The sequence below is a fragment of the Loxodonta africana genome, chromosome 7, assembly GCF_030014295.1.
Source record: "Loxodonta africana isolate mLoxAfr1 chromosome 7, mLoxAfr1.hap2, whole genome shotgun sequence".
NCBI lineage: Eukaryota > Metazoa > Chordata > Mammalia > Proboscidea > Elephantidae > Loxodonta > Loxodonta africana.
Window position 1 is genome coordinate 19,817,451 of NC_087348.1, and position 72,089 is coordinate 19,889,539.

The 72,089-nt window shown below is 40.7% G+C and overlaps 1 protein-coding gene across 1 annotated transcript; it reads right to left on the bottom strand.

Annotated features, from left to right (window-relative positions):
- Positions 1-4,873: 4,873 nt before the first annotated feature.
- Positions 4,874-48,736, bottom strand: LOC100671514 (fatty acid desaturase 2-like protein FADS2B). The gene is made up of 12 exons (XM_003421365.3): positions 47,727-48,736; positions 28,507-28,617; positions 25,072-25,269; positions 23,209-23,310; positions 17,760-17,885; positions 16,696-16,756; positions 13,963-14,039; positions 13,670-13,767; positions 11,872-11,968; positions 9,880-9,959; positions 8,079-8,204; positions 4,874-5,959 (listed from the first exon to the last, which is right to left on the bottom strand). The coding sequence occupies exons 1-12, from the start codon at positions 48,114-48,116 to the stop codon at positions 5,908-5,910; spliced, it is 1,518 nt and encodes a 505-aa protein (XP_003421413.2). The 5' UTR covers positions 48,117-48,736; the 3' UTR covers positions 4,874-5,907.
- Positions 48,737-72,089: the final 23,353 nt, after the last annotated feature.

Below are 72,089 nucleotides of genomic sequence, written 5' to 3' on the forward strand. Positions count from 1 at the left end.
ACTCTACTCCACCACTTTCCTAGCTTTGGCATCAGATGAGTTGCTGGACCACCTTAAGACTCAGTTTTTCCATCTCTAAGATGAGGTTAATTACAGCACCTCCCCATGAGGCTGTTGTGGGGATTAAATGGGATGAAGGCCACAAAATAGCATAGTATATATTGCTTGGTCCAAAACTAAAACCAAATCCGTTGGCATTGAATGGGTTCTGACTTGTAGCGACTCTATAGGACAGAGTAGAACTGCCCCATAATGTTTTCAAGGCTGTAATCTTTACAGAAGCAGACTGCCACATCTTTTCTCCCGAGGAGTGGGTGATGGGTTCAGACCTCTGACTTTAGGATTAGCAGCCAAGCACGTAACCATTTTTACCCCAGTACTCCTCATTGCTTGGTAGATGTTCATAAATAATTGGTAATACCTTTTAAAAATCTATAGTTAGACCATAGACATATCCAAACTCCCTGAGGGTCTGAATTGCTGGACTGAGGGCTGTGGGGACCATGGTCTTGGGGAACTTCTAGCTCAATTGGCATAACATAGTTTATAAAGAAAATGTTCAAATTCTACTTTGGTGAGTAGCATCTGGGGTCTTAAAAGCCTGTGAGCTGCCATCTAGGATACTTCTATGGTCTCACCCCTTTGGGAGCAAGAAAGAATGAAGAAAACTAAAGATACAAGGGAAAGATTAGTTCAAACAACTAATGGACCCCATCTACTATGGCCTCCACAAGACCGAGTCCAGTACAACCAGATGGTGCCCAGCTATCACCACTGACTGCTCTGACAGGGATCACAGTACAGCATCCTGGACAGAGCTGGAGAAAAATGTAGAACAAAATTCTAACTCAAAAAAAAAAAAAGATCAGACTTGCTGACAGAGACTGGAGAAACCCTGAGAGTATGACCCCTGGACACCCTTTCAGCTCAGTAGTGAATTTACTCCTGAGGTTCACTCTTCAGCCAAAGATTGGACAGGGCCTAAAACAAAATGAGGCTAAAGAGGCACACCAGCTCAGGTGCAAGGACTAGAAGGTGGGAGGAAACAGGAAAGCTGGTAATAGGGAACCCAAGGTTGAGAAGGGAGAGTGTTGACATGTTTTGGGGTTGTTAACCAATGTCATAAATCAATATGTATACTGTTTAATGAGAAACTAGTTTGTTCTGTAAACCTTCACCTACAGTACAAAAATAAAATAAAAACCTAGAGTTAGAATGCAGTTACTTCCCATATATTCGATGCATTTGTCTTTCTATCTAATTAGATATTACACCATATTTTTGTAGTCAGAAAAATCTTGCGATAAGAAGACTTTAAATGGTTTGCTAGCTATGGAGTATAAACTTAAGCTGCAGTAGTGAAAAATAAGGATCAGGAGAAACTTCCTTGTGAGTTGTTAAATGTAAGGGTGGATTTCCACGGGAGAGACCAAGGAGGCTCTTTAGTTGTTGCTATTAAATGCCGTTGAGTCAGCCCCCAACTCATGGTGATGCTGTGTGTTACAGAGTAGAACCACTCCACAGGGTTTTCTTAGCTGTAATCTTTACGGAAGCAGATCACCAGGCCTTACTTCCACCGCACTGCTGGGTGAGTTTGAACCATGAATCTTTGGGTTAGCAGCTGATGGCAAACCATTGTGCAACCTGGGCTTCTTCTTTAGTTGCAGCCCTTAGAATTAGCATAAGTTTCTTTCTTTTCTTTCTCTCCTTTCCTCTTCTGTCTTCTCCTTCCCTCCTCCCTTTACCCTCTCTTTCTTTCTTTTCCCTCTTTCCTCCTCCCTTCCTCCCGACTATTCATCATGTAATAATCTTTATTGAGTGTTTCTAACATATCAGGTATTGTCTTAGTCATCTAGTGCTGCTATAACAGAAATACCACAAGTGGATGGCTTTAACAGAAGTTTATTTTCTCAGTAAAGTAAGGCTAAAAGTCAAAATCCAGGGAGTAGGCTCCAGGGGAAGGCTTTCTCTCTCTGTTGGCCTTCTCATCAATTTTTCCCCAGACTAGGAGCTTTTCTGCACAGGGACCCCAGGTCCAAAGACACACTCTACTCCCAGCACAGCTTTCTTGGTGGTATGAGGTCCCCTTGTCTCTCTGCTGGTTTCTTTCTTTTATGTATCAAGCGATTGCCTCTACACACAATCCAGTCTTGTAGGTTGAGTCTTGCCTCACTAACACAACTGCCGCCCCTCCTCCCTCATTAACATCCTAGAGGCAGGATTTACAACATATAGGAAAATCACACAGTACCGGGAATCATGGCCCAGTCTAGTTGATACACACAGTTTTGGGGGGACATGATTCAACCCATGACAAGTATGTTACCTTATTATCAGGTATAGTTATTGCAGGCTAGAGAGAAGACAAACAATAGATTAAGAAATCACACAAACGAATGCAAAATTGTACTCGTAATTATACTCGGGGGGTGGTTTTGACTCAGTCTGGGGAGCCAGGTGAAGCTTCCTTGGGGACCTGATACTGGTGCTGAGATAGGAGGTGAGTGACAGCTAAAAGGTGAGAAGGAGCCGGGGCAGGGAGGGTGACAGAGTTGTTTAGACACTGGGATCAGGAGCAGAGACCCTGTGGCAGAAGGGAGTGTGGTGACTTGAAAGAAGTCAGGGAAGCTGAAGCTGAGGGAGCAGAGGCAGGGGTGGTACATGGGGAGCAGGGGTGCTACATGGGGTGCAGGCATGTTACAGGAAGGAGCAGGGGTGGTATGGGGGAGCAGGGGTGGCACAGGGGAGCAGGGGTGGTAAGGGGAGGAGGGGTGGTACAGGCGACAAGGGGTGTGTTACAGTTGGGAGCAGGGTGGTGGGGGGGAGCAGGGGTGGAATGGGGGAGGAGGGTGGTACAGGGAGAGCAGGGTTGGTACCTGGAGGAGCAGAGGTGATACAGGGGAAAAGGGGTGGTAGAAGGGAGTAGGGGTGGTACAAAGGGGAGCAGGGGTGCTACAGAGGGGAGCAGGAGTGGTACAGGGGAACAGGGCACAGGAAAGGGACAGTCAGGCAAAGCCTGTCAGCATGTTAGAATTTGGTCTTTATTCCAAGAGCCATGGGGGGCTGCTGAAGATTTGGTGTAGGGCTGTAATATAGCTTTCAGGAGTCATTTAGTTTAAAAATACTGGAGCTGGGCTCGTCCTCCTTCTCCTACTAGCTGCAATGGAGTGGATTCTCACTCATAATGACCCTTGTGCTTCAGAGCAGCACTGAGCTCCACAGGGTTTTCAATGGCTAATTTTTCAGAAGTAGATTGCTAGGCCTTTTTCCTGAGGGATATCTAGATGAACTCAAACTGCCAACCTTCTGGTTAGCAGCTGAAGGCTTAATAGTTCGCTCTACCCAGGGACATCATAGAGCAGAGCCCTGTAGCATGAACGGCAAAAATGAAATGACCTGCAGGATAGATCGTCTACATTTTAACAAGGCGCTCGCAGTCTGGGGAGTTGTGAAAAGCAGTTCAGTTGTACAAGGGAGGCCTCGGTTCCCCTCCTCTGGGAAATCTACTGAACAAGCATTATAAACACCCAGCCTCGTGCCTCACCAAGTACAAATACTCATCACCACAGAGTGAGAAAGAAAAATCAGATGAAACAGTGAATTCAGGAAAATGATGGTTTATTGAACAGCAACCCATGAAGCCATCCACCACTGAATGTTTGCTGATGGAATAAACTTTAGTTCTTACGTAGAACTCTATGAACTGATTTTGCAGGTTTCCCCATGTGAGTTGCCTAAATTTTCCATATTTGTTCAAAGTTGCCCAGTAACCAGCTACATGTGGGGAGCTACAAAGTAGCCTAGCTTCAATGCTGAGGTAGGACTGCCTTTGAGGTAGTAAGCTTGTCCAGGGAGAGTCCTGGTTGTTTTTCTAGTGACCAGAACAATAAATCGTACTCGAGTATCTCTTTGGGTCTAAAGTCTGGAAGTTGGATCAGATGAGTCACAGAGAACCAACCCTTGTACCCCACTCCCACTCACAACCCCCATTTTACGTGAGAGAAACCATCTACAGATTCACCAGCTTTTGTCACATCCATGGGCTTTTGCCACATCCATCCAGTGATCATACAAACCATCATCAAGTCAACAGAACTTCCATTGTTTTAATCTCCGCCCAATGCTTCCCTATTTGATATTATTACCATTTCAATGCCCCTTCCTCCCAGGCAATCAATTCTTGTTTACTTAGCTTTGATATGACTAGTTCCTCAGGAAGGAGCCCTGGTGGTACAGTGGTTAAGTGCTTGGCTGCCAACTGAAAGGTCAGTGGTTTGATCCCACTAGCTGCTCCATGGGAGAAGGATGTGACTGTCTGCTTCTGTAAAGATTTATAGCCTTGGAAATCTTATGCGGGCAGTTCTACTATGTCCTATTGGGTCGCTATGAGTCAGAATTCACAGCAGTGGGTTTTGTCTGGGTTTGATTTAGTTCCCCAGAAGTGTGAGTGATTCCATATAGTATCTTTCACAGGGGATTTCATTAACACACAAACAAACAAACGTGCCTTTTGGAGATTTTGGAATTAAAGAATTAACCGGGATAAATCAACAGTGGTGAATTGCTTGAGGCTAGGGGTTGGGGCATGTTTCGTTGTGTTTTTACTCACTGCAGCTACGGCCAGCTTTGACTGTGTCTTCTATGAATAGCTGAGAAAGGGCACACATACTGGAGATAAGCGTGGCACTTAGTATATCCACTAGTCCTTCTAGCATTGGCATTGGGGAAAATACTCCCTCATCCTGCTTGTTATTGCTGTTGAGTTGGACCCAGCTCACGGAGACCCCATGCGCAACGGAATAAAACGATGTCTTGTCCTGCACCATCCCCGTAACCAGTGGCTGATCAGACGATGTGATCCATAGGGTTTTCATTGGCTGATGTTTGGAAGTAGATCACTAGGCCTTTCTTTCTAGATTGTTCTAGTCTTGAAGCTCCACTGAAACCTGTTCAGCATCATAGCAACATGCAAGCCTCCACCAACAGATGGGTAGTGGCTATACGTGAGGAACCTGGGATTCCTGCATGAAAGGGGAGAATTCTCCCACTTGTCCCTCTCATCTCTCATCTTAAGATATGTTTAATCTAGTGCCAAGCTAGAATAATGCCTCGACAGAGCTTGGGACATTATAGAAAACAGAACCCTTTCTTTCATCAGGTCACCCAATGAGGTATGGTAGTTCTACTCGGATGGGTAGGAAGCGAACAACAAAATCTTATACTCAGAACAGTCTATTTCTTAGTGGAACACAGGACATCCTTTATATGTAAACCTTAACCTGCTTGATCAATTGCTATTGAGACTGAATGTAGGAAGTTCCTTTAAGAGATTTATAGAAATCGTAATTTCTCCTCTTGGAAAAAAAAATATATACACACACTAATCAGACATATGCAGGTATAATAACAAAAATGTGAATGTATATTGAGATATTTAAAGAGATTTTAATGTTCATTTTTATAGAGAAAAATTGTGTTTTTAAAAAGAAATTAGCAAAAATTTGTATTTCTACAGCTGCTTCTTATATACCATGATTGTCTTCTAAGAGTGATTGCACCGTTTCCTAAAGTACCCCGTCAGGTGTCTCTCCTTTGGTCCGCTTCTTCCTATTTCCTTTTAATCAGTACAATTAGGTTTCTTTGTAGGATTAAGTCAAGATCATATTGAAAAAACAAAATCTCTCACCCCCGCTTTCCCTTTGCTACTTTGATCAAAGTCATTTTGTGTTTCCTCTGCTTCTTCTTTACAAAGAAGACCTGCAAGGAAGGAGTTATCATGTCTCCTGGATTTCATGCTCCTAGTCCACTCACATGTGTCAATGCAAGGGCGGCAAGCAGGGAAGAGCTCTTGCACATTCACCAACACCCCTTTTAGATGCAATCCTATGCCAAGGCTGACGTTCTGCATCATGTCTCGTAGTAGACCTTCGCCCAGAGAGCTCCGGATTTCTTCAGGGTCCTGTGGGAGCAGTAAACAGAATCATCAGGATGTGAGGCTGATGTAAAAGTAGCTTCTTCATGAGACCTTTGTTCCTCTACTTGGTTCAGGGCAATGTTGTCATTTTCAGTTACATTTGATAGATGTCTTTCTCTGTCTCTTAGTGGAGAGAGTCAAATACACTCAACTGTTTTTAGTAGATGAGTTTACCTTTTCCTTATGTAGGAGATTGTGTTTTCTTTTCATTTTATCCTTTCCTGTCCTCCATCCAAACCATCACTTTAGTCTTTACTATTAAACAAACTTCTTTGAGTCTATAAAGTAATGCATGTACCTGTATATCGACCCATCCTATAGCCACCTACCCATCCTATTTTATAATATGAAAGATATTTTTCTAGGCTCTGGCGATATAACAACGAACAGGACAGACTTGAGCCCGGTCCACATGGAGTTCTTGGTCTAGCTGGAGAGACACATATTAAATAATTTATTACCCAACATATTTTTTTATTTAAGCATTATTGTGATAAAGGTCATGAATGAAGAGAACCAGGAGCATGTAACAGATTTCATTTTGGGTGTCAGGGAAGACTGACATGAGGGAAAGTCATTTGAGACGAGCCTTGAAGAGTGAACAGGAATTGACAAGGTGATGTGGGGGGAGATGGCAATTTGGAAGAACATTTCAAGCAAAAGACGGCAAGGGGCAGGGAGTTTTATAGCAACTGAAGGAAGGCCAGATGTCTGGAGGGCAGAGAGGGAGGAGGGAAGAGATGGTGAGTCTGAAGCTGGGGCACTGGAGGGATCAAATCAGATCAGGCCTGGCCTTGTTGGCTTCATTCAAGATTCTGTACCCCCTGCCCCCAAGCTTAAAAGCAAGAGAAAACATTGAACCCAGGCCTGCACCCCCCAAAAAATAAAACAAACACAAAAAAATGCAAAGCCATTGAGTCAGCTCTGACTCATGAAGACCCCATGAGTTACAGAGTAGAACTGCTTCATAGGGTTTTCTTGACTGTAATCTTTCTCTCATTCATCTGTTTGATAGACATTTATTGAGTGCCAACCAGGTGCAAGATGCCCTACTTGTTTTTGTTGTTGTTGCTGTTGAGTTGATTCTAATTCATGGCGACCTCATGTGTACAGCGTAGAAATGTGTTCCATAGGGTTTTCAGAGTTATGACCTCTTGGCAGCAGATCGCTAGGGCTGTCTTTTGAGGCACCTCTGGGTGCATTCAAACCACCAACCTAGTGTTCAAGCACTTAAGCTTTTGTGCTACTCAGGGATTCCTTTAGTTGTAATGTTTATGAAAGCAGATCACCAGGCCCTTCTTCCTTGGCACCACTGGGTGAGTTTGAACTGCTAACTTTTAGGTCCATAGATAAGCACAAACCATTTGTGCCACCCAGGGACCTTTGAACCCAGGCCACTGACTGTTAATTTGACCAACATGACTTTCTTTAGGAAATTGGATATGAATGCCTTAAGAACGAGCATGGATTTCAGTTCCTGCGGCCCCCACCGTTCTTGGTCAGTCATTCCAGTTAAATTGATACATTTATGTCCCATCATACCCTATAGCATTTAAGTTTGCAGCCCTGGGCCAGATGATATGAGACTTCCTCCCACCATTTAAGTTCTAAAGCCTGTATAAAGTGTGGTCAGGGACTCAATGACAGATACTACACAACCCTGGTTGCAAGCAGCTTACAATTTAGCAGGGCAATAAGGTATTTTCAGTAAGAAGTATCTACCAGGTGGTAGATAAACAGTCAATATTATTATCATGGGAACCCTGCTGGTGTAGTGGTTAAGTGCTACGGCTGCTAACCAAGAGGTCGGCAGTTCAAATCCGCCAGGTGCTCCTTGGAAACTCTATGGGGTAGTTCTACTCTGTCCTGTAGGGTCGCTATGAGTCAGAACCGACTTGAAGGCACTGGGTTTGGTTTGGTTTTTGGTTTATTGTTATCATCGTTGTTGATACTGTTCCCCATTGAGTCTTCTGTCCGTGCTGGGTATACAGGTGCCTGCCTCTTAAATGGTCACTGGGTGAATAATTAAAAAACTAATGAATAGTCTGGGGACCATCACTGAAGGGAAATGAGAGCTGTGAGCTGAGAGAGAATATGTTATTACCTGACGATATCTCCAAATGCCTGCAGTAAAGGCTTTTTCACATACTGCAATCCATGCTTGGCACAGAGTGACCTCACCAGTGGCGCCACCTTGTGATAATTATGGCGTGGCATTGTGGGAAACAGACTAGGGAAACAGATATGAGGAGATATAAAACTTTGACCAAAAGATAAATGCAAAAGAGTTTTCTTTCCTTTAATACCAAATAAAATTATATTGATAATGCAGACCCAACTGTGACTTTGCACAATGCCTCTTTTCTGGGAAGTTCAAAAACTCTTGCCAAAATACTCTTATCACCTAACACCTCTGTGAATCATGTGGGTGGCAAGTGTGTGGGAAGTGCTAAGAGAATAAATATTAGCTGCATTAAATATGTTTATTTTTGGCTAGGTCAAATAAAGATATTGCCTACCATTTTGAGTTACCTAGAAGAACAGGAGATACCCCTCTCTCTCTCCATTCGACTCCTACCCCGTGAATAGATGAGTATCCAATAAGTTCTAGTCATTATATATTATATATGGGAACAAGTCCCAAGAATAAGGAATAAGAAGTAAGGAGATGTGGGCTCTTATTCAAGGTTTTCTGCTTATCAGTTAGGTGACCTCCTTGGGTTAACTTCCTCTTTGGTAATCCTTTCTTGTTTTGCTGAGGTTTTTAAGGACAATTTGAAAGAGAGGATGAGAAAACCCCATGAATAATTATAAGATCTCTTTCTTTCTCTGAATACAAGCACTTCCTGACTTATGATGTATTCGAGTTACAATGAACAGCCTTTATGACCACTTTTTAAAATTTTTTATGCATCTTATCATTAGTAATATGTGCTACATACAATGTTGCTCTTATAATTTTCCGATGTTGTCATTCTCAGGTGTTCACTAGCAGATGTTCAATATTATGATTTACTTTTCAAAACACTGCCAAGTAGCAGGCTATGAAAACTTAAATAACAAATAAAGAGGTATTCAACTTATGTCAGAACCGACTTATGGTGGAGTTGCCAGAACTGAACCCCTTTGTAATTCGGGGACTACCTGTATTCCAGAAATGGCTTAGGCAAAGAAAATCCAGAAAGGTTCTCCCTGGAATATTCTGGACAGATTGACTTTCAAAGTATTATCATTTTCTCCTTCTTTAGCACACTTCTACCTAACTAACTCATTGGTAAAGTACTTCCAGATACCATTTTGAAATGGCAGCTGAGACTGGATTTTCTTGTTGATTATTTTGTAACCTTGGTTCTGAAGAGAGAGATATTTAAATTAAATTGTAATTAAATAATTAAGTTTCCACACAACTGGTTATCTTAGTCGTATGATTTTTCCTGGATTATGCCAACAAACCGAATGCAAAGGAAACAATCACCAATTTCTAAGCTTATAGGAATCTTACAGCTGAGTCACTGGTACTTTTCCACAATTCCACTCCATTTACTCATCATAGTCATACCTCCTTCCTTTCTTTCTTCCTTCCCTTACCACTGAACCTTATAGAAAGATGGTTGTTGTTATGTGTCATCAAGTTGGTTGCAATTCATAGTGAACCTATAGGACAGGGTAGAACTGCCCCCTAGAATTTCCAAGGAGCGGTTGGTGGATTTGAACTGCAGACCTTTTGGTTAGCAGCTGAGCTCTTAACCACTATGCCATCAGGACTCCAGAAGGGGGGTAGCCTTTGGAGAATCCTGTTGTTCCCTCTCAGATTCTGAGCCTACGGTTTTGCTCTGGCCTTTATGGGGAGCTGTTATAAGTGACTGTCCTTGCCTCATATCATAGACTATTTCTATTTCACTCACTGGTGCTCGATTTGGAAGTTCAGGTGTCCAGTGAACCAGTCATTGAAAAAAGACTGTTCAACATTACAGGTGGTCAAGACCTACAAAGAAAAATTCGTACATCAGATACAAATGAGCCCAAGTGTCTGGCAAAGAAATTATTTTTTTATTTAGTCATTCGACAAATGCTTATTGAGTCCTATTTTGTATAAGACACTATGAAATATATAAAAGATACACAGTCCTAGGTCTCAGAGGAGCTTACAATTTAAAAGGTCAGTAAGACATTTTACTAAGATGTCTATACAAAGCAATAGATATGAAAACGTATGTAGAGTGTGAAAGGACTAAGTCATTATTAACCCTTAGATATGGAGGACTAAGGTGCTATAAGTGAGGACTGCGTGTTTGGTGAGTGTAAATGGGATCATAGTGGTTAGAATACCATCCTCATAGAGCGGACTTCTAAATGAGGAGGAAGGCATTCAAGGATCTAAGAAAGGGCTCTGTGGGTAGAAGTGTATTTTAATGTAAGTGATTTCTTTTGTAATCTTACGTATTACATTTTATGAATTAAAAAATTTATCCTAAGAAGGAGTTCATGTAGGCTTCTTCAGATTGCCAAGGGGGTTCATCACACAAAAAAGATTAAAAATTGTCACTGATGTAATTGTATTGAATTCCTTCCAAGGCTTAATTCTAGCGTGAAATCTGAAGTTGTTGCCATTTTGAATGCTATTTTTCTGGTTGCTCTGTGCAATGTTTCTCAAAGTGTGGTTCATAGGATATTGGGGTTCCCCAGTGCACTTTCAGGGAGTCTGCAAAGTCAAAGCTATTTTCATAATATTTTAAGATATTATTTGCCCTTTTCATTCTCATTCTCTTATGCTTTTACAGTGGAGTTTTCCAGAGGCTATTAAGCATGTGATGATGTCATCACTCTGGTGTTAATATGTATTGGTTTTATTTGTATTATTTTAAAGTGAATTAATAAATATTTTTAAATCGATCAGTTTTAATTTCAAGTAAATATTCATGCCTATAGCCATTATGACTCGGAATTGACTCGATGGCACTAGGTTTGGTTTTTTTTTTTTTTTTTTATAGCCAACAGAAACGAAAAGTCTGAGATTCTCAATAAATTTTAAGAGTGTCAAGTGATCCCCTGACCAAACGGTTTGGGAACTGCTACTCTGTGCCCTCTAGAAGGTCCCCTGAGTTTGAGTATGAGCTTCGAGAAGGATGCAGAGTGATGACTGAGTCCCCTGTTAATCATACATAGCCAGTGGGGCGGGGGGGGGGGGGCGGGGGTGGCATTAGCTTAGTTGGTGGGGGCGTTCTGTGAAGATCGCAATTCTGTTAAGCATTAACAGCATATTTGGAGTGCATGCCATGTCCCCTCTTTGGGCCTCTTTCTATTATACGATGAAATGAATGATCTCCAGCGTCCTTCCAGCTGTAAAATTCATTCTGTAATTCTAGGAGCCTCAGATTCACTTCAAAGGTTGTGTCACATGGGGGTTTAGAACAGGAGTCAGCAAATGTTTTCTTTAAAAAGTGTCAGATAAATATTTTAGGTCACTGTTGCAGCTACTCAAATCTGCCCTTGTAGCATAGAAGCAACAATAGATAACACATAAATAAACAAGCATGGCTGTGTTCCAATAAAACTTTATTTACAAAAACAGGCAACGGGCTGGATTTGGCCTTGGGCTGTAGTTTGCCGACCCCTGGTTTAGAGCAAAGGCTCTGGTATCAAACTATCTAGATTTAAAGGTTGCCTGCCTCTACTACTTACTAGCTGTGTGACTTTGTGTTGGTTACTCAGCCTCATCATGCCTCAATTTTATCATCCTAAAGTGGGCATATCTTAGCGCCTAGCTCATGTAGTTACATGCAAAGCACTTGGCAGTGCTGGACCCTGGCAAGAATTCAGTGAGTTGAGTTATTATTGTTTGAAGTAACCAGACTCAGCATGGTTTGAAGAATCACCCCCAGGAACTCCGTCATTACCTGAGTGCTGAACCAGTCCCAGTTCTCTTCTAGGCTCATTTTCATTGGTATGTGGCTCATCTGGGTAACATATGCAATCCAGGGACTTTCAAGCAACCTTTCAGAGAATAAAAGTAGGAAGTGATGTCTCTTTGCAGTGTTTCAGGTCTATTACTGGGCTTGCATAACCCCTGGCAGAGCTGGTTGAGCATTAGAGATCATGAAATGGACTCGAATTTTCCAGCAAAATGGTGGTCTTTTGTTTTTTCTCTCGGAGGTTAGTTGTGGAGCCCCTTATACTGGAGATGGCATGCTAGGCATGCAGTCACAGCCACCTAATATAGGAATGGTGCCTCCTAAACTCACTGCAGTGCTGGCTCAAGGATAAAAAGATACCAGGTATATGCAAAGTGGTTGGCAGCCTGGGCTTTGTCATCAGATAGATCTGGGTTCAAGTTCTGGCATGGCACCGGCACTAGCCCTTGCTTGCTCTACAACCTTGGGCAAGTGATTTAATCTTTCTGAGGTTCAGTTCCTTTAGAAGAAGATTGAAGATGATACTATCTGCATTACAGGGTCATGTGAGGATTACATCAAATAAAATAATTCTTGTAAGCCTTTAGCAAAGTGCCTGATGCATGTTGTTACCACTGCCTTTATTATCATTTTGGGATTTAGAAAAATAATGCAACGGAATGAGGGAGGAGTAAATTGGAAAGCTGAAGAAGATTCTTCAGTCAAATGACAGTCTGAAGTCATTTTGATTTTAAGAAAATCTCTACTCATAAAAGATCTTAAAAAAAAATTCCTGTCCTTTCATGATCTTTGGCAGGGATTATGTTGCCCAAATGGATTACAATTTTAAAGGACTTGGGGATCAGCTGGAATGCTGCAATTAGGAATCAAACAAGTGAAAAAAAATGGAGATTGGGCAAATTCTTTTTCCAAGAAACTTGTACCTAAGTTTGGCGTGAATCTTCTAAGCTGTCTTTCTTTGTTGCAACCTTCAGATCTGATGGCCAAAGGGCCTAAGATGGGGTAGGATGTTTACGTTTACTGAATGTCTTTCAAGAGACACTTCTCCTTAATCTTCGCCTAGTGCTGTAGGTTCTAAAGTCATATGGTCCAGTTTCCCTCTTGTTTTTGGTACACCCCACTGATTTGAAAGGGATAATGAAAATTTTAGCAAATCACTTTAAAACCGAGTCCTAAATTCTTGATAGTCAGGGTGTGACCCCAGACCAGCAGCTTTAACATCACCTGTGAAGTACAGAATCTCATGCCCCGCCCCTGACTTATTTCATTAGAACCAACAGTTTAGTAAGACCTCCGAAAGACTCGCAAGTACATTAAAGTCTGAAAAGCACTGCCCTTGGCCATCTCCAAATTCTTATCAGCTTGGATAATTCTATGATTTAGGAACAGCATGGCAGTGTGGAAAGAGCCCTGGGGTGAGAGTCAGAAGATTTAGCACCAATCAGGTCTCTCTCCTGTCATTTGGGATGTAGCTCAATTCAGCCACTCTACTGTAGAGACATTCAAAAGCAGCTTTATGAGGTCCATTCTAATCACAGTATTGTCCTTGATTAATAGAGATTAAGAAAAAAAAAAATTAAGTGGAGTAAAGGGATGGGGGCATTTGGGAAAAAAAAGAAGTTATAATTATTTCAACTTTTTTTCATACTTCTTGGGAGTATCTCTGTCCCAGGGAATTTGGCATAGTGTCATAATATGTGCCAATTGCAAACAGCTCTGATGGGGAAGGTAAGAAGAAGACCACTTGGGTTATGGGGATAAGAGAAGATTCTTGTTTTCTTACTTGACAAAATATATGAGCAACACGGTTCCAAAGATTCCATAGAAAGGGCCAAATGTGATGAAATAGCGGATGTAAAAGCTGCTGATCCAGGCCATGTCCTATGGAGAGAAACACTTGAAAGTTAGATGACATGAATACGGTTTCATTTTCCTTCAATGGAATGGGGTCTCTTCATGTACTGGCCAAATATTATGGCCTGATAATCAAGGAAGCTATGTCTGGAAGGGACCAGGCATTTTCATTTCTCCTCTCCTACCTGGCTTTGGTTTCAGAGAATGAGCCAAGTTACTTACCACCCAATATCTTCGAAGATACACTGCTTGCATGGATTGCAGGTTGAAATATACAGGCATGAGCAGGGGGAGCAGAACTGAGAAAGAATAGAAAGAGACGGTGACTCTATGAGGAGAATGTCAGCAAGAGTCTAGATCTTAACATGCCATCCTGAAATGTTACCCTTGAGGAAGAATACAAAATGAAGACCCCAGAACCATTCAGTCTTCTGATTCTCTGTGGTTAAGCCAGAAATTTATTTAGGCTCAAAGAAGCCCAGGAAGCTCAGAGGTTTACACTCCCTTGAGGGGGCTAAGCAAGTTTTAAAAATTCAAATCATTCTTGATGGAGAGTCTGGAAAAAGTTTCTGCTATGAGTTTTTAAGTCCTTTCAAGGGCCATGAGATCCTTCAGTCCCCACATTCCTGGGGACTGGGTCCTGTTACAATATGTCAGGGTGGCAGAAATAAAGACGTCACATCATTTCCTGGACAGAAGGTCAGTTCCCTGTTTCTTTCTCAGGACCAGTGAGGCTGCCTAGAGCAAAAAGGAACCTTGTGGAAACCCTTTGGATTTGAGCATGACTCGATTGTTCTTGGGATGCAAAGCTGGTATTTGAAGGCAAAGGACACAATAAAACAGTGCTTGGTGGCAGCGTGGTCTTTGAGGTGGGGATTTTGCAGCAAACCCACATCGTTCATTCATCTTTTATGAGCTAAATGGCCATATTGCTGCACTACGGACAGGGGAAGTAAAGACATATTTCTCAGGAAAGATCAGAAAAGAAACTCTACGTGCTTTTTCTTGGGCAAACACAGATAGATGGAGGCAGGATGGGGATCAGCTGCCTTTCTAAATGGGCCACCAATGTCTTTACCCTTCTTTTTAGACATGCAGGAAAAGGGGAAGATGATTGGTGCAGGATAAGGGTTGCGAGACTCCAGGAGTGGGAAGGCAGCATTAGGTAGTCAGCCACCACGTCTCAAAAAATGGGCTTACACAGGAACCATCCCCAAAGCCAACACTTCAGACAAGGATTAGACTGGACGATGGGACAGAAAATGATGCTGGTGAAGAATGAGCTTCTTGGATCAAGTAGACACTTGAGACTATGTTAGCATCTCCTATCTGGAGGGGAGATGAGAGGGCAGAGGGGGCTAGAAGCTGTTGGAATGGACACGAAAAGAGAGAGTGGAGGGAAACAGTGGGCTGTTTTATTAGGGGGAGAGCAATTAGGTGTATGTATATAAAAAAAATGTATATAGCAAAGTGTATATAAATTTTCGTATGAGAGACTGACTTGATTTGTAAACTTTCACTTAAAGCACACACACACACACACACACACAAAGGCATGTAACAGGTGGCCACTGATGGCCAACACTTGAGCTAACCAGATCAACTACAGCAGGTTTCTCAACCTCAGCACTACTGATATTTTAGGCTGGATAATTCTTTGCTGCTGCTGCTATCCTGTGTATTACAGGATGTTTAGCAACATCTCTGGCTTATACCCACTGGATACCAGTACCGCCCTTCCCACTTCAGTATGATAACCAAAAATGTTTCTAGAAATTGTCGAGTGTTCCCTGGGGAACAAGGTTCCCTTGGTTGGGAACCACTAATTTACAGGGGATGTTTGGGTCTTTCCCTGATTTTAGTTTATTTCCCATATGTGAAGGTATGTTTTAGATGTGTAGGTTTTGGGTTTCCTTGAAATCTTTCCTTGTTAGCTCTCATGATCTTGGTTAAGAGAAACACTTGTTCTCTTACGATGTCCTTTTATTTTTATAAGAACTACTCAGATATCCTGTTTTTCTTTTAATCCTGGGCCTACATTCAGATCTATTATATGCATTTGTCCAGGAGCCCTGATGGCGCAGTGGTTCAGAGTGTGACTGGTGGCTGCTAACCAAAAGGTCAACAGTTTCACCAGCCACTCCTTGGAAACGCTATGGGGCAGTTGAACTTTGTCCTATAGGGTCACAATGATTCGAAACTGACTCCATGGCAATGGGTTGTTATATATCTATCCACTAAAATGTATATATATGTATATATGTATCTGTCTACCAAAATATCTTCTACAGCTCTATGTAGGCCAGAGGAACAGTCAAATTTCTTCCACATGGAGTATCTATAAAAATAAAAAACCAAACCCATTGCCATTGACTTCTGACTCATAGAAACCCTGTAGAACAGAGTAGAACTGCCCCATAGAATTTCCAAGGAGTGGCTGGTGGATTCAAAGTGCCAACCTTTTGATTAGCAGCCAACCTCTTAACCACTGTGCCATCAGGATTCCTGAAATCTATAAAAAGTGCCTTTTATTCCTGGGCCTCCCACCTTTTCTGGCATTGCATTATAAATGCTCTGGCATTCTTTTCCTATCCCTCGTCCCTCCCCACCCATTCCACTATTTCCTTTCCTCTTGATAAGCATTTCTTTAGTCTTCCAGGACAGGAGACCAGGATGCAGAACCTCTTGATTGGCATCTTGCCTTCTGTCCCTTTTGGAGCATCTCCTTCCCTGCCTGGGACCCAGAGTGATGCGATGTCTGTTAAAAATGCCTATGTGCTCTCTACTTTCCTGTTCAAATTCTTACTGCAGTCGATCTGAAATAAGTCATGCTGCTTTTCTCAATAAGACATGGGCTGGTTTCTCTATGACAGGATTCCAATCGCATCTTCTGGCCTGGCAAGCGATTGCCTCAAAGACATAGAATGTATGGAATGTGGCTCCAAGGAGACTCACTCATGTAGAAGTAGAGGTGCTGCTTTTCATAGTTGATGTATTTCATTTTCTTCTTGCCATACTGAATGGAGAAAGAGTAAAACTGAAATAACAGAAACACTTATGGTCATCACACTCAAGGACATCTTTGAGTGTATGTGTGCCTGTGAAATCTCTATGGATCATCTAAGAACCATCAGATTGGTGTTCACTGGCTATTAAACTTGAGACACTAGATAACCAGAGCCAGGATGGGAGGAAATATTGTGGTATCTTTAATTAAATGTGGGCAATTCTTACATAAACTATTTAGTCTGTTGAATCATGGGGATTATAATCTTTTCTTTTTTATGCCCATGGAAGGCATTTTGAATCTTTCTTCTTACGTGAGATGGAATGGTGACTGAAAGGGACAGGACATTCCCGCTGAGATTTTCGAGCTCTTTTTCAACTCTGCTGTTTAGAATTTTGCTTGAAGCTCAAGCTCCATTTCCAGTCATGCATCCAGCTTCTGGTTTATTGAGTGGTCATGTGAAAAAAGATACAGTCATGACCTCTCTTATTTATTACATCCAATGGATCTCATGCTGTGATGTACCAGATATTTAGATGTTTATGATACAGTGCTTATTGAATGTACTGACCTGTCTTTCCTGGATGAACATCTCTTCATGTCTTTGTTAAACTTTGGAGAGTCATTATTAACTCCAGTCATCTAGTTTTGCTATCTAACATTAGCTTGTGCTGCCTCATAGGTAGTGAGCAGGCACTGGGCAGGGACCCACATGTCACTGGAATTGCTCAAGCAGACCAATATAGGTTGTCACATTTCCTCCTGTGGGAAGTTGGACTGGATGACCTTTGAGGTCACTGAATACTGCACTCAAGTCTCCTTCTCTTCTTACAACCCCAGATCCAGTTGTTTTGAATCTATATCCTGGATTTAAAAGTAGAAGAGATGCTCTCAGATGTACTTGAAGCTGGAATTTTCTAAGACTGGCTGGAGGCCTTTCTATTTAAGACCGGCTGTAGGCCTTTTCAGGAACTATTTTGCCTTTCTCTGGTGCCCAGGATTCTAAACATACCTTGACAGGTTGTAAATCTCCAACCACAAAAAGTGGGCCCATGTTAATATCTGGGTCTTTGGGGTAGATGTTCGGTTTTACGTGATGTTGGGAGTGTTGGTAATTCCACCAGTTTGTTGAAAAGCCCTGAGAAGAGAGGGTTCATTAGCTTAAAGACTTCTTTTATGTACTATCTTTCACTGTCAGAATTTTCTGCTTGCATACCCAAAGTCAAAATAAGACATCTGAGCTTCTGAAACATGCCCTTATTGCTGAGTTAGAACGCTTCCTTGAACAGAGGATTTCATAGCCTACGAAGAAATAATTACCTGACCCAGAAACACAACTTCAGGCTAAAACTACTCCTGATGATGAAAATCATAAAAACCCATTGAAACGAAATGTTTTTTCATCCTTCTTCTTTTTAATCTTCATTAAAAAATAAAACAAAACCCTCGGAAGTTAGGTGGGATGGAGATTATTATTCCTATTTTACAAATAAAGAAACATTAGTTCAGAGACTTTAATGAGTTCTGGGGAAAGACGTGGCCCCAGGTCTCCTACTGCAATGAATATTTCAAAGAATCATGGATCTGAAATGATCTCAGAAGGGAGCTTGCCTCAAATCACTGCATGTTCAGGCTGCAGTGCTCTCAAATAAAAATAAATGAGAATAAAAGTCTTCAAGCTGGTGCCAGGCTTGAATCATCTCTGATTAGGTACTTGTGACTCTCTCCCTCTCTCAGTGAAAGTCTGCTTGTTTAAATAGAGCAAAGGATTTGGAAGCGTATCAACTTGGTTTCCTATACTGACTGTACAAATACTGACTCCAGGGTTTGGGCAAATTAGCCATCATCTTTGGGACTCAATTTCCTCTCCAGAAAATACAGCATCGTGACATTTACTACCTACCTGGGTTGTTTGAGGAGACACGGGATGGTGTATGTAAAATGTTGGCACCTAGGATCTATTCAACTTCTCCTCCCTTCCCCTATTAATCATTTATGGAATAACAAGAAGTAGCATTATTTTTTCATTGCATATTTGGCATCAATAACGAGTCTATATATGTCCCAAACCTCCACTGTCAAACAGAGTATCCATTATCCACACGTGACTACTGAGCGCTTGAAATGTGGCCAGTGGAACTAACATGTAAAAAAAGTGTAAAATAATACAAATCTTGAAGACGGTACAGGAAAAAAATGGAATGTAAAATAGCTCATCAATTATTTGTTTATTGATGACATGCTGACATGATAGGATATTAGATATATTGGGAAATAAAGTTACCATTCAAACTTACATGGCTATTAAAAAGTTTAAAATGACATATGCCGTTTTAATGTGGCTTGTGTTATATTCCTGTTGGACCATGCTGCCTAGACACTATATATCTGTGGGAGTGGGTGATGGGGATATTTGGATATATCTAAGTGTTTGCACTGCCTTTCCATGGGCTTCACTGCTGGGTCCCCTCTTAGCAACCTGCCCCTTCCCCCAAGAGGAGCGATACTCTCTTCTCACTGCTGATAAAAATCCAAAAACCCAACATGTTGCCTTTGAGTTGATTCTGACTCATAGCAACCCTACAGGACAGAGTAGAACTGCCCCATAGAGTTTTCCAGGAGCACCTGCTAGATTTGAACTGCCGACCTTTTGGTTAGCAGCCATAGCACTTAACCTCATGTCTAATACTCTCCCTAAAACTCTTACAGTGGAATCTCTCTCTCTCCAACCTGGATCTATCTCCTAAATCCCATGCCTGTATAGGCAATCGGTTCCAAACATTTCTTTTTGGATGTTTCATATCTTAAACTCAACCTAGCCCAAACCATAGTCATCAATTTCTCTTCTCCCTTCTAGGACCCCGTTGCATTCTGCACTTCTCCGATTAAATTGCAGGTCACTCACTCACTCCCTCATGTCTACATTTGCACATTTATTCATCCATCCACTATTTACTCTGAAGTATGTGCCATGTGTCAACTACTGAGATGGGTGTTGGGAGCATAAAGATAAGCACGATGAAATGGGGTTCTCACACTTACGGAACATACAACTGAATGGGGAGCATTAGACAATTAAACAAGCTTTTAGAACACAGTGTGATAAGCCATTATTTCCTTTGTCAATTAAATCCTCTGAGAGCTAACAATTTTGGCCTCTTCCACCAGCTGGCTCTACCGTTTTAGCTAACAACCACCAGTGGTAATGTGGCAGACAGGTTTTGATTCATCATAGGTCAGGAGCAGATCTTAACAGCTCAAGGCCCTGGAGCTTGGAGCAGTTGTCAGCCACCAGGGTAATTATGGATGATGTGATCTAAAGCAGCTGGTTCCACCCTGGCAGCCTCTGTCTGGAAGCCATTATTCCCAGAGACGGGGGAGAGAGCACCCAGGGGAAGTGAGGATTATCAACTGCATGAGAACAGCCTTCCGCTGCCCCTAGTGCTATACGGGAACCACCCTGAGTCATTTCCTATTTCCAAGCTGGAATTTTGGTGCACTATTTTATAAAGAACCCAGGGTCCCTATGTGGCACAAGTGGTTCGTGCTTGACTTCTAACCTAGAGGCTGGTGGTTCAAACCCACCCTGTGGTGCTGCAGAAGAAAGCTGACAATCTGCTTCCGTAAAGATTACAGCCAAGAACACCCTATGGAGTACAGTTCTACTCTGTAACACATGGTTTCGCCCTGAGTTGGAATCTACTGGAAGGCAATGAGTTGTAAAGAACCTAGGTTTTGTACTGAAACCAACCTGAGTTTAAATCCCTGCTTGACCATCCACTAGGTGTGTGACCTTGGACAGCTATCTCATTTGTCAAATGGATGAGGTTGCTGCGGGTATTATAAGAAACAACAAGCTTGACACTCCTCCTTCCCAAAATATTTTGAGACGTGATCACAGAAACAGTGTAAGCCAGATTTTTTAGGATAGTCCAATTTTCAATTCTTTTTATCCCATTATCCCTGTAAGAACATTCGATTGCTACAGTTTTCAAAATGTGCATACTGGGGTGGGTGTTAAAAAAAAATATTCTACAGGGGGATGTATTTTGTTTTTAGTATTGCACAAAAGTCCAAAATGTACACAGCCTTTTTGTGGCTTATTTTCAGAAGGCCCTGTTATTGTGCAAACACTGCAAAGACTAGAGTACCTATATATGTTTGCACAGCTCACGAATGAAAACTCTGACTAATCTCAATATCGGTGCCTTTTCTGGGGGCAGGGTTAACTGACAAGAAATAAAGTTTTAAAATTTAAAATTGGGATGCAAGGGTAAGGCGAGGATGCTGGTGTTGATATTATCATTTTCTTTGCCACTTCCTTCCCGCCCACCTTTCGTCTCCATAGGTAAATTTCCCTCCTGCGCAGAGCTGAACGCTGTATTCATTTTTGCCTGTGATTCACTGGTTTTGCCTGCAGAAAGGCAGAACACTCTTGATTTTTTTTTTTAGAGCCATTTCCCATTTCCTCACTCAATTCATAAGTCACTGAGGTTATATTCATTTCAACTCCTGCAAAATTGTTCCTGAAGACACCATCTGTAGAGAGAGAGCAGTGTACAGATTGGGACCAGTGAGAAAGCAGTGATTTTTAAAAGCACCAACGAGTGTGCGGCTGATCTAAGTATTCCACGTACCGAAACCAAACCCACTGCCAATTACCCTCAGGGCAGGTAAGGATCATCTTTCCTCTCTCTGACTCCTCACAACAAGGGAGGGAAGGTGGAAGGGCTCATTAAGTGAACCTCACAAGGATATAAGAAGCTGTCTCTGCTTTTATTCTGTCGTAAATTTCTGAGTGAATCCAGAAAGACCTCACCTATATAACACTGGTGGAATCGAGGGGGACTAGTTTCTCTACAGGAATTTTCTGGATAAATGAAACTTGTCATATGAAATGACAGTATACTAATCATTCAGACCATTTTGGGATATAGACGTATTTCTAGTATCATTCCAGATCTAACTTTCTTATTTAATCTACTTAAACTTCAGTTTGTTCAACTGGAAAAAGGGTAGATAAGACTAGGTGATTGCAAGAATTTTCCAACTCAACAAGGCTCTGGACTTACGGTCAAGTTCCTTATCTTCATAATACCACTACGATTGAACACTTTTCTTAATGATTCTGGCTCCTCATTTTGATACACGGAAAGATTGCTCCTAATATTAATAACGGCCAACATTTATTGAGCATTTCCTATGTACTAGGGTTGCTATGGAAATCCTGGTGGCGTAGTGGTTAAGTGCTACGGCTGCTAACCAAAGGGTCGGCAGTTCAAATCCGCCAGGCGCTCCTTGGAAACTCTATGGGGCAGTTCTACTCTGTCCTATAGGGTCGCTGTGAGTCGGAGTCGACTCGACGGCACTGGGTTTTTTTGGGTTAGGGGTGCTATGAGTTGGAATCAACTTGATGGCAACAGGTTTGGTTGGTTTTTCAGGCGCTGTGTTATATACCACGTATGGATATTGCATATGATCCTAACAACAGCCCTATGAGGTTGAAGCCATCACCTATCTTCATTTTACAGTTAAAGAAACTATGTTTTACTGACATTAAGAAACTTGTTTAAAGTGACCCAGCCAGTTAGTGGCTGAGGTCCTGCAGAAGTCATATCTGTCATTAGAAGGGTGATTCTTAATCCGGTTTGAAGGTTAGAATCACCTGGGGAACTTTGAAAAAGATGCTGCTGTCTAGACCCCACCGCCGATGAATTAGGTCAGAAGCTCCAGAGGTAGTGCCCAGGCCTCAGTGGTTTTTGAAATCTCTCCAGGTGACTCCAAAATGACAGCCGGAATTGAGAAGCACTACTCTGGAGCCTACAGTATTTAACACTGTACTATGAATTCTTCCATTTACCAGTTTATAGGGCATTGGTTTAAGTAGTTCACCCCTTTGAACATCAGTCTCAATTATAAAAGGAACAAAAAAAAAAAATTCCCCAAACCAGTTGCCGTTGAGTCTATTCCGACTCATGGCAACCCTATGTGTTACAGAGTAGAACTGCTTCATCGGATTTTCAAGGCTGTGACCTTTTGGAAGCGGGTTGTCAGCCTGTCTTCCGAGGCACCTCTGAGTGGGTTCAAACCACCAACGTTACGGCTAGTAGTCAAATTCTTAACCATTTGTGCTACCCTGGGACTCCTATTAGATATATTCTGGTGGGGCAGTAATTAAGAGCTACGGCTGCTAGCCAAAAGTTGACAGTTTGAATCCACCAGCTGCTCCTTGGAAGCCCTATGGGGTAATTCTGCTTTGTCCTGTAGGGTGGCTATGAGTCAGAATCTACTCGACGGCAAAGGGTTTGTATATTATCTACATTGTAGTATATTAACATTTATTTATGGGGTTTGCATAAACATTTTTTATTGACATGATGCATAGTCAAAAAACCTTGGAAATCACTGCCATAGGGAATGACATTCAAGAATTCTCATTCTACTCCCTGAGCAGCCTGTACCTTGAGATGGCACATTACAAATTTGTGCATCAGGTGGTTCCACTTGGACTTCTTAAACACGCAAAGATGTCCTACGTCATGCTGCAAAAATGAACTCTGAGCCTAGAAAGAGACACAGTTGTTGTTAGAGAAGCCAAGAAGAAATCAATCAATGAATCTATCAGTACATTCAGGAGCCTGCTTGCCGAGAACAGTGGACTATCTTGGACCACGAGTCGAGTTTACTTTCTACTTCCCACAAATGGAATGTTCTTCCCTACCTCTGTGCCTTTGCGTAGGTGATTCTCTCAGGCTAGAAACCTCTCCTTGTCACTGATAAACTCTTCCATCATGGAGCAGCAAGACTTTAGAGCCAGGCAGGTTTGGGTTCGAAACCATTCTTCACCACTTCTGAACTTTGTGACTCTTAGCAAGTTACCAGTGGCTTTGAACCTCAGATTCTCATCTGATAAATGGGCAAAATAGTAACTGGCTTATGGGGCTGTTGGGCAAGTTAAATAAATGTAAAGTGCCCGCTCATGTTAAGCACCAAACAGATGTTCAGTTCTTGTTTACGAAAGTCACTCTTGAAGGGAAAAAGTCAGTTGGCTTTTCAAGAAAAAAAAAAAAAAAAATGTATATATATTATTTTACTGGACTGTGGACACACATTACAGAGACCTGGTGGTACAGTGGTTGAAGAGGTTGGTTGCTAAATGAAAGGTTGGTGGTTTGAACCCACCAGCCACACTGCAAGAGAAAGACGTGGCAGTCTGCTTCTGAAAAGATTATAGCCTTGGAAACCCTATGGGGCAGCTCTACTCTGTCCTACGGAGTTGCTATGATGACGGCAAATTTTTTTTTTTTTTTTCTAATCTTTGGACTCTCATTGCTGCTAATTCTCTACAGAACTTTCCTCAGTTTTTCTAGCCAGAATCAAGTGCCTCTCTGTGCTCCAACAGCTAATGGCTTGTTTCTTTTCTTGATGTTGGTGCCATTCTGTCATGTAATGTGTTTGGCTGTTTGAATGACCATATTCCCTGCTGAATAAGATGTGTCATGAGGGCGGGATCATGCACATTTTGCTTTGTATCGAGAGCACAGGGTCACCTAGGATAGAGATTCATGTTTCATTTAAACAAGATTTATCAAGTTTCCTACCATTGTCGGTTGTGTTGTCATTCACGGTGGAACCCACGTGTTCTTATTCTCATATAGTAAGATGTAGCCTCTGCCCTTGAAGAATTCATGGTCTGATGCATTGATGCCTTGATTGATGTTGGTTTGTTAATGAATGAAAGATGAGGATGAGTGTTGTATGGCCAAGGACAAATTTCTGGTAAAGGACTTGTGTGCAAATATTAGGGCTAATTGTAGCAATTATCAGAGTCCCTGGGGGATGCAAATGGTTAATGTACTCAGCTGCTAACTGAAAGTTTGGAGGCTCAGGTCCACCCAGAGATGCCTCAGAAGAAAGGCCTGAGATCTACTTTAGAAAAATCAGCCACTGGAAACCAATACGGAGCACAGTTCTACTCCGACGCTCATGTGTTTTCCATGAGTTGGAGTCAACTGGACAGCAATTGGACTGGTACAGCTCATTAATTGAACATGTATCATATTATAGCCACTGTTTGCTAGGCATTTTACATATTAGTTTGTTAGTTTTCCTGAGAATAATTCCATGAGGAAAATTATTATCCCAGTTTTATAGACTAGGGATATAGGGCTTAGTGAGGTTTGGTAACTTGCTGGTAAGTTCCAGGCATTCGAAAGTAGTCTGCCAAGAAGTGTCAGGCAGTAGCTGACACCAGTCTAAAGAGATGACAAAGATTTCTGAACTGTCCCCTGAGGCCACTGCCTGGGCTTAGTATACTTGCATACCTGAGAAATTGTGAGCAGAAAGGAAATGAGTATTGTAACAGTCCAGCAACTGCCAAAATTCCACACTAATAGCCAAGCCAAGGCTTCCAAAATCAAGATCTGGGCCAGATGAAGGAAGTAGAACCCCAAGTTGGCCTTGAACATGTTCTTAGCCTCTAATAAACGTCGCATTTCTCGGAAATCTTCCACCAACTGGGACTGTGAAATAAATATTGAAGAAAAGAATAAATTTCTTCAGGGAAAAAGAGAACACAAGTGAACATACTGATGATAAAACTGCCACCATTTATGGGTTCTTACTACATGCTAGACACTATGCTAAGTGTTTTAGATAAACAAATGTTGTAGTCACTTTCACAAAGTAGAAGGTTGGCCTTATTATTTTAGAGTTATAGAAGGATACATTTCATAGAAATCTTATCTGGGGAAAGATCACTATATTTGGGGTCTCTCTTCCCAAAAGGATTGGCTCCATTAGCCAGAATTAAAAACCACAAATGTTGAACCATCAAAACTTTTGAGCAAATATTATGATTTTTTTTTTCTTTCTGAAGAAAAGAGAGATGAGTAGTGATTTATATACTATATGGAACTCAGTTAAGATCAGTATTTTTTCTGTTTTTTGTGGGAGAAGGAAGAGGATATATGAGCCTAACAGTTACCTTTTAAACCATCAGTACTATTTCAGGTGTTGATTGAACTCTGGCTATGCTTTGAGGAACTTGGCTGTCACCATGGATCTGTGTTACCATATTACTGGCACAGCTTTCAAAATGCTTTCCAAATCATCAGCTGTTCAGTGTATGCAGAAGGCTCTTACATAGAAGATGATGAACATAGAATAATGTGGTTTACTTAAGTTAGCTCTCCACCATCCTTCTGCTGGTTTGTCTGACTTTGGCGGCTAGAGTGTCATACTTTGGTGTTGTACTTTGCATGTTGCTCAGGTGCCACCAGTATTTCAAATACCAGTAGGGTCACCTACGGTGGAAAGGTTTCAGTGGAGCTTCCAGACTAAGGAAGACTAGGAAGAAAGGCCTGGTGACCTATTTCTGAAAATTAGCCAAAGAAAACCTTACAGATCACAACAGAACACTGTCTGACTCACTTGCTTTGGACATGTCATCAGAAGGGATCAATAGCTAGAAGAGGATATCATGTTTGGTGAAATAGTGGCCAAAGAGGGAAAGAGAGACCCTTGGTGAAATGGATTGGTGCAATAGTCGCAACGATGGGCTTGAACGTGATGGCGATTGTGAGGACGATGCAGGACGGGGCAATGTTTTGTTCTGTTGTGCATAAGGTTGCCATGAGCCGGAGTCCACTTGATGGCAGCTAACAAGTCAGCTCTAAGGATGAATTTACTGGGAGTTGTTCAATGAAGTCCCAGAAACAAAACAGGTTCTCTAGTGGTGTTAGAGTGTGTCTGCTGGTGGGTGTGGTCCTATATACATGCACTGTGTGTTTGTGCCCATACGAGTTCACGTATAATACTCGCATTGGTTTACAAGATTGCCACATTGTACTGGGGGGCTTGTACAAGGGCTGGGAAGAAATGACTTGGCTTAATGACTAAAATAGGTATGAAACTAGGACAGTTGAAAAGGTGACCAAAGAACGGGAAAGAAGGCAGGGTTGTAGAGATTTAAGAAAGGAGAAAAAAATTGAAAAAACATCTATTGCAATAATCTTAAGAAGCCAAAAATTTTATTTCAATGTTCAGTGATGGAACTCCTAAAGCATCCACTGCCTGGGAAGGATTGGATAGACTCATTTCTCAAAGATGTGCACGTGCACACATGATTTATGTCAGACCTTTACCCCCAGAGGCTCTTTTAGTTGATCATCATCTTACATCCCTCAGGCATCAGTTGGATTTTTTTTTCCTTACCGGACATTTTTTAGGAAAAGCAAGTAAGCTTTGTAGCATCTTCCTTTCTGAGCTAGTGTCTCCTTCCCTCGAATGGTGGGGACACATCTAAAAAACCAAAAACTGACTGCCGTCAAGTCTATTCTGACTCATAGTGACCCTATAGGACAGAGTAGAACTGCCCCATAAAGTTTCCAAGGAGTGCCTGGTGGATTCGAACTGCCGACGTCTTGGTTAGCAGCTGTAACACTTAACCACTATGCCGCTGGAGTTTCCGGGGACACATCTGGAAGCCTGTAAATTGCTAGTGCTCCGTTGAGTTCAAGATAATGATAATATCTCAAATTTATTGAACACTCACTGTGTGCCAGACGCTGTTCTAAGCACTTTAAATGCCTCTTTCAGGCATCTTCCCAGGGACTCTTAGGGATTGGATACTCTTACCTATTGCTCTGTTACAGAGAGAGAGAGGAACTGAGCCACAGAGAGATTTTGTAACTGGCCTAAACCCATACAGCTTGAGAGTGGCAGGGCTGTGTGTGAATCCAGGTTGTTCAAACCCAGAATCCACTCTCCTAAGCACAAAGTTAGGCTGCCTAACACTGTCGAGTGGAATGCCAGTGAGTCTAAGTGTTAATTTCAGCTCCCTACATCATTAGTTCTGTGTCCTCAGGTTAGTCATACTTCCTTTATGCACCTGTTTCCTCATTTCATGAAGAGGGAATAAAATCCTTACTCCATCTGCCTTACAATGGTACACGGCTCAGCACTTGGTACAACTTATATGAAAAGAATTCAGGATCATACAAATGTAAGCTATTCTAAAAAAATGAATTCTTCGATCTTAAGTAAATTCCTTAAAGCTTCATGTAAAACCATCAAGGGAACTTCCAGTCTTAGAGAGACCCTGCACTTTAGAAGACAGTCAAATATTCATGGAGTTGAATATTAGAGGAAAAAAAGAACGGGAATATCTAAGGGCTTTGGGGTCAGACACAGTGAATTGGAGTCCCAGCTCTTTGGCCTACCATCTGTTGGACTTTTGGGAAATAACTTATTCTCCCTGAATTATGAATTCTCCAAACAAAAAAAAAAAAAGGTCTGTAGTTAGGATATATTCACATATTTCATTCAACAGCTATTTATGGAGTTTTTACTACATGTCTGGTCCTGTGCAGGCAGCTTCTGAGGACACAGGGGTGAGCAGGATCGATATGTTCTCTGCTTCTATAGAAGTTCAGCAGAGAAAGTAAATGTTAAACAAATAATTACAAGCAGTCAATGAAAACAAATTACATGTATAAGTTGGCTGGCACAAAGTAGATGCTTAGAGATATTTTGGTGCAGGGCCCAAAATTTCATTCTTTTGTTTCACAGAGTTTTAAGAATTTTGAGGATCTAGGAAGAAGGAAACTGTTTTGAACAATTGGAATCAATTTATTTGTTCTACTGCAGTCCCACCTACAGATGGTAGTTAGTTTCTTACAGAAAAGAATTACACTGATCTTGAAATGTGCCTTGTCCCGATCCTTCTACATGCTCTTGGGTCCTGAGGGCTCACTTACATTTTTGTTTCTCTCCTGGCTAGGCTCTCCTGGGGCAAGTTCTCCGATGAGCAGTGGCTTAAGGTACAACCGCACAACATCGAGGTCCAAGTGCATGGCCCGGAAGGCATCCTGTAAATCAGAGAAATCAGTAGAGGCTTAGAAGAGATATTTGCATATTCACAGATCAGTCCCCTTCCTAATCTCGCCCCGTGCCACATCCTGGGAACCAGTCCAGACTCCATTATAGGATTTGCCTTTTGACTCCAGGTTGATGTTTCAAGTTGATTGATCAAAATCCTCCATGGAAATCCTCTCTGAGTGTCTCATACTGGAGACCCACCTACTCTATACACTGCTTCACTAGGCAAGTCAACACAGCCAGATCATCCTTTAGCATTAGAATAGATTGTTGTTTCTTTTATAGAGCACCAGAAAAAATAGTTGGCTTGAGTTTATGGGCCATGATGAATCTTTTAACTCCAAAATCAGTCTTGGTGTGGGAATTGCAGCACCCAAGATTGACTACACAAATTCTATCTCTCAGCAAACCCTCCCTCTTGGTTCTTGGCTAAGGCCTGGGGAATGAGGCCCTTGAATTAAATTATTTATAGAGAAGGACAAGTCAAAGTTCACGATGGTGGGCTTAAGACAAAGGCATGAAAGAATGTGGAGCATGGCCTTTGAGCTCTGGGGTTGTGTAAGTAGAAGACTCTCGGCTACATTTGGTGCTAAAGGAGTTACAGCACTCCCCCTAAAAAAGTATTATGGTGGCCTGTGTACAGAATAAATTTGACTGATTATTTTTCCATCTGAGATTCATAGTCAATAGTACCTCTAAGTGGCTGTAAGAAGCAGTGCTGGTTTCTATATGCTGCTTATATTTGCAAATAAGAGCTACTCTCCTCCCTCCTAGGGACTTAAACAATTTTGGGCGGAAAATTCTTTAAGAGAGAAATGCTGGACTATTTGGTAATATGGTTTTCGGGGCTGGGTGATTAAGAATGAAGAAATATGAACAAGGTTGTAACTTGAATATATAGAAGATGTACACATCTTTCTAGAAAGATGGTGCTGTATAGAACTGGTTAAGAAAGTGACTCTGGAGGCAAATTTCCTGCACTGAAATGCTGGCTTCACCACTTACTAGCTGTGTAATTGTGGGCATGGAGCCCTGATGGTACAGTGGTTAAGTGCTTGGCTGCTAACCGAAAGGTCAGCAGTTTGAAACCACCAGCTGTTCCATGGGAGAAAGAAGTGGGGGTCTGCTTCCATAAAGATTTACAGCCTTGGAAACCCTATGGGGCAGTTCTACTCTTTCCTGTAGGTTCGCTATGGGTTGGAATTGACTCGATGGCAATAGATTTGATAATTGTGGGCAAGTCAAGTCATTTCCAACTCATAGCCACCCTACAAGACAGAGTAAAACCGTCCCATAGGGTTTCCAAGGCTGTAATCTTTACAGAAGCAGACTGCCACATCTTTCTTCCACAGCTGAACACCTTAACCACTGTGCCACCAGGGCTCCTTGGAGGTGATAATAATAACTACTAAATTAATAAAGTTATTATGAGGAATAAATAAATTAATTAGAATACCAATTGGCATATGGTAAATTCTCAGCAAATATTAGCTCTCTTTCTTACAGAGAGGGTAGATGGAAGTTCAGGGGTAGAATTCTCGCCTTCCATGCAGGAGACTTGGGTGTGATTCCCAGTCAATCAACCACATGTACAGCCATCACGCAACTGCCAGTGGAGGCTTGCATGTTGCTATGAAGCTGAACAGGTTTCAGCAGAGCTTTCAGATTAAGACAGGCCAGGAAGAAAGATCTGGTCATCCACTTCTAAAAAATTAGCCAATAAAAACCCTATGGGTTGCAACAGTCTAATCTTGTTGTGCATGGGGTTGGCTTGAGTTGGGAGCTGACTCAGTGGGAGCTAATAACAATGACTACAACACCATCTTTCTAATATATATACTTGAACTCACTACCTACCTCCTCCTGCATACAGCAATTCTACCTATATTCCTCAGTGCCTATTATGGAATGAGCTCTGGACCCTTTTAAGTTAATATAATGAATTCTCCTTCAAATCCTAAAGCAACTTTAGATATGCTCAAGAACTACATATGAGCCTTATATAATAAATAAGCTTATTTGTTAAGGTTAACTGCAGGGGTGTGATACCACCTCTTTAGCCTCACATCACTTAAGAGTCTCTGGGTTCAATTATGCAGATAGAAAGTGTTTTGCACCCATTAGAACTAGCCCAGTCTCTATTGTTCATTCTGTTGCATACTTCCTCTGATTCTCTTGGGAAATACTGGATTAGATGATATCAAAGGTGTTTTTTAGTTGTTGCATTCTATGATTCTAAAGCTTAGTTCCCTAAACAGGAAGAAAGTGATTTAGTGTTTAATAATGTGATAAAATATCTCAGGGTAATCCACACTGAAAAATCATGTTATACCTGTTGTTTAGGAGCAGGTTACCATGGAAAACAAGCTGATGGGTCAAGATAAGGGTGTAGAGGAAACGTAAGCTATTGAGATATCATCTTACTCTAGGAAGTCATCCCAGTGTGCTGGAACAGTGTGCTGACAACAACATTCTTCTGGGGTCACTGTTTCTTCTGATCTTCAGCAAGATTTATAGGTCAAGACTGTGACAACTGGTACTGAAGAGCTATAAAGTTTTCCAGAGTAGTAAATACTGGGTCACTATGTGGAACTCTTTTCATTGCATTCATGGGCAGTACAGAAAAGGAGTTCGAACAGTCCTAGAATATTCTGATTATTTTAAAGTCTTTCCTAATAGAGTCTGGATACTAAGTTATGAGATCCTCATCTTGAAAGGCCTGTAAAAAGGTATTCTGTTATCAACATTCTTGGGCAAGTATGGTCCTGCTAAAGAAAGGAGAGGGGATCGAATGAAGAGGAGAAGGGGGCTGTGCCAGCATTTATTGAGTGTACCCTATGCACAAGCTACTCTATGTGCCAACTCATAATCATCACCTTCGTTTTGCGTGGTTCTATCAACACTGCTGTACAGATAAAGTCTGATGGGAGAAACCCCTTGATCAAAATGACATGGTTAGTAAATGGTAGAGCCAGGACTTGAACTCAGGGTTATGTGATCCCAAAGCCAGGAAGCCATAAGGTCCACTGCAGCCTTAACATATATAATTCTCTTTCTGAAAGACCTTTCAAGAAAAGACTGATGCCAGGCATTTTCGGATGCTGATAAAATTAGGAGGTATGTGCTGGGTAGAGAATAATGGTCTCTTCCCACCACTTAGCTTTTAGTCACAAGATACACTTCACATCTGGCTTCAACTAACCTCTCCAGGGTTACCTTCTGTTAGTACCCCTCATGTACCGTATTTCCACTGCACCTTTCCCCATACAAAAAACACTCCATGCTCCTCTGTGATTCTGAAGTTTGCACAGACTGATCCCTTTCCCTTCGCTATCTTCCTCCATCTTGTTTAAGTAAAAGCTTCTATTCATCCTTCAAGACCCAGGTTAACTATTTTCTCTGTGTGTGGCCTTCCCTAACTCACTCAGGAAAGTTACTTATGATCTTCCCTGGGTTCCCATAACACCTTGTTTATAGAGGTTTTCAAATTATGTTGTAATAAATCTGTGTACTCACCCCTTCTACAGTGCTCCATGAGTTTTTTGAAGACTGGGGCCATTTACTATTTATCAGTGTATATCTAATACCGATTGCTATTTTTCATTGTATACATAATACCTAATTCAATCTGTAACACTTTTTCCAATGGCTCCCCCAAATTGTGCAAAATACATTCACCCATCCCAGTATCCCCAAGACTCTTAACTCATTCCAGCATTCACTTTAAGTCACAAATCACATCTGAGTCATCTAAATCAAGTATGGATGAGACTCTGGGTGTACTTCTTCCTGGGAAAAATTCCTCTGCCTTGGATCCATGAAACATAGAATCCAAATTATCTGTTTCCAGAATACAATGGTGGGACAGGCATTGGGTAGACATTCCCATCCCAAAAGGGAGAAATTTGAAGGAAAGAGGGGGTCATGGATACCAAGCAAGACCAAAATCCAGCAGAGAAATTTTCATCAGATCTCAAAGCTTGAAAATAATCCTCTGATCTTCAGGTCCATCTATGCAACGGCCTTGCCTTTGGAATCTGGGCGTTAGTCCCACCCTCTGAATTCTGGGTGGCAGTCCCTTGGCCCTGGAAGTTGGCTCTGCTACCTTGGCTTTGGCAGTGGCCTTGCTTTCCTGGCCCATTTTATGCCTATAAAATTCCAGGAGGCAGACAGTTTTTAAACTTGGAACATTTCTGCTGAGATGATTGATTGGATCCATAGGTCACACGCCTAATCTCTTTAGCAAATGTTTGCCTAGACACACCCTTGACATCATCCTCTCCAGAGCAAGCTGTCTTAATTTTTACAATAGAATATTCCAAATCTTCAAATTCTGTCTCCTTTTCCCTTAATAGTTCACTCCTCAGTATATATCTTCCCTCTCATACTTTATTATAAGAAACAAGGAGAAATGAGACTGGCCTTTCAAGATCTTCTGTAGAAATCACCTCAGTCAAATATCCAAGTTTATCACTTACAAGTTCTGCTTTCCACAAAGCATTCAAACATAATTCAGACAAGTTCTTTGCCACTTTGTAACAAATTTCACTATTTCTCCAGTGTCCAATGACCCTGACTCCAATGTCTTTCGGTAATTCCTCTTCTGCTCCTTTCTCAGATCTCATCAGCTCCAAGGCAATGACCAGAAGAACATTCTCCTCATATTTCAGGTAGAAAGTGAGTTGTGAATAAGCCAATTTGAGGGCAGAGTACAGCTTTTGCCCCTCTCCTGGAAAAGAGCTGCTTTGGAATGGAGAAGTCACCTAGATTCCCCTTCATCCACAGGGATAGCGCAGAAAGTTATTTTTCCACTACAACTCATTTCATTGTTTGAGAACACCAGTCCAGGGGGCATGACGAGACATTGTTTGAGACATTTCACTATTAGAAATCTCTGATATTTTCGTATGTTGCTTTCAGATGAGCTTCAACCTGAACTCTCTCACTTTCTTCATTCTCCCTTCCAAACCTGCTGCTCCTCTGGCTTCCCTACCCTGTAATGGAATCGCCACCCACATTGTTGCCTAAGCCAGCTATCCACAAGTCTGTTTAGACTTCTTCATCCTGCTTACTCATATATATACCCATCAAACCTGATACATTCTGTCTCCTAGGTATCCTTCACACCCATCTCCTCTTCTGCGTTCCTGTTGTCAATGTCTTGTTCACGTCTGGTTTCCTGGACCGTGTAATCGACTCTTTCCTGGTCTTCCTTCTTTTCGACTGGCTCTTCTCAAGTTCATCCCTCCCTCAAAAGGCAGACTGACCTTTCAGAAAAGCAGTGGCCTATTTTCCTCTATTAGCACTTCAACTTCTTTCTCTTTCTATTCCTCCATTTATTTTCAAACCTTAAGCATAGCTCAAATGTGAGACTTTTTATGAAATTTTGATGATCCAGGAATGATAAAATTATTGCTTTCCTTTCATCCACAGCTTAGGAATCTTGGTTGATTTATTTTTGTTATTGTTGATGATGATGGAAATGGAGAGGGATGCTGTACTAGAGAAGTGTCATCGTGTATAGTGGATGAAGATGAAGACAGACATTGAGGGTAAAATGCAAACTCTTTAGCTCAGCACTCAAAGCCGTTTCTTCCCCTCCACTTTCTTTTCCTCTGCCTTTCCACTTCCTCTTTCCCTCCATCTTCTCCTCCACCTTCTCCTTTTCTTTTTTGTTTTCACACCATGATCATGACTGACACTAATTGAGCCCATACCATTTGCCAATGTTGTGCTAAGTACAGGAAGTGGCTAAGCTACTATGCTCATTATGGCGAAAAAACAAAAAACCAAACCCAGTGCCCTCGAGTCGATTCCGACTCATAGCAACCCTATAGGACAGAGTAGAACTGCCCCATAGAGTTTCCAAGGAGTGCCTGGCAGATTCGAACTGCCGACGCTTTGGTTAGCACCCGTAGCACTTAAGCACTATGCCACCAGGGTTTCCCATTATGGCTAAGCAGGACATTAATCGCCTCTGTACACATCCTCTCTCTCTCTTTTTTTTTTTATATTAACTTTTATTGAGCTTCAAGTGAACGTTTACAAATCAAGTCAGCCTGTCACATATAAGTTTATATACACCTTACTCCATACTCCCACTTGCTCTCCCCCTAATGAGTCAGCCCTTCCAGTCTCTCCTTTCCTGACAATTTTGCCAGCTTCCAACTCTCTCTATCCTCCCATCCCCCCTCCAGACAGGAGATGCCAACACAGTCTCAAGTGTCCACCTGATATAATTAGCTCACTCTTCTTCAGCATCTCTCTCCTACCCACTGTCCAGTCCCTTTCATGTCTGATGAGTTGTCTTTGGGAATGGTTCCTGTCCTGGGCCAACAGAAGGTTTGGGGACCATGACCGCCGGGATTCCTCTAGTCTCAGTCAGACCATTAAGTCTGGTCTTTTTATGAGAATTTGGGGTCTGCATCCCACTGATCTCCTGCTCCCTCAGGGGTTCTCTGTTGTGCTCCCTGTCAGGGCAGTCATCGATTGTGGCCAGGCACCAACTAGTTCTTCTGGTCTCAGGATGATGTAGGTCTCTGGTTCATGTGGCCCTTTCTGTCTCTTGGGCTCTTAGTTGTTGTGTGACCTTGGTGTTCTTCATTCTCCTTTGCTCCAGGTGGGTTGAGACCAATTGATGCATCTTAGACGGCCGCTAGTTAGCATTTAAGACCCCAGATGCCACATTTCAAAGTGGGATGCAGAATGTTTTCATAACAGAATTACTTTGCCAGTTGACTTAGATGTCCCCTTAGAGCATGGTTCCCAAACCCCCACCCTTGCTCCGCTGACCTTTGAAGCATTCATTTTATCCTGGAAACTTCTTTGCTTTTGGTCCAGTCCAATTGGGCTGACCTTCCATGTATTGAGTGTTGTCCTTCCTTTCACCTAAAGCAGTTCTTATCTACTAATTAATCAGTAAAAAACCCTCTCCCACCCTCCCTCCCCGCCTCGTAACCACAAAAGTATGTGTTCTTCTCAGTTTATACTATTTCTCAAGATCTTATAATAGTGGTCTTATACAATATTTGTCCTTTTGCCTCTGACTGATTTCGTTCAGCATAATGCCTTCCAGGTTCCTCCATGTTATGAAATGTTTCACAGATTCGTCACTGTTCTTTATCGATGCGTAGTATTCCATTGTGTGAATATACCATAGTTTATTTACCCATTCATCTGTTGATGGACACCTTGGTTGCTTCCAGCTTTTTGCTATTGTAAACAGAGCTGCAATAAACATGGGTGTGCATATATCTGTTTGTGTGAAGGCTCTTGTTTCTCTAGGGTATATTCGGAGGAGTGGGATTTCTGGGTTGTATGGTAGTTCTATTTCTAACTGTTTAAGATAACGCCAGATAGATTTCCAAAGTGGTTGTACCATTTTACATTCCCACCAGCAGTGTATAAGAGTTCCAATTTCTCCGCAGCCTCTCCAACATTTATTATTTAGTGTTTTTTGGATTAATGCCAGCCTTGTTGGAGTGAGATGGAATTTCCTCGTAGTTTTAATTTGCATTTCTCTAATGGCTAATGATCGGGAGCATTTTCTCACGTATCTGTTGGCTGCCTGAATATCTTCTTTAGTGAAATGTGTGTTCATATCCTTTGCCCACTTCTTGATTGGGTTGTTTGTCTTTTTGTGGTTGAGTTTTGACAGAATCATGTAGATTTTAGAGATCAGGCGCTGGTTGGAGATGTCATAGCTGAAAATCCTTTCCCACTCTGTAGGTGGTCTTTTTACTCTTTTGGTGAAGTCTTTAGATGAGCATAGGTGTTTGATTTTTAGGAGCTCCCAGTTATCTGGTTTCTCTTCGTCATTTTTGGTAATGTTTTGTATTCTGTTTATGCCTTGTATTAGGGCTCCTAATGTTGTCCCAATTTTTTCTTCCATGGTCTTTATCGTTTTAGTCTTTATGTTTAGGTCTTTGATCCACTTGGAGTTAGTTTTTGTGCTTGGTGTGAGGTATGGGTCCTGTTTCATTTTTTTGCAAATGGATATCCAATTATGCCAGCACCATTTGTTAAAAAGACTATCTTTTCCCCAATTAACTGACACTGGTCCTTTGTCAAATATCAGCTGCTCATACGTGGTTGAATTTATATCTGAGTTCTCAATTCTGTTCCACTGGTCTATGTGCCTGTTGTTGTACCAGTACCAGGCTGTTTTGACTACTGTGGCTGTATAATAGGTTCTGAAATCAGGTAGAGTGAGGCCTCCTACTTTCTTCTTCTTTTTCAGTAATGCTTTGCTTATCCGAGGCTTCTTTCCCTTCCATATGAAGTTGGTGATTTGTTTCTCTATCACCTTAAAAAACGACATTGGAATTTGGATCGGAAGTGCATTGTATGTATAGATGGCTTTTGGTAGAATAGACATTTTTACTATGTTAAGTCTTTCTATCCATGAACAAGGTATGTTTTTCCACTTAAGTTTGTCCTTTTTAATTTCTTGTAGTAGAGCTTTGTAGTTTTCTTTGTATAGGTCTTTTACATCCTTGGTAAGATTTATTCCTAAGTATTTTATCTTCTTGGGGGCTACTGTGAATGGTATTGATTTGGTTATTTCCTCTTCGATGTTCTTTTTGTTGATGTAGAGGAATCCAAGTGATTTTTGTATGTTTATCTTATAACCTGAGACTCTGCCAAACTCTTCTATCAGTTTCAGTAGTTTTCTGGAGGATTCCTTAGGGTTTTCTGTGTATAAGATCACATCATCTGCAAATAGGGATAATTTTACTTCCTCCTTGCCAATCTGGATGCCCTTTATTTCTTTGTCTAGCCCAATTGCCCTGGCTAGGACTTCTAGCATGATGTTGAATAAGAGCGGTGATAAAGGGCATCCTTGTCTGGTTCCCGTTCTCAAGGGAAACGCTTTCAGGTTCTCTCCATTTAGAATGATGTTGGCTGTTGGCTTTGCATAGATGCCCTTTATTATGTTGAGGAATTTTCCTTCAATTCCTACTTTGGTGAGAGTTTTTATCATAAATGGGTGTTGGACTTTGTCAAATGCCTTTTCTGCATCAATTGATAAGATCATGTGGTTTTTGTCTTTTGTTTTATTTATATGGTGGATTACATTTAATGGTTTTTCTGATATTAAACCAGCCTTGCATACCTGGTATAAATCCCACTTGATCGTGGTGAATTATTTTTTTGATATGTTGTTGAATTCTATTGGCTAGAATTTTGTTGAGGATTTTTGCATCTATGTTCATGAGGGATATAAATAGGTCTGTAATTTTCTTTTTTTGTAATGTCTTTACCTGGTTTTGGTATCAGGGAGATGGTGGCTTCATAGAATGAGGTGGGTAGTATTCCGTCCTTTTCTATGCTTTGAAATACCTTTAGTAGTAGTGGTGTTAACTCTTCTCTGAAAGTTTGGTAGAACTCTGCAGTGAAGCCGTCCGGGCCAGGGTTTTTTTTGTTGGGAGTTTTTTGATTACCGTTTCAATCTCTTTTTTTGTTATGGGTCTATTTAGTTGTTCTACTTCTGAATGTGTTAGTTTAGGTAGGTAGTGTTTTTCCAGGAATTCATCCATTTCTTCTAGGTTTGCAAATTTGTTAGAGCACAATTTTTCGTAATAATCTGATATGATTCTTTTAATTTCAGTTGGGTCTGTTGTGATGTGGGCCTTCTCGTTTCTTATTCGGGTTATTTGTTTCCTTTCCTGTATTTCTTTAGTCAGTCTAGCCAATGGTTTATCAATTTTGTTAATTTTTTCAAAGAACCAGCTTTTGGCTTTGTTAATTCTTTCAATTGTTTTTCTGTTCTCTAATTCATTTAGTTCAGCTCTAATTTTTATTATTTGTTTTCTTCTGGTGCCTGATGGATTCTTTTGTTGCTCACTTTCTATTTGTTCAAGTTGTAGGGACAGTTCTCTGATTTTGGCTCTTTCTTCTTTTTGTATGTGAGCATTTATCGATATAAATTGGCCTCTGAGCACTGCTTTTGCTGTGCCCAGAGGTTTTGATAGGAAGTATTTTCATTCTCATTGCAATCTATGAATTTCCTTATTCCCTCCTTGATGTCTTCTATAACCCAGTCTTTTTTCAGGAGGGTATTGTTCAGTTTCCAAGTATTTGATTTCTTTTCCCTAGTTTTTCTGTTATTGATTTCTAGTTTTATTGCCTTGTGGTCTGAGAAGATGCTTTGTAATATTTCGATGTTTTGGATTCTGCAAAGGTTTGTTTTATGACCTAATATGTGGTCTATTCTAGAGAATGTTCCATGTGTGCTAGAAAAAAAGTATACTCTGCAGTAGTTGGGTGCAGAGTTCTGTATAAGTCAATGAGGTCAAGTTGGTTGATTGTTGTAATTAGGTCTTCCATGTCTCTATTGAGCTTCTTACTGGATGTCCTGTCCTTTTCTGAAAGTGGTGTGTTGAAGTCTCCTACTATAATTGTGGAGGTGTCTATCTTACCTTTCAGTTCTGTTAAAATTTGATTTATGTATCTTGCAGCCCTGTCATTGGGTGCATAAATATTTAATATGGTTATGTCTTCCTGATCAATTGTCCCTTTTATCATTATGTAGTGTCCTTCTTTATCCTTTATGGTGGATTTAAGTCTAAAGTCTATTTTGTCAGAAATTAATATTGCTACTCCTCTTCTTTTTTGCTTGATATATTTTTTTCCATCCTTTGAGTTTTAGTTTGTTTGTGTCTCTAAGTCTAAGGTGTGTCTCTTGTAGGTAGCATATAGACGGATCGTGTTTCTTTATCCAGTCTGAGACTCTCTGTCTCTTTATTGGTGCATTTAGTCCATTTACATTCAGCGTAATTATAGATAAGTAAGTGTTTAGTGTTGTCATTTTGATGCCTTTTTATGTGTGTTGTTGACAATTTCATTTTTCCACATACTTTTTTGTGCTGAGATGTTTTTCTTAGTAAATTGTGAGATCCTCATTTTCTAGTGTTTGACTTTACGTTAGTTGAGTCGTTACGTTTTTCTTGGCTTTTATCTTGAGTTATGGAGTTGTTATACCTCTTTGTGGTTACCTTATTATTTACCCCTATTTTTCTAAGTAAAAACCTATCTTGTAATGTTCTATATCGCCTTGTATCACTCTCCATATGGCAGTTCTATGCCACCTGTATTTAGTCCCTCTTTTTGATTATTGTGATCTTTTACATTTTGACTTCAGTGATTCCCTGTTGTGAGCATTTTTTTTTAAATTAATCTTAATTTGTTTTTGTGATTTCCCTATTTGAGTTGATATCAGGATGTTCTGTTTTGTGATCTCGTGTTGTGCTGATATCTGATATTATTGGTTTTCTGACCAAACAATATCCTTTAGTATTTCTTGTAGCTTTGGTTTGGTTTTTGCAAATTCTCTAAACTTGTGTTTATCTGTAAATATCTTAATTTCACCTTCATATTTCAGAGAGAGTTTTGCTGGATATATGATCCTTGGCTGGCAGTTTTTCTCCTTCAGTGCTCTGTATATGTCATCCCATTCCCTTCTTGCCTGCATGGTTTCTGCTGAGTAGTCTGAACTTATTCTTATTGATTCTCCCTTGAAGGAAACCTTTCTTTTCTCCCTGGCTGCTTTTAAAATTTTCTCTTTATCTTTGGTTTTGGCAAGTTTGATGATAATATGTCTTGGTGATTTTCTTTTTGGATCAATCTTAAATGGGGTTCGATGAGCATCTTGGATAGATATCCTTTCGTCTTTCATGATGTCAGGGAAGTTTTCTGTCAGGAGATCTTCAACTATTTTCTCTGTGTTTTCTGTCCCCCCTCCCTGTTCTGGGACTCCAGTCACATGCAAGTTATCCTTCTTGATAGAGTCCCACATGGTTCCTGGGGTTTCTTCATTTTTTTAAATTCTTTTATCTGTTTTTTTTTTTTTCAACTATGTTGGTGTTACTCCCTGGTCCTCCAGATTTCCCAGTCTGCATTCTAATTGCTCGAGTCTGCTCCTCTGACTTCCTATTGCATTGTCTAATTCTGTAATTTTATTGTTAATCTTTTGGATTTCTACATGCTGTCTCTCTATGGATTCTTGCAACTTATTAATTTTTCCACTATGTTCTTGAATAATCTTTTTGAGTTCTTTAACTGTTTTATCAGTGTGTCCCTTGGCTTTTTCTGCAGTTTGCCTTATTTTGTTTCCGATGTCTTGAAGCATTCTGTAAATTAGTTTTTCATATTCTGTATCTGATAATTCCAGGATTGTATCTTCATTTGGGAAAGATTTTGATTCTTTTGTTTGGGGGGTTGTAGAAGCTGTCATGGTCTGCTTCTTTATGTGGTTTGATATTGACTGCTGTCTCCGAGCCATCACTGGGAAACTTGTTTTTCCAGAAATTCCGCTAAAAAAAAATGCAGTCAGATCCCTATCAGAACTGTCTTTCGATTATAACCGCCACCTTGTTCCCTGTAAGGATGAAAGTCCGAGATTTGGATCATACATGCTTGGCTGTAGCTCGTTCTGTGTTTTTAGTCCAATTAGGGATGGATTTTTGGTCCCTGGGTTTTTTGTGGTCTCTTCTCTCAGGCTGGAAGAGTGGGTTAGGAAAAGACCAAAAAAAAAAAAAAAAATAGGGGGGAAAGCAAAGCCGCTGCGGAGCCGGAGCTGTTCTCCCTCTGGCTCAGGAAATTCCAATGTTAATGAAGCTGACTGGGGAGGGTGGGGGAGGGATCAGAGATAGGAAAGTAGCACCTCGGAATATAGCCAGAGTTGCTTGTCTTGCTTGGAATGACTATTATATCTGAGATTCCCAAGGGGCGTGTCGCCTATGTGTGTTGGCTGTGTGTAGATTGCCCCCGGGGGTCTGGCCCACTGAAGCCGCGGTCATATCCTCCGCTGCCAGTCCAAATCCTAGTGTCAAGGTTCCCTTGCTGGGACGCTTTACTCCCGGCTCCAAAATCAGTCACTGCCTCCCAGGGATTTCTCGTCCCGCCCGCGTGGCCGCGCTGCCTCCACAGACCGGCTGGGCTCCCTCTGGGGTTCAGTTCAGGGGGGTAGGGCTGCGCCCCTTGTTTGCACCGTCACAAGATTTATGAGTTCAGCTCCCCTGGGCCCAGATGCCCGGCACCAAGGTTACCTGACTGGGACGCTGGCTCCAGGCTCCGAAAACAGTTGCTGCTTCCCTGTATTTGTTTGTTTTCCGTCTGTTTGTTGTTCAGGGTTGTAGATTGTTATGTATGTGATCGATTCACTTGTTTTTCCGAGTCTTTGTTGCAAGAGGGATCCGGGGTAGCGTCTACCTAGTCCGCCATCTTGGCCCCGCCTACCACATCCTCTCTTGCATCTGCTCCAGGCTTGCCTCTGTAGGCTCTTCTCATCCCAAGTCACTTAGGTTACTCTCTTTTGGAGTTGCATCTAAGTTTACGCCCTTTCACATAATAGTACTCCAGATAGTCAAAACTGGCATTGTTTTATTTTCTGTAAGTTTTTGGCAACTTTTCTCTGCCATGTTGTCTTTGACCCTCATAGGAAAAAATTTCAATTTCTTAGTGTCTCTCCTTGAGTGTGGTATCCATAGATAAGGAGTTGGCTGACCAGCACACAGAATAATAAGCCTACTGTCTTCTTTGTTCTGGACAGGCTGCCTCTGTACCCATCAAAAGACTGAACTTACTTCTTTTGTGTTGCTTGGACCATACCGTTGCTTTATACAAAACTTGTAGCCAACTAGTCATATGCGTTTTTCTGCCATCAAAATGTCTTGTAATCTTCATCTTAACGATTTCAAAGTAGCTCATCATATGAATATATTGAATCTATATAATAAAATTTTTAATATTGCTTCCTCCAGGTGAGAGGCTCTGGGCCTAGACTCTAGTTATTAGCACTGTGTCATATTTTTAAATCATATAGTTTCAAAATAACCACACACCTCATATGCTAAGGTGTGCAGTAGTAGGACTTTATGCATCACTGATTTTGTCTTATGGATTCATTTTTCTTAGTGAAATTCTTTGGAGAAAATTACAACCCCTTTCAGAAGAACTAAGTAATAATTAAAATGCAAGAGCTGCCATTGATTATCTAATCTGTGCCAAGTACCGTAAGGAGCACCTTATATATGCCTTTGCTGACTTTCACAACACCTGAGATGAAGGTGTTATCCGTTATTACCCATTTCGTAGGTAAGGGAGCTGAGGCTCTGACTGATTAATCAATTTCTTCAAGACATTCCTAGTAAATGGTGGAACTCAGACTCAAACCAGAACTGTCTCATCCCTGAACATGTGCTCTTAATCATTAGGCTGGACCCTCAACAAAGGTTTTAGAATGAATACGTGAATGAATGAATGAACGATCCTAAGGGACAGACTGCACAGTATCAATATCTACATTTGGAAAGAGGACTGAGGCCTGGAGAAGGGCTTTTGTGTAAATAAGAAAAAGGTGCTCTCACCGGACAGGTGCAGTCATGGGTCCAAGCCTGGCTCCCTTGTCTCTCAGGGCACAAGCTCTTAAACTGTGGAGCAAGCATTTGATCTCAGGCTGTCTGATTTAATGACCTAGCCTTCTGCACTAGAACACGTGACGTTTCTCTACCATGTACCTCTCTGTTCCCAATCCAATGCCAACAAATATAATTAAGATTTCTAAGCTAGTGGTGAAAGGAAAGTAATAGTCACATCTCTGAAGATATGAATGCCAGTGATATGAATTATAATAGTTACAATTTAATGTACTTTTATCATGTGTCTGGCATGGTGCTAAACACTTTACAAGCATTGGTTCCATTGAGCTCCCACCAGTAAAATGGGTAGTGCCATTCCCATTTGCAGGTGATGAAGCTGAGTCTCAGAACATTTCAGTAACTTTCCCAGGTTTACTTAACTGATTCCGAAGTTCATGCTCCTGGTACTCGGAGTAGCCACGGAGTACTCGTTGTCAGAATTCTACTGTACCCTCCCATTCTTCCTGAGCCACCTTCCCTTGGAGAATCTTTTCTCTGAACATTGTGGGATTTGCTTTCCCAAAGTCTAAGGTACATTGCTGAACATACTCAGGGTTTCCTTCCTTGACACACTTGAATCTTAAGGTGGCAAGGCTAGTTTCCCCCGAGGTTCTGATTGTGTCTGTTTTATTAATCAATTCCTCCTTGCTGGCTACAGCTGAATGCAAAATCATGAATTTGTAAATACTTTGTGGGAGATAAAAATCATCAGCAAATCACAGATTTATCAGTTGGGTTGCCTCATGCTGAATGAGGCTATCAGGTATTTTCCAGATGGTTGAAGGCCCTTGCCTTTTCCAAACACATCCTCTGAACTAATTTTGTGACTTGTGTTATAAAAACATAGTCCATATTTTCTCTATGTTTAGGATCAGGGGTGGCCTCAAGAGGGACGTGCAGTATTTTTTCATTCTATTGTAGTTGCTCTTTCTCTTGTTATTCTTGCACAAATGTTCTCCACCCTGCTTGTTCCACCCTTAGCTCTCTGGATTTCTACACAGTGTGCATCTTCTTCTTCTTCTTTTTTTTTTTTTAAATTGTACCTCCGATGAAGGCTTACAGAACAAACTAGTTTCTCATTAAACAGTTAGTACACCTATTGTTTTATGACATGGTTAACAACCCTGTGACATGTCAACACTCTCCCTTCTTGGCCTTGGGTTCCCTATTACCAGCTTTCCTGTCCCCTCCTGCCTTCTAGTCCTCGCCCCGGGCTGTTGTGCCACTATAGTCTCCTTTTATTTCTTGGGTCTGTCTAATCTTTGGCTGAGGGGTGACTCTCGGGAGTGACTTCATTACTGAGCTAAAACGGTGTTGGGTAGCCATGCTCTCGAGGTTTCTCCAGTCTCTGTCAGGCCAGTAAGTCTGGTCTTTTTTTGTAAGTTAGAATTTTGTTCTACTTTTTCTCCAGATCTGTCTGGGACCCTTTATTGTGATCCCTGTCAGAGCGGTCAGTGGTGGTAACCGGGCACCGTCTAGTTGTATTAGACTCAGTCTGGTGGAGGCCGTGGTAGATGTGGTCCATTAGTCCTTTCGGCTAATCTTTTCCTTGTATCTTTTTTTCATTCCCCCTTGCTCCTGAAAGGGTGAGACCAGTGAAGTATCTTAGATGGCTGCTTACAGGCTTTTAAGACCCAGACGCTACTCACCAAAGTAGAACGTAGAACATTTTCTCTATAAACAGTGTGCTGCTTCTTGACCTACACAATACCCCTTTCTCTTGGTATAAGCTCAGGTACATTTGCCCAGAGAGGTGCTGAGCTTTGTTTAAAAAAATAATACTAGATTTTTCGGAAGTGGTAGGGATATAATAGATTGTGTTCAGAAAGGCATTCATCTGACAGTAGAATCCAATAGGCAGATGGTAGAAGAAGAAGAATCTCGTTAGAAAAGGGGGATGAGAAATTGGGGAAAAAAGATTTAGGTAGCATGACCAGACAAAATCTTATCTATTTTATAAACTTGCCAGAGTGCTTGTGAATCCAATCGTTATTAGCATTGTTACCATCTACAGACTGGTGCTTAGTGAAATGATCTTTTCAATTTCAGACTTTGAAAGCAGTTAGAGAAATTATATCTTAAACTATGAAAACAATAGAAGCAACAAAGTAAAAAAAAAGTTGTGGTTCAAATTTCAGTTTTCTCATATATTCATTTTTTACCTTTGAATAGTTGTATAACCCCTCTAACCAGCCATGGATTACACTCAACATAAAGAAAACAAAAATCCTCACAACTGGAGCAATAAGTAGCATCATCATAAATGGAGAAAATATTGAAGTTGTCAAGGATTTCATTTTATTTGGATCCACAATGAATGCCCACGAAAGCAACGGTCAAAAAATCAAACACTGCATCGCATTAGGCAAATCTGCTGCAAAAGACCTCTTTAAAGTGTTAAAAAGCAAAGATGTCACTCTGAGAACTAAGGTGGCCCTGATCCAAACCATGGTGTTTTCGATCACTTCATATGCATGCGAAAGCTGGATGATGAATAAGGAAGATCAAAGAATTGATGCCTTTGAATTGTGCTGTTGGCAAAGAATATTGAACATACCATGGATTGCCAGAAGAACCAACAAATCTGTCTTGGAAGAAGTACAGCTAGAATGTTCTTTGGAAGTGAGGTTGGCAAGACTTCATCTCATATACTTTGGATATGTTATCAGGAGGGACCAGTCCCTGGAGAAGGACATCGTGCTTGGAAAAGTAGAGGGTCATTGAGAAAGAGGAAGACCCTCAATGAGATGGATTGACACAGTGGCTGCAGCAGTGGGCTCAAACCTAGCAACGATTGTGAGGATGGCACAAGACTGGGTAATGTTTTGTTCTGTTCTACATAGGGTCACTATGAATCGGAACTGACTCAACAGCACCTAAGAACAACAACCGTCCATTCATTTATCTGTACAATGAAGAGATTAAATTTCCCAATTGAGATATAAAGAACTTCTTTGTGGAATATTTTAAAGGGATTCTTAAGTGCACTTAAGTGTTTGGGAGATCTCTCGATCTAGTATTAAATGGACAGGCTATTTTTTTTAAGATTCAGATATACAGGGCATTATGGTCAAGCTGGAGCCCTGGTGGGACAGTGGTTAAAGGGCTGCTAACCAAGAGGTCAGCAGTTCAAATCACCAGCCACTCCTTCAAAACCCTGTGGGGAAGTTCTACTCTGTCCTATAGGGTTGTTATGGGTCGGAATTGACTGGACAACGACGGGTTTTTTTGGTTTTTATGGTCAAGCCAGGAGCCCTGGTGGTGCAGTGGTTAAGCACTCAGCTGCTAACAGAAAGATCAGTGGTTCAAACCTAACAGCTGCTGCTTGGGAGAAAGATGTGGCAGTCCGCTTCTGTAACGATTAAAAAACCCCCTGCTGCCGAGCCTACTCTGACCCAGCTACCCTGTAGGGTTTCCAAGGCTATCAATACCACACCTTTCTCCCGAGGAGCAGCTGATGGGTTCAAGCCTCCGGTTAGCAGCTGACTGCTTTAACCACTGTATCACCAGCCTCAGAAACCTTATGGGGCCGTCTTACTCTGTCCTAGAGGGTCGCTAGGAGTTCAAAATTGACTCCACAGCAATAGGTTTGGCTTTTTGGCTTTGGTTTATGGTCAAGCCAAACTGAATCCAAAATTTGGCTTTATCACTTGTTGGCTGTGTGACAAATTATCTACTTTTTTGAACATCAATTTTCTCACCTATGAGTATAATATCTGCCTGCCTCATGGTGAGGGTTTAAATGAGGCAATGCATTCGAATGTGTCTTCGGTACTCTAGGGACCTAGTAAGTGTTACAGGTCCCTCCTCTTAGCTGTTTTGTGGGCAGTGGGTAATCAAGGAGAAGCAGTGAGGAAAAGTTGAAATACTGCTGCATGTTCTTGGTAGTCACTTAACCTTTCTGATTTCAATGTCTTCTTCCTAAAAAGGAGGTTGTAGGTGCAAACGGTTAACACGCTTAGCTGCTAACCAAGACATTGGAGGTTTGAGTTCACCCAGCGGCACCTCTGAAGAAAGTCTTGGTGACTTATTTCTGAAAAATTAGCTGTTGAAACCTCTCTGAAGGCACAGTTCTTCTCTGACACACATGGGGTCACCATGAGTCAAAGTCGACTCGACAGCAATGGGTTTTTTGTTTTGTTTCCTATTACCTATATCACACTGTGAAGACTGAATGAGTTATAGGTTGCAAAAGGGCTTTTCAAACTCTAAAATCTTCGATAATTGAATATTTTCATCATTATTAATAACAACATTTTGATGCCCACTGGATAAATCACTTTCTTTCTTTTAGACACTCCAATATAGGAGTCTGAGAAATTTCTACTTCAGTGTAGACATTTTTTTCCCCTGACTAGAGACCATACGTAAACAAAAACAAATAAACAAAAAATAAAAAGGAAAACAAGAACAAAACCAAACCAAAACAAAAAGTATATATATATATATAGGATCCACCATTAATATCTGAAGCTCATCTCAAACCTGGTGATAATAACTAGGCTTTGAGGATTAATTTGCTTCTGAATTCTTGCTGGACAGGAATCTTGAAAAAATTGGTTTGGGAGAAGATGAACGATTGTGGAGCCTGAACAGGTTCCTGAACACTTTTAGGAAGACAGCCAAGCCCTCAGCCACCCCGCAGCTGGAAGAGAGAGCAGGGCTTTCAAGATCCTTACCGTGGCATCTTCCCCAGCATGGTGACTGAGGACCTGCTGCCCACCTGGGTGCCTGTGGGCCCAGCTGGTGACGTCGTGAACTTTGCGGTTGATCACTAGCCACTGGTCAGTTTGCTGATTGTGCTTCTGGATCTCCTGCCAGCTGTACATGTTGAGGCTTTTCCCAGGCACTGCGTGCTTCCCATTTGTCTCCTGCTTTACGTAGACTTCAGCTTTTCCATTTGCTACTGGCTCTCCATCTGCCTGATGCTTCTCACCTAGGTATGGCTGACTCTTTCCTACAAGTGTCGCATTGCTGTCAGGCTTTTCTTTAAACTCCATCCTCACTGAACCCCTGGGATTCCTGGGTTGACTCCTGAAATCTCTAGTCCTCTCCTCTAATTGGATCATAAAATGACCTGTTACCTCCCCTTTCACTTCATTGGAAAGGATACATAACTTCTCCTTGTTATTCTAGTTGTCCCTTTCACAAACCTGATAGTAAGCACCTTCCCAGCTTCTCACTTCTCTGCCTCTCCTGAATCTTTTCTGCCCCTATGAATGGTCTTTTGTCCTGGGAGGTGAAACCACTGTTCCCTTTTCACTTCTCCTGTCCTTGCTGGCTAGCCTCTTAGCAGCATCCTCTTTCTTCCTTAAATGCCCCTTCCTAAAGTGCTGGGACCAATCAAATCTGGTCAGATGGTGCTGCCTGCCTCCTGGGGGGAGGGGCTAAGCCTGGTTTAGATGATTCAAGTGCTCTGCATCTTGCTGGGTTGGGTTCACAGGCTCTCTGATGTGCCTGTGAATGTAGACACTTAGATTTGTTAATTTGATATATGAGCAAAAGCTTTCAAAATCTCCACAATGACATGAATGGTTGGTAGACTTGGGAAATGTTCTTTTTGATAGCTGCTATAGTCTTCTCGATGGCAGTGGGTTGGGTATAGCGTCGCTATGAGTTGGAATTGACTCGATGGCACTGGGTTTTTTTTCTTTTTTTTAAATTTCTCCCTAGGGCTTTCGCAGTTTTTTTTTTTTTTTTTTTAAAGAAAGTTTTGGGTTTCATTTGACCAAAAAATCAAATCAAGGAAACCAGTTTTCTCTCTTCTCGGTCCCCTCTGAAAGCCATTTAAATCTGCAAGCATGCTTAATGATAATAGCAGCTGACTTGCTAGGACACAGCCAATACTTTGTCATAAGCTTTATCTCATTTAATCCTTGCATCAGTCTTTTGAGGGAGGTGATGTTAGTGCCCCATATTTCCATGTGAGAAAACAGGCTTGAAGACCTCGGGTAACTTTGCCAGCATCAGCTGGCAAGTGAGAAGTAGGCTGGTACATGAATTCAGATCTTTGTATTCCAATTCCAAATTCTTTCCCCTCTACTTCCTACACCTAGGATCTAGACATGTAGAATAACAATTGTGCTCAGTGGTTTAGAAACAAGGCAGAAGAAAAGATTCTGGGGTGGTGTAGGGCAGGAAGTGTCTTAATTTTTCACAAAGAGGCTTCCAGAAATAACAGAAAACGGTGCACTCTCATATTTGAAAATCTAACCTAACTAAATGTTCAATGGTTCAGTCCAAGGTTTATCTGCAAAAGGATTTAGGCCAGTATTGCTTTAATAATTAAAAATCAGAAACAACCTAACTGTCCAAAACTAAGGCAGAAGGCTGCATTGATTACGTACTTTGAATATTATATAGATATTAAAACATGTTTTCATAGAACTTTTAATGGCATGGACTCATGCTTGCAAAATAGCAGGTAAAAATTAGTCTACCAAATTGTATTCACTACATGACCCATGATTAGAAGGAACTATGCCAAAATATTAGCATTAGTCCTTTTTGAATTATAGTGTTATTTTCTTTATTTTTTGTGGTATTTCCCAAATATTCTATAAGTTAGTATGTGTTACTTTTGTAAGTCAGAAAAAACAAGAATTTCTTTTTTAAGAAGCAAATTAAACAAAGAGGAAAAAAAAAGCATGGATATTGGAGTTAGATGAATTTGGGATCACACTTCACCTCTGCCATTTATCAGCTGTAGGATATTTTAGGCAAATTACTTTTTTTTTTTCCATCTATGAAATGAAAATAAGTGCAATTCTCAAGATTACACCAAATTAACATTTTTTTATTAACTTTTATTGAGCTTCAAGTGAACATTTACAAATCAAGTCAAACTGTCACATATAAATTTATATACACCTTATTCCGTACTCCCACTTGCTCTCCCCCTAATGAGTCGGCCCTTCCAGTCTCTCCTTTCGTGACAATTTTGCCAGCTTCCAACTCTCTCTATCCTCCCATCCCCCGTCCAGACAGGAGATGCCAACACAGTCTCAAGTGTCCACCTGATACAAATAGCTCACTCTTCATCAGCATCTCTCTCCTACCCACTGTCCAGTCCCTTTCCAAATTAACATTTTTATAAACCCTTAGTAGTTTCCATAATTTTTTGTGAGAGTTTCATAAATCCAACCTACATACAGTCAGTATTTGTAGATCCAACACACAAATTCAGGATAGAGCCAGAATTTCAGCATAAGAGGGGCCTGAGGGGTATAAATTCAGGTAAGGGACTGGTCACGGGGAGGAGATAATGTTATCACCATATCACATGATACAGATACATTGGTAGAAAATGTGTGTGTGTATGTGTGTTGAGGAGGTATAACTAAAGACCTTCATGTCCCATCAATGATGTTACATTTGGATATGCTTGGTGCCTAGCCGAACCAAAAACCTGTTGCCCTCATTTTGATTCTGACTCATAGCAACCCTATAGGGCGGAGCAGAACTGCCCCAAAGGGTTTCCAAGGACTGGCTGTTGAATTAGAACTGCTGACCTTTTTTTTTGGTTTGCAGCCAAGCTTGTAACCACTGCACCACCAGGTACACATCAGGGACTCCATAATTGTTAGTTTCCTTTTTGTGTCTGCTTGGATATCCAGTAGACCATAGAGATAGCAAACCATTCCTTTGAAATGTTTGTGCTTGTCTTTTACTTTGGAGGCAGTGAGGCAGTTTACAATACTGGGAATAGAATAGGCTTTGGGGCCAGAAATACCTAAGCAGAGTAGTCTTGCACAAAATTCTTATTATCACTGTGCCTCATTTTCCTTATTCTATAAGACAGAGTAAACAAAAATTACACTCATACATCTGTAAAAAAAAAAAGTAGAGGGGATTAATTTATATTATGCAAAGAACCTAGTCTAGTGCCTAATGCCTGGAGATACTCAATTCAAGTGATGGCTGTTATTGTTATTACACATGTCTTCTTACTGTCCTGGAATGTAATTACTTGTGTATTAGTTACCATGTATTAATTACTCTCTGAGCTCCTTAGGCTTCACTTTCATTTAATTTTTTCTTTTTAACGTTGCCATTAAAATGGCCATTGTTATTAAGGCTCAGCAGAGGAGATGAAAGGTATATGACTGTGGGAAGTGGGGCTATTTTGATTTTACCTTCTGTTCACCCCCAAAACAAAGGGCCAGCTATCTAGAACTCTGTTGGCTGGTTTTGTCTCCCTGAGTCTGGTTCTCCTTGTTTGAGAAATGGGGCTGATAACACTTATCACTGCAGTGAAAATTAAGTGAAAAGAGGTAAGTAAATATGACGGATGTGTGACAAAATGCTTAATAAAGTCTCTTCACTTTTTCTGTTTGCCAACAAGCTGCCTGAGAGACCAGCTAAAGGTCAACAACAATGCCGAAACTAGGTCTGATCTCCCTTGTCATTTGTTCACGTATTTATTCACTTATTTAACAAATATTTAGTGAGGGCCTATTCTATGTCAGACTTTACAGATAAAATGATGAACCAAAACCAGTTGCCACTGAGTTAGTTTCAACTCATGGTAATCCCATGTAGTCAGAGTAGAACTGCACTCCATAGGGTTTTCAATGGTGATTTGTTGGAAGGAGATTGCCAGGCTTTTCCTCCAAGATGGAGCCCTGCAGGTGCAGTGGTTAAGACATATGGCTGCTAACCAATAGGTCGGCAGTTTGAACCCACCAGCCACTCCTTGGACTAAATATGGTGCCAGTGGTTAGCTTAAACATGCTGGTGATGAAGCTGGCCTCTCAAAATTTTTCTCTTAAGAATCTCAGGACTCACCAGTACAACTAGATGGGCCTGGCTACCACCACTGACTGCTCTGACAGGGATCACAATAGAAGGTCCTGGACAGAGATGCAGAAAAATGTAGAACAAAATTCTGAAAGGAAGACCAGACTTGCTGGCCTGACAGAGACTGGAGAAACACTTTGAGGACGGCCCTCAGACACCCTCTCAGCTCAGTAATGAGGCCACTCCTGAGGTTCAACCTTCAGCCAAAGAATGAACAGACCCATGGAACAAAACACGCCTAAAGGGGAATACCAGCCCTGGGACAGGGACTGGAAGGCAGGAGGGAACAAGAAAGCTGGTAACAGGGAACCCAGGATTAAGAAGGGAGAGTGTTGAGACGTCGTGGGGTTGTTAGCCAATATCGTACAACAAAGTGTGTACTAACTGTTTGATGAGAACTAGTTTGTTCTGTAAACCTTCATCTAAAGTTAAAAAAAAAAAAAAAAATCTCAGTACTCAATGCTTAAAGGGACAGGTTCTGATAATGGTGATGGAAAAATCCAGGAATGGTTAAGGGTGATGGTTGCACAACATGATGAATGTAATGTCACTGAACTGTATATGTGAAGATTATCGAAATGATCAAAGTGTCAAATATTTTCTTAGATATTTACCACACACACTAAAAAACTCTGATATTTAAGAAAAATAAATGACGCCTGAGGTCAGGCTTCGAGTAGCTTCAAGTAGCTGGTTAGTTAAGTTTGACTTAAAAACTTTGCACAATTTTGCTTCCTGATCAGTCATACCCATAGATTCATCTTGATTTTGGGAGATGAAGTAGATTTACTCCGTGATTTCATGTGACCCTTGGCCCATGACCTCTGGTTTGATGAGTCCTGTGTGGTGTCATTTGGTTTTCAGGATTCAGAGGTCACATTTAGAGGTCTTCACACACATGTTGAGGAAGACTTTTAAAGAGATGGATTGACACAGTGGCGGCAGCAATGTGCTTAAGCATAACAACGATCATGAGGATGGCACAGGACTGGACAGTGTTTTGTCCTATTGTACATAGGGTCACTGTGAGTCGGAAGTGACTCAATGGCGCCTAACACCAGCAACAACACACCCTCCCTACAAACTCAGTGCAGACGTATGGGGTGAAGCTTGTAGGCAGATATTATTGTAACATGGTGATTTATTGAAACAGACAATGCTCCAGGGCCACGATTGATATATTGGTCTTTCTCCCTTCTTCCCTCCTTTCTCTTCTCTCCTTATTCTCTTCTTTTCTCCCCCATTTCCATCTGTTCTTCCTTCTTCCTCTTCTCTTCCTTCCCTTTCTTTCTGTGAACTTTTAAGAGAACAATAAAGTATCTATCTTTCCCATGTCAAATTGCTTCTTCTCTGAGAAGGTTTGCCCAGTCATCCAGGCTGCAAAGTGACCTCTTTCTCCACTGATTCAGTAACTTGCACCATAACTTTGGAAGATGTTAGACATATCAGTAACAACTCCATAAGTTGAAAGACAAACCCAAATCAATCTGATTCCAGAAAAAATGGAATTTATTAGTTCACATAATTAAGTGAAAAGAGAATTTATTGGCTCAAAAAATTAATAAGCCCAAAACTACACGTCTTCATGTATGACTGTAACTAGCTAGAGAGCAAACATATTTTTTCAAGACTTGGTCATTGTCTTTCTCAGCACTGAACTCCGTGTTCTTCTCTGTCTTGACTTCATTCTCAAGTATATCTCTTCCTCGGTGAATGATGCAAGTTTGAGATTCAAGCCGATTGAAAGAGCTTCTCTTTACCAATAGTACAAAAAACAAAACAAAACAAAAAAGTAATCCAAATTGACTCATTTTGTGGCCAAAGGAAGAGAAACGCTCTGTTAGCTAGCCTGAATCAAGGACCCTACTCATGAACTAAGCTCAAGAAGTCACAAGTCCACCTAATGAGATAAGCTCCCTGGTATTGCAACTACATTGATCCTGGAGAAGTAGTTACTCAAAGGAAAATATGTGATACTATTATCCTGGAAACCCTGTGGCACAGTGCTGCTAACCAAAAGGTCGGCAGTTCGAATGGACCAGGTGCTCTTTGAAAACCGTATGGAGCGTTCTACTCTGTTCTATAGGGCCACTATGAGTCGGAATTTACTCAACGGTAACTTTTATGTTATTTTTTTTTATTATCCTGGTGGTGTAGTGGTTAAGAGCTAAGGCTGCTAACCAAAAGGTCTGCAGTTTGAATCTACCAGGCACTCCTTGGAAACCACATGGGGCAACGAGATTTTTTTTTTTTTTTTTTTTTTTTATCAGAAAACCAGAAAAAGGGATAGCAGATGTACAGGTTCCTATGTTCTGCTTTATTTTTCTATTACTTTATGTGTAAATTGTGTCTCCTGCACAGGGCTGTTAACTCTTTTTGAGGGTAGGGACCTCTTACTCATCTTCGTATATCCTTCTGACTATAGCAAATATAAAAAAGTTACCTTTAATTCTATCACCGAGAGGTAGTCATTTGCTTTTAGGTATTTCTATCTGTATCTAAAGTGTTAAAGAGCAAAGATGTCACTTCGAGGATTAACGTGCGCCTGACCCAAGCCATGGTGCTTTCAGTTGCCTCATATGTGTGCAAAGGCTGGACCATGAATAAGGAAGGCCAAAGAAGAATTGATGCCTTTGAAATTATGGTGTTAGCAAAGAATATCGAATATACCACGGACTGCCAGAAGCACGAACAGGTCTGTCTTGGAAGAAGTACAGCCAGAATGCTCCTTAGCAGCCACCATGGTGGGGCTTCATCTCATGTACTTTCATTCTCGGTAAAGTAGAGGGTCAGTGAAAAAGAAGAAGACCCTCAATGAGATAGATTCACACAGTGGCTACAACAATGGGCTTAAACATAGCAACGATTGTGAGGATGGCACCGGACCAAGTAGTGTTTCATTCTGTTGTATACATGGTTGCTATGAGTCAGAACCCACTCAATGGCACCTAACAACAACAATATCTATGTCACCCATATCTGTCTATACACACGTACATATATATATATTTATTCTCATACATGTATGCATATATAAACACACAAATATATATGGTTTTTAAAGTGAACAAATTAAATTATATATGCTCTTTCCAATCCTGCCTTTATCCACTTAACATCTTTTCTTAACATGTCCTCTTTGGAAAATATTCTTCGAGAAGCACAAATTTAAATAGCTACATGGTTTTTCATACTAAGAATGTACCATTCTTTATTTAGTGATATCCCTATTATTGGTTAGGTGATTCCAAACTATATCCATTATTAATGATGCCGTAATATAAATCCTTCTAGATAAGTATTTATCTGCATTATTTCTGTAGAAGAAAGGTCTTGAATGAGAAATATTGGGTATGGCTGTTTTTAAAGTTTTTGATACATTTATCAAATTGTCCTTGAGAATTTATGCTGTCATCCATCTCATTAAAAGTTTAATAATTACAAAGTGAAAAGGAGTGAACATGAAACTTTCTAAGATTCTTGATTCGTATTACCACATATCTCCTACAAGAATAATTTCCAGAATATACCATCTGTTATGAATTGGATTGAATTGTGTCACCCCAATAATATGCCTTGTAAATTTTAACCCCTGAACCTGTGGATGTAATCCCATTTGGAAATACGGATTTCTTCATTATGTTAAGGAGGTCATGTCAGTGCAGGGTGTGTTTCAAAACAGTTGCTTTTGAGATATAAAGGAACAGATTAAGCATAGAAGAAGCAAGGACAAAAGGGGAAATATAGATACCACACTTAGATCACCAATGAACTGAGGAATGCGGGAGCTAGAGAAGCTAAAACAAGGATTTTCCCCCCAGAGCCAACAGAGAGAGAGCCTTCCCCTACAGCCAGTGTCTTAAATTTGGACTTCTACTCTCTTAAACGGAGCCCTGGTGGTATAGTGGTTAAGAGCTCAGCAGTTCAAATGCACCAGCCACTCCTTGGAAACCCTATGGGGTAGTTGTACTCTGTCCTACAGGCTTGCTATGAGCCAGAACCGACTTGACAGCACCTAACGACAACAGCACCCTCTTAAACAATGAGAAAATAAATTTCTGTCCTTTAAAACTACCCACTGTTGTATTTCTGTTAGGGCAGCACTAGGCAATTAAGACACCATCTTACTAGTAGATTCACTGATGACTATACCCCTCCCAGGGTCTGGAATGGTGCTGAGCTTCTAGTATGTCTTCCTGGTTATCTAGTGCTGCTATAAAAGAAATACCACAGGTGGACTGCTTTAACAAAGACATATTTATTCTTTCACAGTCTGGTAGGCCACAAGCCCAAATTCAGGGCGTTCGCTCCAGGGGAAGACTTTCTCTCTCTGTTGTGTCTGGAGGAAGGTCCTTGTCATCAGTGTTCCCTTGGTCGAGGAGCTTCTCAGGCCAGGACCCTAGGTCCAAAGGATGCACTCTGCTCCTGGTGCTGCTTTTTTGTTGGTATGAGGTCCCCATGTCTCTCTGCTTGCTACTCTATTTTATACCTCAGAAGAGATTGGCTTAAGACACTATCCAAACTCTCATAGATCTCATCAAGATAAGTGTCACTAATTTTTTTTTTCATCCATCTCAAAACAAAAAAAAAAGAATCGTAGTGATAGAAATTACAACACACAGGGAAATCACATCAGATGACAAAATGGTGGACAATCACACAACTTTGGGAATCATGACCTAGCCAAATGCATACACATATTTTTGGGGGACACAACTTAATCCATGACGTATGTGCTTGTGGGATGCTTGTGGATTTATTTCTGTTGACATTGTGTAAATTGCCTGAACCAGAGCAGATATTAAAGAAATAAACAAAGAAGATTTATCTGTTCAGTATGTAGGAAGATATCTCCTGAGCTATATTGCCCATGCAGGTAGCCTTCAACTTATTATGTTTTTGAGTTACAATGAACCACTTTTATGACTATCAGTCTATCGGAACATTGCATCTTCCTGGGAGGAAGTTACTGGGAAATGCCTGCAGGGGGTATGGGAAAAATTGCTGAGTTATGTGAACATTCTCCAAACATTTCATCAGGATAATATGATGGAAGAGATTGGTGGAAAATTGTCCATACGGTAAGAATGTTGAACTTAGAACTTGATCTCACCAATGTGGTCATGAAAAAGGGGGACTGACAAATCAGGACTTAGTGGATTTTGAAGAGGAAAGAAATGCTAAAAAAGAAGGCAGTAATGAGAAAGAAGGAGGAGAGAAGTTATCAAAATTTTTACAGTGAAAGGATTAGCTGGAGTTTTTTTCTAAACTAAATCAGGGGTTTTGGTTGTTTGAAACCATGGACCAAAATGTTGATCGCTTTGCTACAGTCAACAGGCAGATTCGGGAAGCAGTGAGATGTCATCAAAAAATATATGAAGAAAAAAGAAAAAGAGCATAGAGAAAACTCCCCTAATTTTCTGACTAGAAACACTACCCCCGTTCTCAGGGATAATCCAGATGTCCCAGGACCTTTCACAAGTGGAGTTATTATTACAACTGACAAAATGCCCACACTGTTCAACTCTTCTTCATCATGGGAGTAAATTTTTACTATTTGTGTATTTTTTTAATGTATGTGTGTATTAAAATATATCTGTAAGTTCATACGTAATGTTTCCAGCCCCCAAAGACAAAGACCAGATTTATAAAGATACTGATAATAAAAGGCAATAATAACAAAAACTAAAAAAACAAAAACAAAGAGATATACAACTTCATCAGAACTGACGAAATGGAACCCCCTCATAAGTCGGGACTACAAGTAGTATATTAATCATGTTGATTAATCAAGAAATACATAATCACCTTAGAAGAGTATATAAGAAACTGTGAGTGGACCTTGCCTGTCTGTGGGAAACACATTTTACTTTCCATTTTTAACCTTAATTTTGCTAGTAGCAAGTGTTATTTTCATCACAATAATTAAAAAAAATTACAGAAACAAAAAAAAAACCCAAAACTAGGAGACCATAATGTTCTCTGCTCTCTGAAAATTTCCCGGTCTTCAAAAGGACAAATGCATTGAGTGACTAATCAGGTAGATTTTAAACTAAACTGGACTCTTGCCATAGTTTCAGCATGGCCCAGTTGTTAAGTATTTGGCTGCTAACCAAAAGGTTGGTGGTTTGAACCCAATAGCCAGTCTTCGGGGGTGAAAAAAGACATGGTGATCTGCTCCAGTAAAGATGGCTGCCTAGGAAACCCTATAGGGTAGTTATACTGTGTCCTGCAGGGTCGCTACAGTTGGAATAGATCTGATGTCACGCAACAGCAACAACTATGGGATATGCGCTTCACATGTGTTATTTTATTTCTTCTTCACAATAGGTGGATATTTTTGTTTCCATCTTAAAGATAAGAAAACAGAAATCTGAGAGGTTAAGCAACGTACATCGGGCCATGTATTTTGCAAGAGACTGGTATGGGATTTGACCACTGGTCTGTATGAATACAAATAGTTCTGCCAACTTCATGATGGTAATCAGTATGAGCAGTGTTAAATATACAGGGCTACTGTGCTTGAGTGGCATGATTGCCAATCATTTTAACTGGCTGTAAGAGTCCTTATTCTATCTCTTCTTGGCCTTAATAATTTCAAACTGGGGAAGGAAATTCCCTTTAGTAATGATGGCATATGTTTTTTCAGGGAGTCTTTTTAAAAGTCTAAAGGGAGAAATGTGTAGATATGATTGATATTCATTTGTTCATACAGTCAACAAATATTTACTAAGCTCATTCTTCATTCTGGGTGTTGGGAGTATCTATAAGGATAAGACACAACGAAAATCCTCAGGTATCTTGGTTCAATGAGAGACAGAAGCCAATATAGGATGTTATGGGATCATAGAAAGAGACTGACCAAAATCGTTTTTAGATTGGTGAACCCCTTAGTTTTGGAAATGAGGTGGTCCCAGAACAGACTTTTTGGACATGGAGATTTCTAAATGAATGATCTGGTCTGCAGAGCTATAACACTGAGACAGTCATTACAGAAAGTATCACTGCCTTCTCTTTTGTGCTCTAGCTGAATCTACCTTCCAGGGATGGCCTTGAGGTCAGGGGCTTCTTTCACACAGGGATGAAGGCAGTAGAAAAATACTGGCTATAACACAGCCAATTTTCTAGCTCCCTGATCAGCCTCCAAGAGAACATTCTTGGCATTTCCCTGACTGTGAGCCCCTTTTCCTTTGTCTACCCATAATCTGAAATCCTTTTAAAAAAAAGTTTCATTCTATACCTGCAAGCTACTTTCTTTTCTCTCCTCTTGCCAATTTCTGAAAGAAGAGTCTTTAGGTACTGCTACCATTTCCTAACCACTCATCTGCTTTCATGTAAACTGGTCACCCCTTCCCTCCTCCCACCATCCACAGAAACTTCTGAGGTTGGCTTGACTGTCCAACCCATTAGCCCCTGTTCACTATTTACCCTCTTTGATCTCCATGTAGATCTGACCCTGTTGACAAGTCTACTCTCTTCTCTTTTGGCTTTTGGATACTGAACTCTCTTGATTATTTGCCTTTTCCAATTCTTCATCCTAACCTCTCTGTTCCATCACTCCACGGCAGCATTTCCTAAGGTTCTGCCAGGTTCACACTATACATTCTCTCATTGTTTAACAGTACCGACTCTTGTGACCTCACCAAAGGAAGTCTCACAGTCATCATCGTTTTAAAAGATCATAATCTGATCTTTCACTACAGATTTAAATCCTATGTACCAGTCTGGTGAATCCTATGGAACCCTTTTTGGAAAACTGTTTTAAAATGTATAAAATCAAACCTATGAGATTAAAAAATAAAACCAATTATTTTAAAAATCTGGTAAGAAATCTGAGGATCTATCAAGGAAGTCTAATACAACTTTCTCTGATAATGGAAATATTCTTTATTTGTGGTATCCACTATGGTAGCAACTAGCCACGTGTAGCTATTGAGGATGTGAAATTTTAAATTTTATTGGATTTCAATTAATTTAATTTAAATGTAAATAGCCACAATAGTGACTACCATATTGGATAGTACAGTCCTAAATATTTATTTCCCCATTATTACTAGATATCTACGGACAGATTATACTCAATGTGCCTCAAAACTAAACAACTGAGCTTGATTTCCAAATAGCCCCTTTTTCCAGTATCTCTTTCCACATTAATGCATTATCCGTCACCCAGAAGCAAAGCCTCAGTCATCTTTGATTCCACTCTCTTACTTACCATTTTCTAAAAATAACCCACATTTATCAAGTATTCACTGTCTCAGACATTGTGCTAAGTACTTTACATACATTATCAAATTCAATTAAAAAAAAAGTATGAAGTAGGTACCATTGTTTGCTGAAATTTATAACAAATTGGAGAGGTTAAGCAACTTACCCAATATAGCCATATTTTTCATTGTTTGATCCAGTTCCCTGTTTTATTTAAATGTTCTAGTTTTTCTGTATAAAGTCAACTAAACTCACTAAGAAGTCAGGCTTTTTGCACTTGGCTGGAATTAATTCACCTCATGGGGATGGCATGAAATATCACATGCTGGCCAGAAGCTCTAGGTGACAGTTATTTATGTCCTTGAGAAATAAAAGCTGGGAAGAGAAATTTGCCTTCCAAATAAACTACATTTAATTAAATACTACGTTTGGTTGAGAAGTCTTAATTTGTGGAGGTACAAAGATGAAACATTTTTATTTTCTTTAATAACTGCTACCTCCTGTGCTCTTTGGAACCTTCCTTTCCCAGGGAACAGTGTATTCCATCAATATAATTGCACTCAGATGCCTTAGCTGTGCTGTCATTTTTGTTATTAAAGCGGTTTCATTTGAGTTATTAAAATGTAGCCTTTTCCATTTTAAAATATTCATCTTATAACTGGTTCTCTCATACATTGCTGATGGGAATGTAAAATGGTACAGACCCTCTAGAAAACAGTTTGGCAATTTCTTAAGTAAACATATACTCACCATGTGACCCAGCAAATGCAGTGCTGAGTATTTATCCTAGAGAAATAAAAATGTATGTTCACACAAAAACTTGTACACAAATGTTCATAACAATTTTATTTATAGTAGTAAAAACCTGGGAACAACCTAGATATCCTTCAACAAGTAAATAGTTAAATGAACTGTAATACGTCCAACTAAAACCAAGCCAAACCAAACCCACTGCCTTCAAGTCGATTCCGACTCACAGCAACCCTACAGGACTGAGTAGAACTGCCCTATAGAGTTTCCAAGGAGCAGCTGGTGGATTCCAACTGCCAACATTTGGTTAACAGTCGAGTTCTTAACTGCTGTGCCACCAGGACTCCTTAACACATCCATATAATGGGATGGTACTCATCATTGATGATAACTGAGGTGTGCTTGACCCAATCCATAGTCTTTTCGATCACCTCATATGCATGTGAAAGTTAGATAGTGAAAAAGGAAGACAGAGAAATGAACACATTTGAACTGTGATGTTGGTGAAGAATAACGAATATACTGCAGTCTGCCAGAAGAACGAACGAATCAGTCTTAGAAGAAACACAAACAGAATGCTTCTTAGAAGCAAGGATGGCAAAATTTTGTTTTGCTTACTTTGGTCATCAGGAAATAGCAATCACTAGCATGACTGGTAAAGTAAACAGTCAACAAAAACAAAGGAAAACTTCAATGAGATGGATTGACACAATAGCCAAAACAATGGACTCAAACGTATCAACCATCATGAGGATGGCACAGGACTGGGCAACATTTTGTTGTGTGATACATAAGGTTGCCATGAGTTGGAGTCCGCTGGATGGCACCTAAAGACAAAAACAACACTCATTCACAAGAAGGAGTAAACTATTGATACATACACTTTGAATGGCTCTCAAAGATACTATGCTAAGTAGAAAAAACAGCCTCAAAGGGTTACATACGTATTTCACTTATACAATATTTGTCACCATTTGACTGTACTCCCACATTGCCAAAACACAAAAACAAAAACAAACACATTGCCAAAACACAAAAACAAAAACAAACACAGCCAGCTGCCATCAAGTCAATTCCAACCCCTTGTGTGTCACAGAACTATGCTCCATAGGGTTTTCAATGACTGTGATCTTCTCAGAAGTAGATCACCACGCCTTTCTTCCAAGGTGCCTCCGGATGAGTTTGAACTACCAACCTATTCAGTTAGTAGTTGAGCATTTACACGTTTGCACCAGCTGGGGACTCCTAATCCCACATTAACAAAACAAAACAGCCCATTGCTGTTGAGTCAGTTTCAACTTCTACGTTACCGAATGCTTAATCCTATGAATGAGGAACCCTGGCATTGTAGTGGTTAAGTGCTCGGCCGCTAATTGAAGGGTCTTCAGTTCAGTTCAAATCCAGCTGCTCCGAGGGAGAAAGATGTGGCAGTCTGCTTCCTTAAAGACTACAGCCTTGGAAAACCTATGGGAAAGTTCCATTCTGTCCTATACATCTGCTATGAGTCAGAATCAACTTGATACCAACAGGTTTGGTTTTTTAAAATCCTGTGAAAGCCTGTATGAGGTTGAACCTTATATAATTGTCATTTCTGTATTTCAAACCAATCAAATATCAGCAGTTTCATATGCCTCAATGCAGTGAATAAACTTATATCAGTTGAACAAATATTTATTGTTAATTATGTGCCAACTCTGTGCTGGTTCCCACTGCAGTGTGTGTATCTCTTTAATCATCTAGATTTGCTACCACATGAGGGTTCCCTACTCAAAGGCAGAGACCATGTCATTCATATCTGCATTCCCAACCTCTTGCACAGCGACTGCCAGAGTTTAGGCAGGAAGAGCACTATTAGAAGAAGCACACCTGGGAAGGCTAGAGTCCCTGGTCAAGTCAAGAGAAAATGTAGAAAGAATCAGCAAGGAATATAACTCTGGGATAGATTTTTTGGATCTAAATGTAATTAGTTGAAGAGATGGGGAAAGGAGAGGAAATAATAGAAGGGATTCTGTAATTCCTATCAAAACTTAAGAGGCTTTGATCCCATCCATTGAGCCAAAGTCCCAAGAATATGTAGCAAACAATTCTAAAATTGGAAATTACCGGTCAGTATTTCTTTTATGGGGTGGAGCACATTTTTCAGAATTGGCTCATTCTTTGGATCATTATTGGTGGGAGTCTGGTTTACAGTCTGCCATGATAGGGAGTAGGCTGAATGACCAGGGCACCTAGTCAGAGTCTTTTATCAAACAAAGTGGAATTGGTACCACATGCTCAGAATATTCAACTCTTCGCAAGCAGATGTGTCCTCACCTGGGGCCACTGTTGTGTGGGACAGGGTTCCCTGGGGTGCATGGCTACACTAGAATTTCCTCTTCTCATCCTGCGAGTGAGTATGTGCTCAGCGGCTGCCCACTGGTGCCCTTGGGAGGGCTGACACCTGGCACATCCAGACCACTGTGTGGGGGAAGGGGGCATGAAAAATAAGAATATGCCAGGGAAAAAAGTCAAGTTTGTAAATTCCAGAACACTTCTGGATACAACTCTTGTAGTATTACACTGAAGTCTACAGGCTCCATGAGAAATTGGTCATTTATGTTGTGTTCATTGTTATATCACAAGGTCTAGCATGGCAGACATGTAATAATTATTTATTAAATGGATGAATATATAGAGTTCTAAGCCGAGAAACTGCTGGATGAAGGAAAGGAGCAGTTGTTCCCAATGGCATTGATCCTTGAAGATTTTAAATCTCAGGTGGGATTATAATTGACTTTCATAGCTGATTCCATCATTTTAAATAAGAATCTTTGGCTCTGAAAATATGGCAGGTCATTTGGATGGACTGGGTAACCATCAATGTCACCTGGAAAACTTTTGTAAACGTCGAGTTCTGGATCCTAGTCGGTGGAAATTCGGATTCAATTAGTCTGGGGTAGGGTTCCTGAGTCCGCATTTTTTTCAAAGCTCCCAGGTGATACTGCTCAACAGCCAGGTTGTTAGACTTCCATGAATCTCCACACCCTTTCAATCACTCATCTCTTAGTTCTAGGTTACTTAGTTCTAAGTAATCTGTGGTATGATATGGGTGCTTTAGGTAACATCAATTTGCCTTTCATTCAGCAACTACTTATTAGGTATGAAATATATGTAAAGCACAGCACACATTAATTGCCTGTTGTGCTTTAAAATTTCCTAATAAGAAGCCAGGAACTACCTCTCTTCAATTTTAAAAAAAGAAAAAGCAATACTTTTAGGGTCAGAGGTTTCATGATACCATCTCCTCACAAAGTAAGTGGGAATCCCTCCTGACTGTGCAAAGTCAAATTCCATAATATAAGGAGGTCAAAAGACCCATTGCTGTTGAGTTGATTCTGACTCATAGCCACGCTATAGGACATAATAGAACTCCCTCAAAGCGTTTCCAAGGAGTGGTTGGTGAATTCACATTGCCAACCTTTTGGTTAGCAGTCAAGCTCTTAACCACTGTGCCAAGGAGGTCAAGGGCACGTGTTTAGTAAGAAGCTGTTCTTCTTACTCTATATGGAAGTCATTTATTCTGACTTTTTCTTACTCTTTCTCAGAGAAGTGGGCACACGGACTTAGTCCAGGATAAACCAAAAGTTGAAACTCTGGTCTTAAAGGAAGATGGCACCTTTGTGGACTGTGAGGTGAGTTGGAAACTCGGAGCTGCATTTGTTGTTGTTGTTAGGTACAGTCGAGTTGGTTCAGATTCATAGACACCCTGTGTGCAACAGAAGGAAACACTGCCTAGTCCTGCCCCATTCTCATGATCGTTGTTATGCTAGAGCCCATTGTTGCATCCACAGTGTCAATTCATCTCATTGAGGGCCTTCTTCTTTTTTGCTGACCCTCTACTTTACCAAGCTTCATGTCCTTCACCGTGGACTGATCCTTCCTGATAACATGCCCAAATTATGTGAGACATAGTCTTACCATCCTTGCTTCTAAGGAACACTCTGGCATTGCTTCTCCCAAGACAGATTTGTTCATTCTTTTGGCAGTCCATATATTCTCCAGCATCACAATTCAAGGGCTTCAATTCTTCTTCAGTCTTCCTTATTCATTGTATAGCTTTTGCACACATATGAGGCGATTGAAACACCATGGCTTGGGTTAGGCCCACCTTAGTCTTCAAGGAGATATCTTTGCTTTTGAACACTTTAAAGAGGTCTTTTGCAGCAGATTTGTCCAATGCAGTGTGTCATTTGATTTCTTGACTGCTGCTTCCATTGGAAGCATTCAGCAATTTTGAAAGCCATGGGAATGGTGGTTGCCTATTTAAGGAGGTAGTGACTGAACTGTGATACAGAAAAAATTGACCCAGACTTCTGGGGGTTGTAGTCCTTTACTGACCAACTGGAAACAATTACAATATAATTTCCCTTCTCTGGGTCTCTGTACCTTGTTTACCACTTGAGGGAATTGTATCAGATAAAAGTTATTCTCAAACATGAGGGCTTGGGGGGTCCAAAGAATACTGAATTAGAAGTCAAAAGCTGGCACTCTGGATGATTATTTGGTGTCAAGATATTCAAAACCACAAACAAAAAACTTGACTATCAAAATTTCATGGCAGAACTTTATAATAAACTAGTCATCCTGATATCCACGATTTTTACAATTTGAATAACAATTGTTCATAGGTGCTTGAGAATGTCAAGTTAAAAAACAGTACTGTGGTAATATCTGAAGTTCCTTCAACTCTAAGATGAAAGAAGTCAAGTCCAATTTCCTTGCTGTAGCAAGTTCTTCAGAATGGTGCAAACTGGTCTGACTGCTATCAGATAATCTTTGGTCAATTAGCCTTCCCCTCCTGACCAAGAACAAACTCTACTTCTGATTCTCCCTCACCAGATATGGAGATCAAGCCTCCAAATAGCTTTGGGTTTAATAATAAACAGTCATGTGATAATACATTAAGTTCCAAGCATCCTACTAGATGCTCTCAGACGATACAGAAGAAAGGAAGAATGTGTGGTCTCTGCCCATTAATAGTTTACCATCTGCTACCGTTTTACATATTCTGAACTTCTACCATTTTCCAGGAACTAGATTATATGTAGTCACAAAAAAGTTTCTGTGCCTTTGCTTGTGTGAAATTATTTGTCAGGAGAGCTGCTCCTTAGAAGCAAGTATGGCAAGTCTTTGGTTGGCTTACTTTGGACATGTCATTTGGAAAGACCAGTGGCTAGAAAAGCACATCAGATTTGGTAATGTAGAGGGTCAGCAACAACCAGGGAAACCCTCAATGAGATGGGGTGACACAATAACTGCAACAATGCTCTCAAACATACCAATTATTACAAAGGTGTTGCAGGACTAGGCAATGTTTTGTTCTGTTGTACATAAGGTTGCCATGAGTTGGAGCTGACTCAATGGCAACTGGTTTTTTTGGCTTCTTTGGTAACGTCAATTTGTCATTCATTCAGCAACTACTTATTAAATGTCAAATATATGTAAAGTACAGCACACATTAAATGCTTGCTGTGCTTCTAAAATTTCCTAAGAAGAAGCCATTATCTCTCTTCAATTAAAAGCAAAACAAAAAACAAAACAAAACAAAAAACAATGCTTTCAAGGTCAGAGGTTTCATGATACCATCTCCTTACATTGTAAGAGGAAATCCCTCCTGGCTTCGTGAAGTCAAATTCCATAATATAAGGAGGTCAAAAACCGTTGCTGTTGAGCTGATTCTGACTCATAGCCATCCTATAAGACATAGTAGAACTGCCCCGTAGGGTTTCCAAGAGCAGCTAGTGAATTTGAACTGCTGACATTCTGGTTAGCTGTCAAGCTCTTAACCACTGTGCCAAGGAGGTTAAGGGTGTGTGTTTAGTAAGAAGCTATTCTTCTTACACTATATGGAAGTCATTTATGGTGACTTTTTCTTACTCTTCTCAGAGGAGTGGAGCACAGGATAAGCCAGAAGCTGAAAATCTGGTTGTAAAGGAAAATATTACCTTTGTGAAGTTGTGAGCTGAGTTGTAAACTCAGAACTGCATTTAGGGATCTTGAAAGCCATGGGACTGGTAGTTGCCTATTTAAGAGGCAGTGGCTGAACTGTGATACAAAAAGCATAGATTCAGACATCTGGTGTTGTAGTTCCCCACTTGTCTGTTAGTTTTTCCTACTGTGGGGGCTTCGCTGTTGCTGTGATGCTGGAAGCTACGCCACTGGTATTCAAATACCAGCAGGGTCACCTAAGGCAGACAGGTTTCAGCTGAGCTTCCAGACTAAGACAGACTAGGGAGAAGGACCAGTCTATTTCTGAAAAGAACAAGCCAGTGAAAATCTTATGAATAGCAATGGAACATTGGGTGATATAGTGCAGGAAGATGAGCCCTTCAGGTTGGAAGTCACTCAAAAGACTACTGGGGAAGAGCTGCTTCCTCAAAGTAGAGTGAACATTAATGACATGGCTGGAGTCCAGCTTTTGGGACCTTCATTTGCTGATGTGGCACAACTGAAAATGAGAAAAAACAGCTGCAAAACTGTCATTAACAATTGGAACATGGAAAGTATGAAGTATGAATCTAGGAAAATTGGAAATTGTCAAAATTATCAAAAATAAGATGGAAGGCATAAACTTCGATATCCTGGGCATTAGTGAACTGAAATGAAGTGAAGTGATCCAGTGGAATGCAGAAATTATCAAACAATATCATTAATATCACACGCAAGTAAAATTTTGCTGAAGATCATCCAAAAGCGGCTGCAGCAATATATTGACAGGGAGCTGCCAGAAATTCAAGCCACATTCAGAAGAGGATGTGGAACCAGGGACATCATTGCTGAAGCCAGATGGATCCTGGCTGAAAGCAGAGAATACCAGAAAGATATTTACTTGTGTTTTATTGATTATGCAAAGGCATTCAACTGTGTGGATGATAGCAAATTATGGATAGCATTTTGAAGAATAGGAATTCCCGGATACTTAATTGTGCTCATGAGGAACATGCACATGGATCAAGAGGCAGTCAAGAACAGAACAGAACAAGGGGATATTTTGATTGTTTAAAGTCAGGAAATGTGTGCATCAGGGTTGAATCCTTTCACCATACTTATTCAATCTCTATGCTGAGCAAATAATCCAAGGAGCTGGACTATGTGAAGAAGAATGTGGCATCAGGATTAGAGCAAGACTCATTAACAACCTGCGATATGCAAATGACACAACCTTGCTTGCGAAAGTGAAGATGACTTGAAGCACTTACTGATTTAGATCAAAAACCACACCCTTCAGTATGGGTTATATCTCAACATAAAGAAATAAAAAATCCTCACAACTGGACCAATAAGCAACATCATGATAAATGGAGAAAAGATTGAAGTTGTCAAGGGTTTCATTTTACTTGGATTCATAATAACAGCCATGGAAACAGCAGTCAAGAAATCAAAAGACTCACTGAATTGGGCAAATCTGCTGCAAAAGACCTCCTTAAAGTGTTAAAAAGCAAAGACATCACCTTGAAAATTAAGGTGTGTCTGACCCAAGCTGTAGTGTTTCAGTTGCCTCATATGCATGTGAAAGCTGGACAATGAATAAGGAAGACTGAAGAAGAATTAAAGGCTTTGAATTATGGTGTTGGCAAAGAATATTGAATATACCATGAACTGCCAAAAGAATGAACAAATCTGTCTTGGAAGAAGTACTAACAGAATTTTCCTTAGAAGCAAGGAGGGCAAGATTATGTCTCACATACTTTAGACGTGTTATCAGGAGGCATCAGTCTCTGGAGGACAGCATTCTTGGTAAAGTAGAGAGTCATCGAAAAAGAGGTATACCCTTGACAAGATGGGTTGACACTGTGGCTGCAACAATGGACTCAAGCATAACAGTGATTGTGAGGATAGTGCAGGACCTGGCAGTGTTTCATTCTGTTGTACATAGGGTCACTACGAGTTGGAACTGACTGGAAGCCACCTAGCAACAACAATAACAACAGTACCCTTTACTAACCAGCTGGGTACCATTACTAGGCTATCTCCCTTCGCTGGTCCTCTGTATCCTCATCTAACATTTGAGGGGTTGCATCAGATAAAGTTGTTCTCAAACTGGAGGACTTGGGGCCCAAAGAATACTGAATTGGAAGACAAAAGCTGGCACTTTAGGTAACCATTTGGTGTCAAGATATTCAAAACCACATGAACACACACACACAAAAAAACCAAAAAAGCTTGAGTACCAAAATTTCGTAACAGAACTTTGTAGTAAATTGGTCATCTGATATCCATGATTTTTACAATTTGAAAAACAGTTTTTTCATAGGTGCTTGAGGAAGCCAAGTTAAGAAACATTACAGAAGATAATATCTGAGGTTCCTTCAACTCTAAGATGAAAGAAGTCAAGTCCAATTTCCCTGCTCTGGCAAGATCTTCAGAATGGTGCCAGGTGGCCTGACTGCTATCAGATAATCTTTGGTCAGTAAGCCTTCCCCTCCTGACCATGGACAAACTGTACTTCTGATTCTGCCTTGCCAGATATGGAGATTAAGCCTACAAATAGCTTGGGGTTTAATAATAAACAGTCACATGATAACACATTATGTGCCAAACATCCTACTAGGTGCTTTTGGGAGATACAGAAGGAAGGGGGGGTGGTGTGTGGTCTCTGCCCACCAGTGATTTACCATCTGCTACCATTGTGCATATTCTGAACTCCTACCATTTTCCAGGGACTAGGCTATGTATAGAGTCACAAAAAAGTTACTGTGCCTTTGCTCGTGTGGATTTATCTGCTGGGAGAGATGCTCCTTAGAAGTGAGTATGGCAAGGCTTTGGTTGGCTTACTTTGGACTTGTCATTAGGAAAGACCAATGGCTAGAAAAGCTCATCATGTTTGGTAGTATAGATGGTCAGTGACAACCAGGGAAACCCTCAATGAGATGGAGTGACACAATAGCTGCAACAATGGACTCAAACATACCAATAATCACGAAGATGTCGCAGGACGGGGCAATGTTTTGTTCTGTTCTACACAAGGTTGCCATGAGTTGGAGCTGACTCGAGGTCAACTAACCACAACAAGGCAGCCCTGCTCATTCATCAAAATTCAGTCTAAGCACCACTTTTATTTTTTCATGAACACCCTTGATAGGAATGAAACCTCCTTTTGGGCTCTCATTGTAGCTTGGACAGGGTGTGATTATACTCTTGTCGCACCTCATTTGCATTTTTGTTGTCTTTTTCTCCACTAGACGATGAAGGGTTTGAGTGCAGGGACCATGTTTTCTTTCCTTCTGCATTTCTCAAACCTGGCACAAGCTAGGTGCTCAGTACTTGTTTATGGCGTGAATGAATGAATCAATGGCTTTAAATACCTGGACATGCTCATGTTCTACTTGTCATATATTCTCCGGGATGGAGTGAGATACCTGGATGGGTCCAAATTTCGGTTAAAATATCCCCTCCCCTGAGCTCCCTTCTCATCTTAGCAATACCAGACCTGTACCCGCTTTCATTCAGTATCATCCCTGATCATTCTCTTCTTCCCTGATTAGAAGTGTCCTAAGTCTTTCATTCCAGGTGCACATTTTTTTTAAGTGATGTTTACCCATATGTCATTTGCATCATCTTCAAATCTGATGGTAATTGCAAAGCCTGTTAAAAAAAATTCTCTTGGAGAGGAAAGGTACTTTTAGAAGGCCTAGTGAACCCTTCAAATGACAAGGTAAATAGCCAAAACTTCATTTTCTCAGAGGTGCTTGGTGTGACAGGTAGTTTCAAGCCTCTGCAGGGGCTGATGTTGAGGAGTACGCATTCAACTCTGTGGTTGATTGCCTGATTCTTGCAGTTGTTGCTCTACTTTTTGGTGCATACCTATTATGTTCCAGAAACATTAATTATAATTTTCAAGTGTAATCACAGCTGAACCTTGGGGCAAATAGTCTTAGCTCCATTTTACAGCTGAGCGACTCAGAATGGACAAGACTCTGCTTAAAGTCACACAGCAGGAAAGTAGCTGGGCGGGGATTTTGATGTGGTTCCAGCTAACTTTATAGCTGAAGTTCTTTCTGCTTTTCTGCAATGTCTTACAGCTATGTGTAATTTTATTGTCTGTCTATTCATTGTGAGAAATACTGGTGCCATAGTGTTTAAGAACTACAGCTGCTAACCAAAAAGTCAGCAGTTCGAATCTACCAGGTGCTCCTTGGAAACCCTATGGGCAGTTCTATTCTGTCCTATAGGATCACTATGAGTCAGAATTGACTTGATGAGAGTGTGTGTTTTTTTTTAATTCGTTGTCAAGATGCGTCCTTTTGGCCTTCTATCTTTCCTCTGTTTGAATAGAGCCTGTGGAAGACTCATAGAGGAAAGGTTTCAATTCTTGACCTCTTCACTATGGGCTTGTTCTAAACTGGAAGAGTTGAATATTGAGGATCTCTCAGCCAAGTCCTCTTATCAAATATCTATTGAACACTTACTGTGTCCCAAGCATTGTATTAGGCCCTTTAGGGTGTATTAAGATCAATAGGTTATTTCTGCCCTCAGAGAGCTCACAGTCTAAAGGAGATAAAACAACTTCACAAATGATGACACAAGGGAGTATCTTGAAGCCACCATGAAAGCAGTATAAACAATCCATTATGGGAAGTGCAAATTGGAATAATTCTCATTTGCATGTCATGATCAGGGAAGGCTTCATAAAGAAGGTGCCGTTGAATTAGACCATGAAGGACAGAAAGGCTTTCCACTGGTAATAGTCAGAGGAGAACATGTGGGCACAGGTAACAAGATGAGCAAAGATCTACCTCTGGAAAATACAGAGCATGGAGTAGGAATGAGGAAAAACTCAAAGTTTTCTGGATTATAGCATGAATGAATGCAGGAATTCAGAGATAAAATGGAAATTACAATGTTAGTGTTGGATTGTGAAAGGTTATGAATGTCAAGTTTAGGTGATTGGATCTTGACATTCCTGGCAATTCTGTGATTTCTACTATTTTGTTTGGTAGGAGGATTCCCTAGGTGGTGTAAATTGTTAATGCACTTGGCTGCTAACTGAAAGTTGGAGGTTTAAGTCCACCCAGGGCACCTCAGAAGAAAGGCCTGGAGATATACTTCCCCCCGCCAAAATAAGCCATTGAAAACTCTATGGACTATAGCTCTACTCTGACACACATAGAGTGGCCATGAGTTGGAACTGACACGACTGCAACGGTTTTTTTTTTTTTTTTTTAATTTGATAAGAGAGTCTTAGACTGTGTGGAGGAGGGTGTTTTGATAAGAACTTTACTTGAAAGATGATAGTTTTGGAAAAG

Bases quoted from the DNA above. Each gene is read 5' to 3' on its own strand.
- LOC100671514 (XM_003421365.3), bottom strand. From the start codon at position 48,116: ATGATCCAATTAGAGGAGAGGACTAGAGATTTCAGGAGTCAACCCAGG. The intron at 8,205-9,879 runs GTGAGTGAAATA...CTGTTTCCCTAG, and splicing joins AACTTCCAAATCGAGCACCA to TCTGTTTCCCACAATGCCAC. The intron at 5,960-8,078 runs GTAATAACATAT...CTGCTCCCACAG, and splicing joins GCATTTGGAGATATCGTCAG to GACCCTGAAGAAATCCGGAG.